Genomic DNA, 72,089 nt, shown 5'->3' on the forward strand with positions numbered 1-72,089 from the left:
TCATGTGCAGCTGTGGGACAACGTCCCTAGAAACATGGGCCTGTTCTCATCGGGCCCACCTCTGACAGGTATATAAGGGGAAGACTTGCTCTTCCCCCAAGGTACGTCACATATCACACTACCTTTTTCGCCTGCACATTTACTGACAAGAGCGTCGGAGTGTCTTTGCAGGTGGCACCCCCCTTTTTTCCACACGAAGTACTCGGGACCTCGCGTATCGTTGACCGGCAGTCCACGACTTGACGAACCCCTACCATCATCCCGGATCACAACCCGAACCGTCCGGTAACCAACCTACCGAACAAAAAATTTTTTATTATTTTTTTCTTAAAATAAATATTTTTAAAATTTAAAAACCAAATACAAAATAATTTATTTATAAATTATTTTTAATATAAATATTTATTATTTAGTCTATTTTTTTAAAATTAACTTGAACCTTAAGCCGTGAGTAGGATAACTTTCATGTTTCAAGCTGTGTAACCGGCTAACCGCCAAGATCCTACCCAAAGAGAATGTCCAGAACGGTATTAGACACTGAGATTTTGTGTTTCATAAGTTTTGATTTTTTATTACGAGATATAGAGATCACGTGATGAATTTTGGTGGATAATGTTTGTAATTCATAAAAAGTTTTTAAATCAAATCAATTAGATTTTCTCTCTTAAATCCTACACCATCCTAAACCCAAAAATCTAAATCTTAAAAATAAATTTCAAAAATAAAATTAAAACAGAAAAAAACTTATGACAAACTATAAAAATGCAACAAACTAGGAATCATTTCTATCATCTTGTTGGACTGTTGGTAGTTTGCACTCTCTCCCCTCCACACGTTCCTTTATTTTTGTTTTTTTAAATGATTAAAATTCATAATTAATTAATTAATAATATCTTTATTTTTAATATGGGTGTCAATGATGTTTAGTGTAAGAATAATATTTTTCTTGAATAAAATAGATACAAGTAAAAATAGATAATAGATAAGTATATTTAACTTTTCATTCCTTTTTTGTTTTTCTTTTATATGATTACTGTCCAAGTATGTTATAGTGGTGGTGGAAGTATAGTTATGGCGACGACAATGGTGATGATGACGAAGATAGTGATCATAATGATAATAATTAGGAATGAGATTTGGATGATAATGGATTTAAATGATAGTGATAAAAGATTGAGAATTTAAAAATTAGTAGCAAAAGAGATTAGAGATGGATTAAAATAGGTAAAAGAATAATTTAAAAATTTAAAATAATTTTTTAAAATTTTGATAATTTTATCAGAAAAAATTTATCTTTTATAAATTTAAAGTTAATTTTTTAAAAAATAAACTTATCAATTTCCACATAAAATTTTCTCCATATCACACTTGTATTTTTTTTTTTTAATAGATTGGACAATTTTTAATTTTAGGCATTACACCACATGGTCATCATTTGAATAGGGCTGACAATTCATATCCTACCCGTAGGTATCCATTCTGGTCCAATCCATTTGGGTAGGGTAGGGTACGAGTTTAGGGTGTACCTTACCCTACTCTACCATACCCTACCCTACCCTACCCTACCCTACCCGCACCTCAAATATATAACATATATTTTATAAAAATTAGGTATATAGTGAAAGAAGTAGGAATTGAACCTACAACCTTTCTTATGTAATGACTTACAATAAGTAAACAACCACTAAACTAATTAGTTAATTTAGTAAATAAAATCTGACTTAATCTAAATTATTATGATTTTAATTAATTTTTAATTTAAATTGAATTGAAAAAACAATTTTGTTTGAAACGTCTCTTTCTCTCTGTAACCTGGTAGGGTGAGGATGGAGTTTTTGATCCACAGGAGATGGTAGTGTCCAAAATAAATTCCGCGTGGGATGCTAGCAATTGGCAAAACTGATTGCCTCATAGCAGCTGCAGTTAACATGGAGGAAGTTTAGGGCTAAGTTGTTTTTTCACAGTAGATCTAGATTAGCTAGCAAGCTAATCCATCTCTAATTAGGAGGCCGATTTGGTATCTTGGGCTTCTGGAACAAAATTTTTATTGGGCCCCTGACATTTAAAGGCTACTATTTTACCTTTTTATTTCTGAGAGGTTTTTGGTTGCTTGAGACAGTCCATATTCAAAGTTAGCGTTGGCAATGGGTAGAGTAGGGTAGGGTTTGGACAATTAGATGGAATTTAAAATTTACTTTTTAAAATTAAATTAATCTAATCCAAACTACAAAAATATAATATAATATTATTATTTATTTTTAAAAATATAATATAATTAAACAGTATAAATTAGATGGAATTTAAAATTTACTTTTTAAAATTAAATTAATCTAATCCAAACTACAAAAATATAATATAATATTATTATTTATTTTTAAAATTAAATTTATATATAATATATTTAATTTGTTATATATTTTATTTTGTATTATTATTGTTTAGTAAATATAAAATAAGATTTATTTATTTATTTGTCTTATCAATTTAAAATTATTTTTATTTTTAATAATAAAATATTATTTTTAAAAATCAAATCAATCCAAACGAATTTTTTACTGAAATAAAATAAAAAAAATTATTATTTTTCAAAACTCCAATTTTTAACTTTAATTTTTTAAATACGATTTTTTTTTATTTAGGACGAGTTTATCTTATAGAATTCGTCTAAGTCAGATGAACTTTTTTTTAATTTTTTCTAAAATATAAGAAACTCAAATTTTTAAGTCATTATCATCGTATCTAAGAGTACATAAAAGTACCTAAAAATACACATGGCTTCTTTAACATTGCTGGCAGCAATGACAATCATTTTTATCGTCTTCAAAAATACACAGATACACGGAAATAAGTCATATTTAATAAAAAAAATTTCCATTATAAATAAAAAAATCATTATTTCTCCAGTAAAAATATGATTGATTCCTATATACTCTTGTGTATTACTGTGCACTCTGAAGACGATAATAATGGTTATCGTTGTTAGAATTAGAAGTGAAGTTCGCCGGGTTACTTTTTTTTACTACGACAAACTTGCTTTGAATACAAAAAAATCGTATTTAAAAAATTAAAATTAAAAAAATAAAATTTTAAAAAATAATAAATTTTTTTATTTTATTTTAATGAAAAATCCCAATTCAAATTGCAATAAATTATATGTTTTACTGTTTTAGAGCGGATTATTCTTTTAAAACCGATTTAAAATGCACTGCAAGAACTCCTAAAACTATCATTCCTCCAACAAAAAATAAAAAAAATTGAGTGTTTAAGTGTTATGGTAAATTACTGAATTACTGGATTACCTGAGACCGAGTTCCTTACAGAGGAAACTGGGAATCAAAGCTAAGCTGGAGTTGAGGTCCCTCTCCATTTCAGTGCTGATTCATTGTTCTTCTCACTTCCACAAACAATTACCTCCCCCCCCCCCCCCCTCCTCTTTGCATTCATGCATTTCCCACTCTTCCATAACCGCCATCCTTCAACACGACACCGTTTCAATCTAGGGTTTTCCTGAACCCCCTTTTCCCCTCCCTTCGCAATGGCCGTTAGGGGCGTCAATTTCCAGTGGTTCGTCTCAATCCTTCTTTCTTCATTCTCCTGTCTCTTACTTAAACCAACAATTTTCATATGCAACTCACTCTCTTCTTTGCAGGTACGATGGGTTCTTCCTATCCATGCTCGCCACCAGCGTGTATCCTTTCAAAAACTCGAATCATTATGCTGATTTCCAGTGATTTCTCTTTGATTGATTGGTTCCACATTCATAATTGACGAGGAAAAAAAATTAGAGAAAATTGAGCTAGAAGAGTTTTATCAGTCAAACCAGATTGATTAGGTGCAAATGTCCAATGGATATGCATATCAGATTCTGATGAATTATTTTTTAGTAAAAAAAAATTGCTATAAGGAAAAAATAAAGAATATAAAAGATCTTATGTTTCTGCAACAAATTGTTACTGTGCAAGTGTATTTGTATTCTTTGACCATTTTTGACTTGTAGAGTTGTTGTGGCAATTAGTTGGAAGCGCTACCAATCTTGTAGCTACCCTTTGCATCTATGGATTATGGTGGGTTCCTTATATTAATAGTGCTGGAATTTTACTTCTCTGATAAGAGAAGTTGTTGACTGATTTATGTTTATTTGCTCTTTTGGTTTCTTTGAATGGTTCAGATTGATTACACTGCTGTGTTTACTTTCCGGCTTTTGATGTTTGTTGACAATGGACTTGCTTCTGGAATGGGTTTGTAAGGCTTCCCAAACTCTCAACTTTTGATGTTATTGTTTTTCAGAATTCTCCTTCCAATTTGAATAAAGAGAATTTGCATTGGCTGATCCCTTGGTGAAATTAAAGTAGGATGAATTGCTGTGTACTTCTCTAGTTGGAAGTACTTGCCTTATCTGGAGATTTTGTTTTTTCACAACTAATTTTCCATTCAGACAATTTAGATATTAGTAATTAGTTTCTTTTTTTTTTAATTATACCCCTATTATTAAACACAAGGTAGAGTAGTGGGAAGAAATAAATTTAGAAGAGGAGTTTAGTCATAAAGTTAATTTCGTGTAAATATACCTTAGTTACTCCATAGTTGATGTTTGTTAAGTCATTTCCTCAATCCATTTCATCAACTAAAGCTGGATATTTATACTCCAGTCTGAGGTAGTCGTCATCTTGGAATGACTGAAATCCTGCATTTTATAATTATGGATCATGTACAGACAATAATATTGGTACCAATAAATATCATGTTGGTGGAATCAATCTACATGGAACTGATTTAACTATTTCTAGTATGGATTACAATTAGTTTTGAAATTAAAGTTGTGGGCATCATATTCATTTTTATACCAAGAACAGCAATTCTTTGCCTGGATGTATGACTTAGGTTAATACTGTTACTATTGTGCAGAAGAAGGCAGGATAATTTCTTGAAATTGTGGTTCTTAACTTCTTTTATCCTGTGGTTTTACAGAAAAGGTTATCCTCATATCTGAAATTGTGGACAATTAATTTTCTGGGTCCATGTCACTAAATTTTACGTTACTACAATCACTGAAATGCAGTAGTACCCTAATGTTTTGATATGTTAATTCCCAGTGCTAATTCACTTGCTCTTTTATTTTACCCATCTTTGTTTTAGAGATTTTGGGTGGCAGCAGAGATATGCTCGTTTCTGTGGAAGAGTGGTTGTCCTTTCAATCCTTGCATTGCTTCTCTATCCATTTCTTTGGGTTTGGACTATAATTGGTTCTCTGTGGTTCATCAGTTCCAAGACTTGTGTATGTGCTTGCTTTCATTTAATCCTCATTCCTCAATGATACTTTATAAACAAGTGTATGATGCATGACGCAACTAATTACCTGCAGTTGAATGGAGATGGTAAAAAATATGGCTTTCTCATCTGGTTACTTTTTAGCTACTGTGGACTCATTTGTATTGCTTGCATGTCAATGGGGAAGGTTAGTACTACATTGTTTTTACCCATTTTTCTGTGACTTGTTTCCACTTTCTATTATCAAAGTTCCTTTTTCCTCTGCATGTTGTGCTGTTCTTGTTTCTGCAACACAGAATACTGTTAATTTTTTCTTAGGTCTTTGTGTCTGTTCTCATTTTTGAATGTTGAATGCTTGGTAGTGGTTGACACGAAGACAAGCACATCTATTACGTGCCCAACAGGGTATTCCTATATCTGAATATGGGGTAAGTGCTATCTTTAATGTGGACTATGTTATTCAATACTTATTTGGTATTATTATCCTGTTATATTTGGCTTCATAGGGGTATTTCTCAATGGCATCTGGAATGATGTGGAAAGAAATCCTCTTCCTACTGCCTTCCCCTCCTTGCTCACAAAATTGGACCATAAAAGATTCTCTTATATTCATATTTATCGACTAATATTTGTTGATTTCAGTAATAATTGATGGGGTGGCTCGTTGGGGCTACTATGTATAAATTGTAATCTTACAATTCTCCTTGTACAAATTATATTATGATGAGTTTGTTTGTGATGCTTTGATGTCATTTTTTCTTTTACATTAAATTATGATTCTCATTATACAAATTATATTAAATAATATTTTTTAAATATTAAATTGATCAATTTTGATTTAAACGGTTTGACCATTGACCCACCGGGCCACCGGTTGAATCACCGACTTAGTTACCAAATCGATTTTGATATCTATTGGTAGAAGATCCAATAAAGGAGTACAAAAGACTGGAGGCAAAACCACATACAGATTATATGTTAATGATGTTAGTGGTTTGACGTTTGATAAAAAATAGTTGAATATGAATACCTATTTGGTTCTCTGTAGTTTGACAGTGTTGATAAAAATAGCTATTTTCCTTTTGTTAGGTTCTAGTTGAAATGATCCGAGTGCCTGATTGGGCATTTGAAGCTGCAGGTCAAGAATCAAGGGGCATGAACCAAGATGCTGCTGCATATCATCCTGGACTTTACCTAACTCCAGCTCAGGTTATTCTATTCTTTTGCAAGTATTTCATATGTGATAATTAGAAATATATTGTTTGGCTTCTGTCATGACGCATGAAACTATTTGTATCGTATCTTGTGTTTTGGACGGTATATTGATTATGGTTATATGTGAAATATATTGTATTTTTATATTCCTGATTTAATTTCCTTTTTTATTTTAGTAATTAAAAAATAAAAAAAATGTGCAGTTTCATATATAACATCTTATTTAAATATCTTATATATGTTTATATCTCTCTACCATAGTTTACTAATAGTTGACTTTCTTGTCCGAGTTGAATGTAGCGAGAAGCAGTCAAAGCTTTAATTCAGGAACTCCCAAGGTTCAGCCTAAAGGCTGTTCCAACTGATTGCAGTGAATGCCTCATCTGCTTAGAAGAGTTCCGTGAAGGCAATGAGGTATATAATAGATCAGGCATTATGCTGTGTGCTTGAAAAGCATGCTTTTAACTAACTACTTGAATGATTGATAAAACTTTTCATCCCATCTGAATATATGGGACTCTATTTAGCGATAATAACAAAATATTGTTCTAAAATAATACATGTTCCATCAATCACATTACCTTAAATGATTTATGTGTATACTCTTTCCTCTGCTGTGTCTATCTTCACAAATTACTGCAGCTCTGTACTTCAACGAAGTTCTGATGCAGTATATGTCATTAAGAGCAATTGAAAATTGTTTTCTTACCTAATGCGCAGGTTCGTGGTCTTCCTTGTGCTCACAATTTTCATGTTGAATGCATCGACGAATGGCTTCAGCTGAATGTGAAATGTCCTCAGTGTCGTTGCTCGGTTTTTCCAAATCTTGATCTTAGTGCTCTGTCCAATATTCGTTCCGAATATCAGCAGTCTTCTGAGAGTAGTGTTGGAACATCAACCAGATATGTGCAACTGCAACCTTCTAGCCAGAGTTACCTGTTGAGATTACAAGGACTTGTCCACCCAGTGCATTCTGAAATTACAGGGCCAAATGGGGAGACAGACAACGCGATAGAAAATGCCGAAAATGGTGTTGTACCTGGTACAACAAGAAATGTGTCTAACTTGTGACCAGGGCTCTGTTGAAATAAATGCATTACTGTTACTCTCTACAGAAAATTATACTTCTTTTTGAACTTTTATATTTCTAACCCATTCTAAGGAAGTTGAAGGACAGATATCCGTATCCAGCGATTGGCTGAAGCTTTTGGAATTGTCTACTAGAAATTTCCTGTTTTTGATCCATGAAGAAATGGATCAGTTTCCTTTTTCTGAGGAATCTTGCAGAAATAACACTTGATAGATGAAAGTACACCTTTTTCGCTTAGGAAAAAAAATAGGGTTGGACCTGCAGATGTGTGTATAGTGATCTAATAATTGTAAGAGTTGAAAATTCTCAAAGTTGTATGTTGCAGTTTATTTTTTCTATTTTTGAAACTATAAACCTTCGTTCCTTCTTACCTAGGGTAAGATCACTTTCCATTGTTTTGTATTTTTTTAGCAATGGAAATTGATAGAAATAGAGAAGAAATGCTCCTATCTAATCAGTCAAAAAATTGATTGTTGTTTATCCAATGCATGTTAAGATCCACTGTCCGCCATAATTATCAAAATCGAATTGACAATCACACCTATAGATTCAGTCATAATTAAATAAATATATTAAATTATAAGAAGAATTTTAAGTGTTCTTGATATTTTGGTGTTCTAGTTATTTTAACAGTTGATTTTAATTATAAAATATATATATATATATATATATATATATATATATATATATATTTAATTAACGGTTAAAATTATTGGAACACCAATATTTTGGATATATTTAAATTTTTTCTAAATTATAGTAAAGATGTAAATTTAGAAGGCAAAAAGAAGCTGCAAATGATAACTTATGATTTAAAATCAGGAATTGATGAACCATGGTGCATGGTTTGCTCCGGCCTCCAATGATGTTCTTTGAATCTCTGGAAAAGCTTCAATTACGTCCAATGTTGTTTTGCCCTCCCAATTACTCACGTTGATACACTTCCGCATCCTTTGTATCAATAAATCAATGGCTTACACATCCCACAAATTAATTTTCAAATTTATTTTAATATTAAAAATCTAAAAATAATATTATAATATTATTTAGACATTCCAATATTCCATAAACCAATTACCAAATTTATTTTAATATTAAAAATCTAAAAATAATATTAATAAATTTATTTCAGATTATTATTTTAATATTCTCTGTATACTTTATTTATTATAATAACCGAATTTATCATCTTGTATACAAGTTTCCCAATAATGATTTGTAAGAGAATATGTACCAAAAATATATAGTATTATTTGTTTTAATAGACTATATCTATAAGCTTGCATGCATATATAGCTGTCCATTATTGGTGTGCATAGTTATTGTTCCGAGGGTTATTTGAAATGAATAAATTTGGACCTAAACATGACAGGCTCCTTTTAAAATGGTGTTTGACTTTGCTGATGCCAAAGTGATGCCGTCCGAGTTTTTCGTGAGGAGGTGGAGGTGGTACTTGCAAGAGATTCCGATGGTTAAGTTAGCAAGGGTTTAAAGCAGATTTTTAGTAGATTGGGTTCTGAATATACTTGAGTATGTCAGTGTATTTATAGTAGAAAAGATAACTACCTTTTAGAGTAATTCCATCTTGAATGGTGGATGGCCGTTCCTCTTTTCTAGAGAAGTTGTTTAGATATTCATTCTTGATGGATAGGAGATATCTTAGGAGTTAGTTACTTATTCAAATAAATAAGACTAAAATGTCGTCGTCGCGCCCGATTTCTATGAGGTCGAGTAGGAGTAGATGAGGCCACCTGCGTTGGGTGGGATTTTATTCCTTTTGGGTAGGGGTGGCAAGCAAGGAAGCTCGCCGTGCCCCGCTGAAAGCTCGCCTTTTCGCGGGCTGGCAGGCTAAACCCACTAAATTTCTTTTTTTTTTTTTAAATTTTACTATTAACTATTAAATAATATATAATTTTACAATCATTTTAATAAATTTATAATTTCTAAAAACATAAAAAAATTATAATTTTTATATTCACAAATATTAAAGTTTTTATAATTATAAATATCTAATAAACATAATTATAAACCAAGTTTTCATCTAAAACATAATTATAAATATTGTCTTCAAAGCAAAATAAACATAATCCAAAACATTCAATTCTCATCTTCATTCTCTTGTAAGTTGGGTTGAGAAAAGTTGAGTTTTGACAAAAAAAATTACAAAAATACCCCATTGCCAAAAAAATACTAAGCCCGACGGGGAAGCCCGCCCCGTCCCGCCAAAGCCCGCGGTTTAAGCAGTGTGAGTTAGGCGGGATTTCGCTATTTGGCTGTCCCAATTTTTCAGCCCAACCCGTCTTTTTTGGCAGGTTACGCAGGCCGGCTCGGCGAGTTTAAACCCATTTGCCACCCCTACTTTTGGGTCTGGCTATGTTTTTTGGGTTAGGGTATACAGTGTCCCTGCTTAAATCCGATCTTTAAAAGGTCAGACTCAAGTATTTATAGATCAAACTGATTCCTTACAGATTTAGCGTATTAGGTCGGATATATTGCCTTTCAGGTATCACGTCGGGTACTCGACGTGTTTTAAATAAAAAGATGTTACATCTTTTCATATCTTGTGCACGTCACTCTATGATTACCTTGGTAACCGTGCGCTATAAACGAGGAATTGTGAAATCACCATTTTGCACCTAGTGTCTTATAAATACTCAAACTCATTTCTCTCTTTTTTTCTTTTTCGCATTTCTTCTGAAACGTTTGTACTTCATCATCTTCTTTCTTTCAATAAATTCCTTCAATCTTCTTTTCTTGCATCTGTTCTTGCATTCAAGATTTTCTTTATCTTGAGGTTTAGAAGACTTTGTCTGTACTTTGAAATAGAACGTTCGTGTTTTGTTGTTCAAGTGTCCCTTTTTTCACTTCGTATTCCTTAAGGTTAGTATTCTCATCTTTTGAACTTATGTCTCTGTTTTATGTTTTGGGTGATGTCATTGTTATGACCTTTGGCGATGCTTCTTTTGTCTATTTGAGAAATTCTTTGGAAAACTTTGCTTCTTTTTCTTTCTTGAATTTGAATATTTGTTTGTTATTGTCATTGGTGAACCTGAGTGTGGGGTTTTTATGTTGTGTTGCCCCCAAATGGTGCCACTTTATTTGTTGAAGATGGCGCCATTTCTGTATCTAATAATGTGATGGTAGTTGTTGTGTTTATTAGAATTTGTAAGAACTATAATCATTTGTTAGTGTTGTTGATGACTACCCGACTTCTTGTGATTGTTACCCGACTTTTTGACTTGTTATGATAATTTTCTTTTGTTTGTTGTATTGTAGGTATAGCTTGTATGTCTCGTTCAATTATTCACAATATGTCCTCTAAAGTTCCATCCGACCTAACCTGGGTAGATATATATGTTCTTACTCCCGTCCTTCTTATTGATAGAGAATATGCTAAGACCTTTCGTAGGGACCACAAGTTGTGTGAAAATCGAGAGGATGAGCATAGATATGAGATTTTAGTTGCCGATCTTGAGGAGATGGTGTGTTTTCCCCGATTTAGTAACTCGAAGTGCTATTTCATATATGTGTATGAGTATTTTTTTTTTTTTACAAAATTAGGGGTTAGCCTTCCTTTTACTGATTTCAAATCCAATGTCCTTAGGGTCTGTAAGGTTGTCCCTTCCCAGTTTCATCCCAATTATTGGGGATTCTTAAAGATTTATCAACTTCTTTGCCGGGAGCTTGACGTCTTGCCTTCTCCGAAGGTCTTCTGTTATCTTTGTGTCATTACCAAACCCTTCAGCTCTAAGAAATAAGGATGGATCTCCTTCCGAGTTGCTCAGGAGAATGATGAGTCATTTCTTGACTTCAAAAATTACTTTTTTAAGATCCGTCCCGTTGAGGTTATCCGACCTTTCTTTCTGAATGAAAGGAATGAGCCTATTTTTATCTTGTACTCGGAGAAGAACCTTGTAGTTGTTAAGTATGGCCTAGATGATTTGGATGAGGTCGAACAGAGTGTTGTCGCCTTATTCCAGGAGTACTGGGGCCGAGCTCCTTATCTGGATACCAAGAAATACTTAGGAAATCCAAGCTAAATCCGACCTAAGCTAGGTAGCGTTTTATCTATTTTATAGATATGATTTTGCTAATTGCTTTGTTAGTTAATGTAGTCTGACTTTGATGTCGTGCAGAAAAGATGGCTCCCAAGTCGGCTGCTTTGAAAACCTTCCGTACTACTAGGAAGAATGTTGTTGCCCGAACTATCCCATTAAAACAAGTTGGTGAATCTGGCGACCTCTCCTCTCCTTCTAAATTGGACTCAGGTGCGTCAACCTCGGTAAAAGTTATTGTCGACCTGACTCCTCAACTGACTCCCTCCTCTAGCCCGGGATAGCAAACAACTCTTCCTCCACCTTCTAATCCCGAGCCAAATCCTAAAAAGCTAAGACTACAGAATTAGTGGGTATTTATGAGCAGGACTTTGATGCAATAGCTTGGAGTGAGAAACACATCCTTCCCCATAGCTTTATTAGCATGGATGATGTTTACATAAAAAGCCATCTCCAGGTACTTGTTCGGGGTGGAGTTCGAACGGCCGGAGTGTGTGCAACTTTGCTGAGAGAGTTAGAGAAGACTTTCTTTGGTGCCACTCAGCATACTTTGACTGATCTACAAGCTGAGGTGACGTCTTTGAGGGAGTCAAAAAAGGAGTTGGAGGCTGAAAATGAGTTGCTTGCTTCCGACCTTGCTAAAACTTGGGAGAGGTTGAAACAATCTGAGGCCGTTTTAGCTATGGCAGAGAACTTAAAAAAGAAAGTTGAAGAGAGTTACACTAGGGTCTTCAGGGAGAAGCTTGATTTGGTGGACGAGGTTGCCAAGTCAAAGGAGAAATATGTGGAGCTAGAGGAGACTATAGCTTAGGGGATGGACGTGCTAGTTGACAATCTAAAGGCTCAATTTCGAATTGTAGCTTTCGAGGTGGATCTCTCCCTTATTAGTCCTAATAGCATCGTGGCTGATGGAAAGATTGTCCCTGCACTTGAAACATAAAAGCTCTACCCGCAACGACAATAATAGGGAAAGAAAAACTAACCTTGAGGAAGAATAGAAGGCAAGAGAGAACATGAGCAACAGTAATGCAAACAGACGATTCTAAAATGTCTAAAAGCAACCTGAACGAAGATTCAAGATAGTGAAATCTTGAAAGATTAAAGGAAATGGAGCCACAAAGAAGAAGAAGACAAAGAAAAAGAAGACGCCCAAAGAAGAAGAAGAATAAGTCTCGAGAAAAATGAAGTAAAAATCGAAGAAACTTCTCAGAAGTGGAAACAAAAAAGAAGAAAGAGAAAAGGGATTATGTTTTATATAGCCACTAGGGGAAAAATGGTAAATTTATCCCTCATTTAATGATATGCACAGTTACCAAGGTAACTAAAAAGGCGTGCAAACAGTTACAAAAAGACATAACGTTCAGATTCAAAAAACACGTCGAGTACCCGAGCTAACTCCAAGGAGGGCGGTATACCTGACGTGAGGGAACAAAAGCTACAAGAGATCATGACCAACTTAGAAATGCTTGAACCCGACCTAAAGAAACTCAATCTCAAGTAGGGGCACTGTTCATACCTTGACCCACAACCTGGAAGGGCCCAAAAGGATAAAGCCCAGTCAACACTCTACAAGTATTGTTCAAGGCTACACGACCTCATGGAGGTCGGGCACGACGACATGGGCCCAGCGCTACTTATCCAAATAAGTAACTAACTCCTACTATCTCTCCTATTCATATAGAAAGGAGATCTCAACAACTTTCCTACCAAAAGGGAGTAACCAACCCACCATCAGAGGTGGGACTACTCAAAAGGTGGTTATTGACTCCATCTCTATACCTATAAATACCCTAACACCTTCAAATATTCTTTGAACTCCAATCTACTAAAAGCCTTCTTAAAACCCTTATTAACTTAAGTATCAAAGTCTATTGTAGATACCACCCCCACCTTCTCATGAGGAACTCGGACGACTTCATTCTTGCAGGAGAAGATATTGAATCTTTTATCTAAAAGAGTCTGAACCTCACGTTCAAGCCCAAATCACCCTGATTCTAGATAAGCCTTGAAATAGTACCCAACAATTTCTTTAACCCTGAAGTTTAAAAAAAAAATCAAATCAATCCTTCTGATTTGCTATTTTATATAACGATATTCATATTTTAGGACATTAACAGAAAGGACAATAGCAAATATCTTACCATACAAATAGAAATTCAATCTTTACATTTATAATTTTTTGAAGGTTTGTAAATGACCTAGAGAAGGGAGAGTTGAATCTATGGCCTTTTTTTAAATTTCTATTGCTTTTGTTTTTTACTGGAATGGAACTTAGTTGCTGTCAAATCTGTCAAACTGAGATTTCAGGAGACAATTTTATTTTGTCTCTTCATGATGCGATCAGGAACATAACAACTCTTAGCTTTTGGATAGTTGTTACTTCTGAGAAATAAACAAAGTTGGAGACACTTTTATTTTATCTTATATTGAAGTAAAACTGAAGAAGAGTAGAGAAGAGAGAATCACACAGCCATGTATCCTGATTCAGTCATAATGTACAATATAACCTACATTCAGTCTCCCTACAACAGTGGTAAAATTTTCACTATCTTTCACAATGATTACAAACACTAATTTTTTTAGGATTCAATCTGATCTTATCTAGGACAAACCCAAATTCTACTCAAACTAGATTTGGCTAGGTCACTCCCTAAACTTGCAACTACTAAGTACTCACCCAACTTAACAAGAGATTTCACTCAGGATCATGTGTACAAAATAGAAAAATATACAAAAGAGTTTGACATAATTTTCTAGCTTTTTTTAGATAACTCTATTTTTCTCTCAATGGCTTTTACTAATACCTTACTTAATGCCATTTTCCATTGAAAATAAACAAAGAAAGATGAATACTTAAAAAATAAAAAATTTAACGTAAACTCATGAAGAAAAAGGGATAGCTTGAAAGTTATGAAGACCTAAACTTGTGTGTTCATTCTTTGCTTCAATTTTTGGCCGTTTACCCCTTTAATAGAGGAGTAAAGCTTCCAAAACTTGGAACTTAATTTGAACATTTTTGACTTCTTCTTCCCCAAATAACATAGCAACATCGCAGAGAAGAGATGAGACAGCAGTGATAAAAGTTAACATGCAATCTTACCTAACTGCTTCTCTTTCTTCCTTTTTTAAATTTCTTTAAGGATCTGACCCATTCATCGGCTCCAAATTTTGTTCTTGATCCTTAATTTGTAGCAGAGTTTCATAACCTCCATTTTCTTCAAGTTTCTTGTTAGGTGCGTGTAGGAGGAAAACATCTTCAATAAGCAACAATGAAGCACAAATATGGAAAATATTTTCTAATTCACCTTTAAATTTGATCTTTATTTTTGTGCCCTAACCTCTGACTTTCTTCTTCTTTCCCTTTTGTTTCTTGATTTTGTTAATCACCTTTTTTTTCTTTGATTTGTGTCCTGATCAGAGCTTCTTTTTCTTATTTTTTCTTTGGAACTAATTCACATGGGTTAGAAAAGAGAGAAGAGAATGAGTTGTTTCTCGCCATCTTAGATAATGATTTGCAACTATTCGTTGGGCGATGAATGAATGAGTTGAATGCTTATGGACCTGAATTATTATAGAGTCTTGCTCGTTCTTTCTTTTAGATTTGGTCTGCATACTTAGCCAAACAAATTATTCACACAATTTTGGACTTTTGGCCCAATGTTATAATATTTTATCATTATCAAATTATTGTTATTGTTTCTTCAAATTCAACATTTTTTTATCTAATTCAATTTATTTGATTTTTATCTTGTAATGCAAAGAGTTAAACTCCAAAATGATTCTTGAGATTGATTGTTTGCATTGACAACATCTTTAAAATTTTAATTACACCATATCTTTAAAATTGAAAATATTACACCACGTTAGTCTCCACTCTCTTTTTAGTCGAGTTACACATCACATAATGAGTAACTAAGCACATATCCTTCTATAATGAACTTGACAAAATAATGTTACTTTAATTTTGACTTTAAATATTTAATGAAGCGACATCATTTAACCTTAATAAACATAAAAAAGAATTAATCTCCACATACAAGTCTTTTTGTTATACAAGTCTTATAAGTCCTGAAATTTCACTTACTCCTGAAACGCGCTTCTTATGGCACGTATGTTTCACGCTTCTCCTTAACAGATTTTTCAATCAACGCGCGCACGTTCTTCTCCTTCTTTCTTATCGTCGTCATCAACACCACCTCTTCCTCCTCCTCCTCTTCCTCCTTCTTTTTTCTTTGGATTTTCTTCTCCTCCTTTCTTTTTCTCTTTCTCCTCCATCATCAGTTATCTCGTTGTTGAATATAATGAATAATTCAAGTTCAGATTGTCAATTGAACCAGAACGAAATTGATTATTGTTTTTTAATCCAATCAAGTGGCCGAGGTGTGGTTCAATTCAGAAGAAAAATTACAGCATTAGAGGAATACATTTTTCTGTATTTGCAGCAAATTTGAGTGTAACACGAAGATATTTGGGTATAAAACGAAGATATTTAGGTGTATTTTTATTCTGATAAATTCTGCATAATTCAAAACTCTTCCTCTTCCTCCTCTTCATCTTCTGCTGCTGCTTTTTTTCTTTCATCATCATCACAATCTTCTTCTTTTTTTCTTATTCATCTTTTCCTTTTTGTTTTACCTTCTCAAGTTTCTTCTTGTTTTACTCTCTTAACAAGAATAAAAACAAAAAAATCAAACAAAGAAGAAGAAGAAACACATAATGCTGCAAAATTACTTGAAAGAGGATGAACTTACATTCATTTAACTAAAAAAAAGAAAGAAATAAGGAAAAGAAGAAGAAGAAAAAAATGCAGCGTTAGAGGAAATGTTTTTTGTACAAAAATGCTATTTATACACTAAAATCAGCCACCAATGTATTTGTGTATAACTACATGTGTGCTTTAATTTATTTTCAATGTATATTTGTATTCCAGTATATATTTTATATTGGTGGCTGACATTGGTGGCTGATTTTAGTGTACACGTAGTATAACTCATTTCTATATTTGTAATAAATTTGGGTGAAAAACGAAGATATTTGGGTATAACACGAAGATATTTGAGTGTAAATCGATAATATTTGGGTGTATTTTTATTCTGATAAGTTCTGCATAATTCAGAACCCATCTTCTTCCTCCTCCACATCTTCCGCTGCTTCTTCTTTTTCTTTTCATCATCATCACCATCTTTTTCTTCTTTTTTTCTTATTCATCTTTTTCTTTTTGTTTTACCTTCTCAAATTTTTTCTTGTTTTACTATTTTAACAAGAATAAAAATAAAGAAATCAAACAAAGAAGAAGAAGAAACACATAATGCTGCAAAATTATTTGAAAGATGATGAACTTACATTCATTTAACTAAAAGAAAGAAAGAAATAATGAAAAGAAGAAGAAGAAAAAAAATGCAACAATAGAAGAAACAGTTTTCTGTACAAAAATACTATTTATACCCTAAAATCAGTCACTAAAATCAGCCACCAATATATTTGTGTATAAATACATGTGTGCTTTAATTTATTTTTAATGTATATTTGTATTCCAGTATATATTTTATACTGGTGGCTGACTTTGGTGGTTGATTTTAATGTACACGTAGCATAACTCATTTCTATATTTGCAGCAAATTTGGGTATAAAAAGAAGATATTTTGGTGTATTTTTTTCTGATAAGTTTTGCATAATTCAGAACTCTTCCTCTTCCTCCTCCTCATCTTCTGCTGCTTCTTCTTCTTCATCTTCTTATTTCATATTCTCATAATTCTTTTTGGGAGGAAAAAATTAAACAAAGAAGAAAAAAATACATAATATTGCAAAATCAAAAGAAGAAGGAGAAACACGACGATGAAGATGAAACACACGAAGAAAAAGGAGGAAAAACACAAAGAAGAAGGAGAAGAAGAAGGAAGAAGAGGAAGAGAAGGAGAAACGCGAAGAAAAAATGACAGTTGTAGTTTCCGTCGAGGAAAATGAAGAAGAGTCGTTCATAATGGTGAAGGAGCGTTTTGGAAACGTGATGAGCCTGTTAATACTTAATACGCTTTTGTGGGTAAACGTAGCTTCTGTTGGGTTTGGCCCAACTTGTAAGACTTATAAGTCAAAAAGACTTAGGGTGTGTTTGGGGTTCACGTTGGAGAATAGAAAAGCCCGTTTGAGCGTCTTGAACGTCCCATTGTTATGTTTGGCAACTTTTTGAAATCCCTAACCCAGAAGTGCTTTCACCTCTGAACGTAAGTTCAGGTGAAGCTAAAAATTCAAGCTTCTACATTCACGTTGAGAAGGTTAATTACCGTTGGAAGAATTAAGTAAGAAATTTATTCCATATCTACCAACTGTATCCTTCATTTTTTCTATAAAAAGGATGCACATATGACATAACCACATATTTCACAGTAGTTCTTTGTATGTTCTTGGTTACAATTTTTTTTTCAGATTTGTTTTCATCACTGTTAAGGTAAAGATTTTAATTTTTTTTCATTATTTTTAGTTATTTCTTTCGTATTTTGATTTTTATGTTTTTTATTGTATTTTTTATTTATACGATAAATATTTTTCATATCATTTTTTTAGTATCCTGATGTTATTTTTTTAATTTTTTATTGTTATATTTTTATTGTATTTTTTTATTTATATGACAACTATTGTTGATATAAATTTTTATTTTTATTAATTTTTATGATATTTTTATTATTTTTTGTTTATATAAATTATTTTTTTTCTATTCTTTATTGTACTATATTTATGTTGTGTATAAATTTTTTTATTTAATTTTATTTATATGAATTTTATTTATTTTTTATTATAATTTTTTTGTTTATATAATATATGTTGTTGGTTGTGATTATTATATACTATATTTGTATGAATTTTTTTGTTTTTATTTTTTATTTTTATTGTACCTCTTACTGTACTTTATTTTTATTTTTTTAGTCCAAAATGATATTAAATTAAAGAGTACTAACGACACTAAAATAAATTATAAAATATTTTTTTTGTTTAATATTATAAAATGTATAGTACTATCTTTTATATTTTTATTTTTTATTATTTTTAGTTCATATGAATTTTTTTTATTATTTACTATTCTTTATGTTTAATATGTAAAGTGTCTTTTTTATTTTTATTTGACTTTGTTTTTTTTTTTTACTTATTTTTATCGTTGACTTTTTTTATATTATTTTTTCAGTGTTCTAGTCTCTCAAATATGTTATTAATTTTTTTATGGTATTCTTATTATTTTTTGTTCGTATGGATTCTATTTTTTTCCTCTTTTATGCACTGTGTTTATATCTTATACGAAGTTTATTTTATTTTTCTTAATTGATATAGTTCATATGAATTTTTTTTATCTTTTATTATATTTCTTTTATTCATATGATATATATTGTTGGTTTTATAAAATTTTTATCATTTTTTATTTACGTGAGTTCCCGTTTTATATTTTATTATACTTTTTTTGGTTCAGCTGAAATTTTTTAATTTTTATTTGACTATGTAAAATTTATAATTATAATTCTCATATATTATATTTTATTGTAACTTTTTTTATAATATAGATTAATTGATCCCATTAAAAAAGACAAACTAAATAAAAAATTATTCATAAGTATTAATAAAATTATGAATGTTGGATGTGAAAAAAGGCTTACAAAAATAAAATTATTGAGGGTACGATATAAAAATAATATTAAATTAACATTCTTATGTTATTACTTAAAATTTAAAAAAAGGGTAACATATATATATATATATATATATATATATATATATATATATATATATATATATATATATATATATATATATATATATATATATATATATATATATATAATGAGTAACAATGAATCTCTAAAGACAAATAATAGTGTTCTTATGTACTAATTTTGTATAAGATATGATTTTTTATATATTTCATTAGTGTTTTATCTTTTAATTTAATATTTATTAGTGTTTTTATGTATTAAAATATATTTTGTCAATTTTTATACGTTACTTTAATTTAGTAAGTAAATATTAATTTTATTATAAAATAAATTAATAAAATTTTTTCAAATATCTGAAGTAAAATAATAGAATAATATAAAAAATTATTTTAATTGATGTCTCTTTTAGTAATTTTTCATCTAAAAGTTATTTTGAGTAGTATAATCCAAACAACATTTATTTTACTATAATCCATTTTGACATAAAGATTGCCAAACATAAATCACGTTAACACAAACTTACTTTTCATCAAAATCAAGTTTGCAAAATCAAGTTTATGCAAACTTCTGTTTGCAAACTGTAATCCAAACACACACTTATATGTGGAGCATAACCGATAAAAAAATATATATGACCATTCAGATTACCATTCAGATTTAACTCAACAATAGAAGTTTAATATAGGGCAATTCACCTAAATAAATTGTTTCACTCTCAAAATTACGTAAATGCATTGTTTCCAAAACGAGATGCAATATTTCATATATCTATAGAAACCGCTACTCGTGGTTTACACAAAACACAGAATCCACTGGTGTCAGCCGCGGATTACATTGAGTTGTGGCAGCATAAAAACGACTGTTGTCTGCCGCGGTTTCTGTATGATTATGATTGGTCATAAACCGCTACTGTCAGTAGCGGTTTATGTGCATTGTGACACGTGTGTAAACCGCTAGAGGCAGCAGCGGTTTATGTTGAGTATGAAAATAAATAGTAAAACTATTTTTTATCTAAAAAAATAATTACAAAACAAATAATTAATGGTATATATTATTTAAATAATATCATAAATAATAAAATTTAATTTATCATTTCACAATATAATTTAAAAAATATAAATATGCATGTAATAAATTTTTTATTTGTATTTATTATTAAAAGTGAGACCAAATTATAAATAAAAAAATACAATACTCAAAGTATTAAATTATATAAACCAAGACTAATTTTTTTTATTCTCATCTCTTTTAAAATTTATAAATAATAAAATAATTTATTTTTAGCCAAAAGTTCACTAAATCATATATTTTTCTCTTTAAAAATCACTTCATTCTCTTTTATTTATATCAACCATACAAAGAAAATTCGGGGAGTTTGAAACATGGGTTGTGTTCTTTGCTGCTGATTTGCAATTGAGGTTCTAGCTAAATAAATTTTTTTTATTGTGCAACTTTGTTGTCTTATGCCAAAAAATAAAAATTAGTTGTATTTTATAGTTGATTGATTAGATAAATAATAGTGATAGCATCATAATTTTGATGAATAAAATAAAAAATATAAATATGCATGTAATAAATTTTTATTTGTATTTATTATTAAAATGAGACTAAATAGCAAATCAAAGAGTGAATACTCACAGAGTACTCAAATATATAAACTAAGACTAATTTTTTTTTATCTTCATCCCTTTTAAAACTCATGAATGATAAAATAATTTATTTTTAGTAAAAAATTCACTAAAGCATACATTTTTTCTATAAAATAAATTTTTTTATCTTCATTCCTTTTTTTTATCATCATCCATTTTAAAACTCATGAACTTTTGGCTAAAAATAAATTATTTTATTATTTATAAATTTTAAAAGAGATGAGAATAAAAAAAATTAGTCTTGGTTTATATAATTTAATATTGAGTACTACTGTATTTTTTTATTTGTAATTTGGTCTCACTTTTAATAATAAATACAAATAAAAAGTTTATTACATGCATATTTATATTTTTTAAATTATATTTTAAAATGATAAATTAAATTCATTTCACAATATTTGTTTTCATACTCACACGTGTCCCAATGCACATAAACCGCTACTGACAATAGCGGTTTATGACCAACCATAATCATGCAGAAATCGCGACAGATAACCGCGGTTTTCATACTGCCACAACTCAACAGATAACAGCGGTTTTCATGCTGCCACAACTCAACGTAATCCGCGGCTGACAGCAGCGGATTTTGTGTTTGTGTAAACCGCTACTGTCAGTAGCGATTTCCATAGATATATGAAACAATGCATTTACGTCTTCGTTTTGGAAACAATGCATTTGCGTAATTTTAAAGGTGAAACAATTTATTTATGTGAATTGCCTTTTAATATATATATATATATAATTAATGTTCAATCATTATTAAGAACTAATACGTGGCTAAGTATCCTAGAATTAGAATTATAATAAAAAATTATGATTAAAAGTAATTAACTTTGAGGCCGTACTAATCCTGTGTAGTGATTTGCACATATCCTTTGGCCATCAGAAAAACTTATCCCCAACAACAAATACATCAATTTGCAATTTTGCATCCATCATCGTCTTCTTCAAACTCCATTCTTTTATCCGTAACCGTAACCATGGTGGTTGTGGCCAACACCTTGGGTGTCTCCCAGGCCATATCCACCACCTCTTCTTTTGATTCTATCCCAAAGAAGTTCCTTCTGAGTTGTATCGCTCCCAGCAGCAACAACAGTAAAAACTACTCTCTTCCTCTTTCTCTTCAATTAGTGTTCCCCGGAAGGACCCGCACCCACTTATGCCGCTGTACCAACTACGAGACTTCATCATCGTCATCCTCGTCTTCATCTTCTTCTGTCAATAAGTGGGATTGGAACCGATGGTGCCGCCATTTCTCTGAAATTGAACAGGCTGAGAGCTTCGTTTCTCTTCTCAAGGTACCCTCCCTTCCCCCTCTAATTCATGTTATTGTTCAAAGCAATTTGACAGGCACGATTGTTCTTCAGATTAAACCCCATAGTATTCGAAAAGAAAACAAAAATTGAGATTGAAATTTAGCTACAGGACAGAAATTGGACGTGGTATTGTGAACTTCGGTAAATTGGGGAATTATTGTGGAAGTTTAAAAGTGGAGTATTATGGATTATAGAAGTTTGACCCAAATAGGTTAATCCCCATTTTATTTATGTATATATAGTATAGAAATAGAAGTATAGATTATAGATATTAGTTCTGATGCACTGTAATTGTCTTAGTGTCACAATTCACATGCTTACATTCTGTGTTACACTCACAATTAAATTCTAGTCTTGAGTATTATTTTTTGTTATTGTTTATACCCAAGCAGAAAAAAATTGTCATACTGTTTGACTTTATGACGATAGTTGAATGAAATGAAGTATTATGGGATATTTATCCTGCTAAGAACAATAATTATCATTTGGTTTAGTAAAGGACATAGAGGCGTTGTGGTTTGTTTAGTTATTGTATTTTAATTTCGTTGATTTTCCATTAAACGACGATGAGATGATGTTTATGAGAAATGAAAAGCAGAAGCCAACGGAAGATTTTTCCAGGGTGTAATTATTAATTTATTATTTTGAAAGCTGAGGTGGTTTTTGTAAGTAAATAAGTGAAGTACTATGTTTCTCATGCAGATGTACTTGGCTAAGTGTCATAAACTTTGTTCTCAAATAAAGAAATTCAATAACTTAGTGCCTCAATTATGCATATTATTAAATTTATTTGTTGTTGAACAAAGACAATTAAGTGTAACTGTGTACGCAGGCCGAGAAACGCTTTACCAGCTTTGTCCCTTAAATATCTTAAGATATTAAAATCCGATGAGACAAATGAGTGTAACAAAAGCCTAATTTGGGGCTAGTTTAATGATGTTTGGCATGAGTGAGGGTCTAAATTTATTATACTTTATGATATTGAGGGAAGAAGTTGATGCTTGTATCTTGGGACTTTGGTGGACAAAGTAGAGTGTTTACTTTGTGTAAATAGTAAATAGTAGATTGTAAATACTTACTCAGACGATTTCTACTTCATGCCCTTCAGTTTCAACTTGAAGATGCCATTGAAAAGGAAGACTTCCAGGAAGCAGCCAAGTTGAAGAGAACTATAGAAGAAGCAACATCCAAGGACAGTGTTTCTGAAATTATGGCTCAATTGAAGGTTAGACAAATATTTTTGTTTGGATTAGTTAGACTGTCATTCTCTCAATTTTTCCTACTTAGAGATTTTACTGATTATAACATCATATTTCTTTATGTCCAGGATGCCATAGATGATGAACGCTATCATGACGCTTCAAGATTATGTAGGAACACTGGAAGTGGGCTGGTATTCCTTTGCTTTTTACTATCAGCTGTTATTAAAAAGTCAACTTTCCTCCTGTAATTTTAAAAGTGGTTTCTTTCTTTCTTGTTTGTCTAATAATAACTTGTTGGATAATTCCACTATAACAATGATTTAAAGAAACACAAGTAACCATGGCATACCAGTCTTGTGCATGCCCCCACTGGGGAAGACAGCTAAAATATATACTGTACAAAATAACTATTACATATTTCTTTCTCACATTGTGTTCTTTGAAAACTTAAAGGTCATGTGCCAATCAGAACCAATAACCATCAGAGTCTAGAGCGAGGAGAGAGTAAGAGGTGAAAAATGTTTGGAAAATTTGTGGGTCTGATTTGGAGGGGCTAGTTGTAAACAAAAACTTTTTCCTTACTCATCAGTGACAATCTAACTACTTGATTTTATGTTAAAATTCTTAATTTTCTAAGTTGGTATTCATCAAGTAAAGAAAGATATATCTTTGGAAGAAATCTGGAAACTGTCATTGTCAAATATGTTAGTTATAAGTTTATGACTGTGGATAATATCAATAGAAGTTATTCATAGGACTATAGGAGCTTGAGTGGTATGCCTGTTATTGTAGATTAAGAACCTGCAATAGAGACACTGTACTGCATTGGAAACATAATTATTTCGGTTGTCTAGGAAGATAGAGATATTCTATAGAAAGCCGATATACAATAAATGGTATGAACCTAGTTGTGATCATGACTTGTAATTGTGTGTGTTGATTATGGTAGTAATGCCAACAACTTTCTGTAAACTGTATCCACTGATGTCCAACACCAATTTTATCTTTACGTATGATCAGGTGGGTTGGTGGGTGGGGTACTCAAAAAATTCAGATGACCCTTTTGGTAGAATAATTCATATAAGTCCTGGTATGGGTAGATTCATTGGCAAGAGTTACAGCCCAAGGTATGTTCTCCCCAACTTTCGAATTTTTATTCTTGTAATTGGGAAAAATTGCTTATTTATGTTTGGCTTTTTACTACAGACAGTTGATTACAGCATCCAATGGGACGCCAGTATTTGAAATTTACGTGGTTAAAAATGCTGATGACACATATCACATGCAGGTAACATGCAAAATTTTTAACAAAATATTGTTTTTTGTAATTTGTCAATATTACCCATAGATTCAAGGAAACATGGATGATTTGAATTGTTTCGATCTGATCGAAGATACTTCTGATTCATGACCTATAGATATCCAAAGAAACATAATTTGGGGTACTGATGCAAATATTCAGTAATGGAAACTAAGCTAAACAAAATGAATTTTAGGATTGGAAATCAGAACATATTATTATTATTATTATTATTATTTAAAAAAAAAAGTTTAATACTAGTGCTAATCATAGCTGACCCATTCTGTATAGTATAATTAGCTTTCGCGTTATGCATGTAATGCACTAATGCTAATGATGTCTCATCTGGTAACATTTAATAGGTAGTGTACTTACGGCGAAACAGAGGAAATTCAATGAGTAAACCTCCATCTGTACCTGCTAAAAGCCCATCCAAACCTGAGGTTGAAAATATCTCTTCCGTTGAGGTAGAGGAACATGAAGAGAAGGCTGAGCCTAATGATGATAAAAACAGTAACATTGACGGGGCCACCGAGGAGGGCATTAAAAGTGTCATAAATTTTCTTAAAGAAAAAATTCCAGGATTGAAGGTTAAAGTTATGAACATCAGTGTTGAAACAGAGGCAGCAGAAAATGAATCTATTAAGCAGTTGATGGAAGAAGATAGTAAGAAAACAAGCTCCAGCGAGAATTCTGAAGAGGAAGATAATAATCTGGACGAACCTGATGGGGTCACTCTAGGAGGAGATAGTGATACCTCTGGAGAAGAAAAGGATTTGGATATGAAGCTCTTTATTGGTGGAGTCGTACACAATGATGAAGATACTCCTGTTAAGGACGACTTTACTAGACTTCCTGCTGAAATTAAAGATATGGAACGAGATTCTTTTGCCTTGCACATTCCTAGGAGAAATCTAGATCTTGATACAAGAGAAAGTAAAGTGTCAAATATCAAAGTTGCAGCTCTTGCAGCACAAGGATTCACAGAGCTTATGCCTCCTGAGGTTGCGAAGGCATTTTGGACTGACAAAGTTGCTTCTAAGGTGAGATTTAGATAAGAGGCTCTCAATCATTGTTTAAAAAAGATTAATCAAACATATATTCTGCTAAGGCATACTTGGTAGAATTACAGAATGCTTTCTTGGGTCAAGCAAAATTGTCATTTTGAGGGGGGAGGGGGAAAAAGGATCTTGTACGTATTATTTGTGTTTTTTTGGACTCTCTCTCTCTCTCTCTCTCTCTCTCTCTCTCTCTCTCTCTCTCTCTCTCTCCAATTATTCTTTCATAGTTATTTTTCCACTGTTAACACAGAATGGAGAGAGTAGCTGTTATGATTACGATGATAAGTCTGCATCTTTTTGCATATAATGAATCATCCGGATGATAAACTTTTATTCTGTATCAGTTTTGCTTATCAACCACATCATCTAGTTAGACCAGTCTTCATTTTATTTTCCTGTTCGCATATCCCTGGAAAGTCAGTTGCAAAGGGCGAGTCTTTGTACATAAGATATTTATGTTAATTTTATAAACAACGAGATATTAGTGTAATTTACTCGTTGGTTTATTGATTTTAGTACACTGTCAGAAGATGGATTTGATACTGCATAAATAATATTTCATTTTCTTTAGGTGGATATAACTTTCCAAAAAAAATGTGACATTGCGTCAATTTTACTTTTATTAACTTATCTTCAGAATTGGCTTATTTTACTATTCTATCTATTATTGTCAAATGCTTGTGACTGTAGTAAGCTTATTCAAAAAATTCCTTGGAAAAGATGATTGTGGATTCTGCCCCTCCCTTCCGAAGTTCTTAAACTGTATCTGATTATTATGATTTTCATGTCAATTACTTAGGTTACCAAAAACATGCGTGAAATTGTCAAACTTGCTATTAGTCAAGCACAGAAAAGAAGTAGGTTATCTGAAGATACATATTTTAGTCGGATTTCCACTCCAAGAGGGGGTTTTGATCCTTTTGATGGTCAGTTTGCTTCTCCGTTTGACCAACTGGCACTGCTGTAATTTGTAACCTTGGAAAAATTCATTATAAATAAATTGTTCTGGCTGACATGTAGGACTCTATGTTGGTGCATTTGGCCCTTATGGCACGGAAGTAGTACAGTTGAGGAGAAAATTTGGACATTGGAATGATGCCGACGATGCAAACAACCCTTCAGATGTGGAGTTCTTTGAATATGTTGAGGCAGTGAAGTTGACAGGGGATCTTAATGTTCCTGCTGGCCAGGTTTTGTGCATTTCGAATCTGATAATAATCCTTGTTGTATCATATAGTTCTATCAACTACGTGCTCATTATAGGAAAGTTAAATTTTGTTTTGGGTATGCAGGTGACATTCCGTGCTAAAATCGGCAGAGTCAACCGTAACAGCAACCGTGGAATGTATCCTGATGAATTAGGAGTGGTAATTGCACTTTACAATTTAATACCACCATATCTGCGTATATGGTTGTAAATTCTTATCGTGGTATGCTTAGTTGCAAACTCCAAACCTTAATACTGAGCCGTATCCAAACATTCTTTTATTTATAACCTCGTACTTGCTGTTGCATCAACTACATGCACAATTTAATTCCGTTTTTTGCGAATTGGCAGTACTTTTCACGTATTATATTGCTTTAATCTGCTCTTAGTGATTGCATGTCTGTATGTATTTATTGCTTTCAAGAAGCTTTCTCCTTCCCCTTACATACTTTTATGTTGGTTTGCATTCCTTTTCTTCTTCACCGTAGTTTCTGTCTTTGAGTTGGGTCATTTCGGATTGTCCTGGAGATATACAACTAACCTTGAATACACTCATTTATGAAAAGGTTGCAAGTTATAAGGGCCAAGGGCGAATAGCAGACTTTGGATTTCAAAATCCAAAATGGGTTGAGGGAGAATTACTCCAACTTAACGGCAAGGTAACTTGATAGTGCATGTGTCACAGTTTTTATTTACTTATTTATTTTTAAATGTTCAAACTTGACCGATATTTCTACTAGCATACTTGTTTTGTTACTGTTTCTTTTGACATTCTTTGGTTTCTGCTGTTGTCATATTTAGGGCATAGGACCATACATGAAAGGTGCAGATCTTGGTTTCCTTTATGTTGTGCCAGAGCAAAGTTTTCTGGTGCTATTCAACCGGCTGAAACTACCAGATTGAGCCATGGTTCCCTCAGCCTGTCTGATTTCTTCTCTTTTCTATGTGAGCAGGACATTGAGAATTCGACTACTATGCTATTTTCCTTAGGTTTATAGCTTTATCCCTCACACACAGGCACTTGTAATTTTTATAGGCTCTTACTCCTTTCATGAGTTAGCCATTTCTTCTTCTTCCTTTAGTCATTACTATGAGATTGTGTATATAAATTTTGCTGAATGACACAATAGTGTACGACAGGAACTCTGGAAGTACCTTATTTGACCTTTTATGTGCATGTGGATTGTTGTGCCTCTGTATACCACTCTCTCCAGTCTCCACAAAAGACATGAAATAATAAAAACTCCATTGTTGTGAAGGCCCAATAAGTAAGAATATAAAATAAGAATAAATAAAGAGTAAATTACTGACCCGGCACAAAATGAGGCATGAGCCATGACTGGTGTCTAAAGGACACGTCTTATAGTATGCCTAATAACCAAATATACAGAAAAACAGCAAAAAAATTTTCTACTTTTAGGATTTTTCCAAATAGATATATTATATCATCATGTGCCAATGATAAACAGACCTCTTGGCAATGTCAAAATCTACAATATATACCATAAAAGCATTCTGTTTGTGAGAAATGGAGTTCAGGCACAATTTAGAATTTAGCACAAGGTCTTCTGTTATAAACAAAGTGTTTGGATAAAAAGATGGTTCACCAAAAGAGCTAATAACTATTGAGGCTTGTGGAATGAAAATTGAATTAATACCTGTTTTTGAAAAATATGAAAATACTATAGGGTGAGTTTGCAACTTATGAAAGGGTTTGGTTTCATAACGAGTGGAGTTATTTATTTGGTTTGTTTTGATAAGAAGAATAAATATTAAAAAACAATTATACAGGATGGGATTATTAGTTAGGGTGATAACTTATGTGTTTTGTGTAAAAAAGATATTGAATTTATTCACCATTTGTTTCTTGGTTGTGAGTTTATTTTGCAGGTGTGGTGTGCGTGACTATCTGATTTGGGAGGTTGTGGTCTGTTTCGAACTCGCTGAAAGAACACTTTGAGAGTTGGACATGTGTCGTTAACAGAAAAGAGGAGCGCAACAAGTGACTCATATGCTTCTTTGCAGTTATTTGAAATGTTTGGTTAGAAAGGAACGGACAGATCTTTCATAACAAGGAAACTGGTGTAGAATAAATTTTTCACGGATCATTGACCAGTTATAGAAAGTGAAGTTGTTTGGATCCGTTCTATTATTAATGGCAATGCTGGAGATAACATTGGGGATAGCTTTTAATTTTTACTTTTGTTGTTAGTTTTTGTGACTTTGTTTTACTGTCGTTCTATTTTTTTGTATTGAGCTTGTTTGTTAAAAAAAAATAATACTATATCTATAACTAACATGAGACAATATAAACACTACTGTGAAAATTATATTCCTCCTAAGGATAAAAAGATATCATATAAGTGGACAAATAAATAAATGAATGAATTGAAATGAGAGTTTTCAATTCAAAAGTCAAATTCAAATAATATACATTTGGGCAATTCCATTTCTCGTAGTAGTCCTTTTCTTTGTGCATCTTTATGATATAACAGATTCAATATATGACCTAATCATTAAGTTAGCAATGTTTCTAATAGTTAAGGTTTGAGTCAAATGCATGTAGGTCAATTTCGGTGGATCACTGTCGATTGGATGTCCGCCATCCTCTTCGCACAAGTTAATTTAGCTTGGGATCAAGTTTAGCTCCTCCGCATCACTAATAAATCAATCTTGAGCTAAAATAGTACCTTATTCAATAAATTGTAGTTTCATGAAAAGGTACCTCAAGATAAGTTGGGGAGAAAGATGCTTTTGTTGCCCATTGCATGAAGATTTCTATATAAACTTAAAGAGCGTTTTTGGTGGAGTAAAGAACAAAAGGTATCCTGTGAGAAGGCTAGAACTACATTATTTGGCACGTTGTGTCGTATAATTGATTTTATATGTGTAAATGGTACTAAAGTTTGTAGGAGGTAGCTTTTCCGGTAGATAGTGTGGGTTATATTTTAGAGGAAGTTGCTAAAGATAGTCCCACTAGTGAAAGAAATCTGATTACTTTACTACTACATTATAATTAGGGTGGCAACATATACTGTGTTCGCGGGTATCCAATTCGATCTAATCCGGTCAGGTAAGATTGTCAATCCAATTCGCAACGGATAGGGTTTTCGTACGGGTTGGATAGGGTGGGAGTTGAACTTTAACTCTACCTGACGTTGCCCACATCCTATATATGTATATGCTATATATTTGTATAAAAATATGTTTAAGTGGAAGTTAAATCAAAGACCTTTCATTAAATACAAAAGATTTGTTACCACTAAGAGAAGATTATTAATTAATAATTTAATATATTTTTTTTTACATAAAAATCAGTTCTATTTTAAATTATCATTAAGTTATATAATAATATTATATTTTTTTTATAACTCACGGATAGGATTAGGTATCCCTAGATTAAGAATTAGGAAAGTTAGAGTTAAAATATTTTCAATCCATAAATAAAATAGAATTGAGTTTATATAAAAATCTTAACCCACATGTAAGATTAGAGTTAGATCCAAATCCTACATACCCTACCCTAACTGTTGCCACCCCTAAATTGTAAAGCTTGTTGGTCCGGATGGATTTCCTTTATTTTCTTCCATTATTCTATCTTTAGATGTTAATGACAACAAATATCATTATATTAATCTAGCAACTTATTATGGGAGCATTATAGAAAGATCTGGGCAGTTTATAAGTGGATTGCAAAGAATTGGTGGTTAATAATGTAATTAAATATTTTTTGGGGGAAGAAGGAAAGGAAAGTCTTCTTTCGGCGATGAAGGAAAGGGAAGTCTAACTTGTTTGGGAGCTATGATGGTAGTAATTGGAACTTGGAAGAGAAGTATGCATATGGTTTTCTTAGGATACTCGTTAAAATTATTGTTATTAGAAGTTTTCATTTTTACAAAAATAAATATATAATAAATGTATTAAAATTTTAAATTGCATACTCTTTCAATATTTTTTTAAATTGATAATTTTAGGAAGACTTGTTAGCAAATTGTCTTAACAAATATTTTTAGAATCTGAAAATAAAAAGTAAAATAAAAAATATTCTAAGTAGTTATAAGAGTATATACACAAGTATAATTGATACTTGAAATAAAATGGATCAAAGTATTATTTTTATTTCTAACAATATTTGGACTAAATCTTTAAGATTTAAAGTTATTTTTAACATTTTAAATATCTTATTTAAGTTCTTGTTTTAAAATGGTTATAATATTATTTTATCATTAGTTCTGTTAATAATTTTATGATGAAAATACACATGTAGACATTGTAATCTACTCTAGTAAACTGATCCTATATTACTATTAGTAAAAAAAATGTAAAATTAAATAAATAAATAAATAAATATCACTAATAATACAAAATTTTAATTATATTTTGTTCACTCATATATTAATGTTACTTTTTCTTTTATTTATTTAATTTTTTACTTTTTTTACTATTGGTAATATGAGATTAATTTGTCACAATGAATTATAACGTCTACATGGCATCTTTTTTACAAAATTATTAATAGAATTAATAATCAGATAACATTATAACAATTTTAAAATATTAAAAATTTAAATAAAATATTTAAAATATTAAAAATTATATTTTACTCCTCTTACTTATAGGGCTGGCAATGAGTAGGGTAGAGTAGGGTTTGGCCTCTACTCTAACCCTACGCGCAGGTTGAAAATTTTATTAAAACTCTACTCTACTCTATTCGCGGGTTGAGAATCTCTCAACCCTAACCCTACTATGCACCCTAAAGTTCTAAACCCTACCCTACTCTATCCGACCCGCAGAAATATCAAATTTTTTTAAAGTAAATATAAAATTCAATCATTTCAAATTTTATACATATTAATAACATAAAAAATAAAAAACTAATGCTCTAAATTACTAAATTAACTAACTAGTTTAGTAGTTGTTCACTTATTATAATTCATTACATAGGAGAGGTTGTAGGTTCAACTTTCAATTCCTTCACTATATACTTATTTTTTAATAAAATATGTGTTATATATGAAGTGCGAATAGAGTAAGGTAGGATATACCCTAAACCCGTATCCTATCTTACCTACAACGAGTCGAATAGCATACCCTACCCAAATGAATTGGACCAAATTGAATACTCGCGAGTAGAGTATGAATTGCAAGCCCTACTTACTTACATCAGACATATTTAAGTTATTAGGCCACACTCGTGTGGCTCAAGGGTTAGATTTAAGTTGATAATTGGTTACACACTTCCACTAGTTAATGGGACATACATTTATGATACATGGCATCTGTGTATTTCTGATTTTTCTTTTAAAAAAATAGTTTTACAAATTAATGTTTTTTATAAAATCAAAATAATCTAAAATCTGATTTTAATAAAAAAAAACTATTTATTATCACAATTTTGTAAAAAAAGAAATAATTACATTTTGATTTTTTTTTTTTTCAAAAATTTATCCAAATAGAGAGTACATTTATCATCGATTCATCTCATTATTATCTCGGTATAGATTTTCGGAAGATAAAAGAATGATTATGTACTTTTATCTGCCACCTTGATTGAAGTTAGTGCCAGTATGACTAAAGTCAAATCCCAAATAGTACTACATGCAAGATAAGAAAACAACTCAAGCTTCCGATCCAATGCGGAAGTAAAACCTTTCCTACCATGCACCCTCACTAATCAAATCAAGAACTGAACCAATAGTAAATAGTCCACCCTACTATAAGTCTACAATTACCAAGTGATTGACCCACATGGCAACAAACAATTGGTTTTAATAAAAGTAATATGCTAAGCTTTCCTCAGCATAACAAAATGCAATGACGTGGCACGGCCCACACTAAAGGAAGCCACACACAAACACAATCCCTTAACTCCTAGTTTTTCTTTTTCCCTCTCTTCTCTTTTCTCTCCACCCAAACACCCTTTTCCTTTTCCTTTCTATCTTTCTTTAATCTCTCTTCTTTTGATCTCTTTTTTTGAACTTTTCTTCTTTCCACCTCTCTATAACTCCATTTCCCTTCCTTCTTTTCCTTGCTTCTTTTATCTCATTTGAAAATCCGCGAAGCGCAGGGAACTGAAAATCGCAACAAAATAGAAAGAACGCAGCATCACCGCGATGAATAAATCGCTCTCTAAAAACTCCGAGTCGTCGAATAAGTTCGAGTCGCCGGTCCCGTTCCACACTTCACCGCGGTGGGATGCCGCCAACACGCAGGGATCGCCGATATACTGGTCGTCGGAGGAATCGCCGGCGAAGCCCTTCGACAATTCCAAGGCTATCGTCGCCGTCGACAAGTTCACACAGTACACTCCCGAAAAATCCACGAGGCGCCAGAATCCGCCGCATCATTCGCCGGCCGTTCCCGCGCCACCACCGCCTCCTGTTATGCCGCCGCAGAGGGAGTCGAAGGGGGAGTGGAGAAGGGAGGAGGCGTTGAGGAAGGCGGCGCTAGGGTTCCGGGTGAGCGAGGTTGTCGTGTGCCTGATCTCGTTTTCGGTTATGGCTTCCGATAGGACTCAGGGTTGGAGTGGCGATTCCTTTGATCGCTATAAGGAATATAGGTACTCCCAACTTTCTTATTATAATTATTTATTATTATAACAATTGTTAATTCTCTTTTCAATAATGATTAGAGCATAAGAGTTATATAGGCAAGAACTTAATGATCCAGATTAGTTCAGTTAAGTTCAGTGGATTTTCAGTACTGATAATAGTTAGTCCAATTCATGTTGCTTTGACCAGATTCAAATTTTATTTAATGATATTGGTATGGATTATTGGAAGAAATATGTTCGGCTATCATGATATCATTTCTCCTAAATGTTTAAGCGGACAGGAGGATGCACATAAATGGTTATATCTCTAATAGACAAATACTAGATAATATTAATTCCCCGGTTAAATTATTCATACAAGCTTTGTTATCCTTGAACATACTTCTGAGTTTCTATATGGTACCTAAAACCCATTGATGGTATTAGAAGTCTCACATGTGAGGATATAGTCTTGAATCGGTGAGTGCTATTCTAATATAATATCAAAGCCACCCTGTGTTTGTAAGTTGGGGCTGTTGGGCCACCTGCACACATGGAGTCTCTAGTATAGTGTATGCTACAAGTGTTCGATCTTGAGTGTGAGGGGTTTAGGGAGCCATTATTATAGGTGTTATTCTAATTGTAAAGCAATACTTAGAATTTACAGCCTAATTATGTATCATAATTTGGTCTTTTAAACCGTCGCTTATACTTCCTTTCTGCTACTTGTTTTTGGACATGGTTTTTCTGAGTCAGTTTATCCTACCATCTTTTTTTTTTTTTTTTTTTTGTTATAGTAGTGGATACATGTGATGATTAAGCCTTAATGATATGGCAGGTACTGCTTATCTGTGAATATCATCGCATTTGCATATGCAGGATTACAAGCATTTGATCTGGTTTATCAACTAGTCACAGGGAAACACATGATCAACCACCACCTTCGCTCCCACTTTGATTTCTTTGTTGATCAGGCAAGTCATGAGATTCTTCACCTTTAGTTTGGACTTTCAGTTTCTCATTGTTACTTAAGAATATTTATGATTTGAATAATATATGTGACCATATATGTAGTAGGCCTCTAACAATTACCCAATTAGCTGATAGATAATGAGTACCTTTCTATGTCCAAGTTCTTATTCAAATGCAATATTTATACTATAACTTGCATTTAGTGAAATTTGATGCATAACTCTCTGATTCCTGTGTACATAATTTTCCTTCACAGCAAGAACCAAAGCCTTTACTTTTTGAAAATTAATATATCTGCAAAAATTGATGAGCAGGTTTTAGCATATCTTCTGATATCGGCATCATCATGTGCAGCCACCCGGGTCGATGATTGGCAATCGAATTGGGGGAAAGACGAGTTCACAGAGATGGCAAGTGCCTCAATTAGTATGGCATTCCTTGGTTTTGTTGCCTTTGCTATTAGCTCACTTATCTCTGGGTACATTCTTTGTACCCGCAGCTCCATGTGAACTTAATAATAGTTAGTCTTCTCGTGTACTGAAATTCTGTGTTGCTTTTTACCCTTTTCCTGTGTCGGAATGTGCCTTCAAAAAAAATGTTGATGCTCGCTGTACAGGATGATGTGTGTAGATACAATTCCACTATTGTTTGTCTTTCAAAAGCAAGGGTGGAGAAGGTAACTTTCTTGTAAAAAAGTAGACTTATTTAACTCCCAATTCAAAGAGCAAACTAAATTGAATAACTAAACAATTAAATTAAACTGAAACTGAAATTCAATTAATGCCAAACCCGAAAACTAACATATTATCTATCTAAAATACATCTAAATGTGTTTGACCGCTCCCATTCAACAGATAGATAAAAAACTAATTATATTACATGGACATACAAAAACCGGCTATTAAATTAGTGATCTATATAGAATATACATTGAAATATAAAATATATATTAAAAATAAATTAAATAATATATGAACTAATTTGATGATTGATTTTTAGTTTGTTTAATTTTGGAGATAAACCACAAAAAATGTATTCAAATTATCTTAGTATTGACAAAAATACTTTTAAATTTTATTATTGACAAAAATATTTTCATAATTTTAAAACGTGCCAAAAATACCTAATCATGATTAAAGACTTGCTCCGTTAACGTCAAAATATGACGTGTTGGCGATGCCAGAATCTTTTTACATAAGAAATTGCATTTGTTATATCACTTTTTTTTTTTTGTTAATGTAAGATATTTCAGTTTAAGAATGTGTATTTTTGTTACATTTTTAAATAATTTGAGAATTTTTTTATCGATAATAAAATTTAAAAATATTTTTAACAACGACAAAATAATTTAGGTGGATTTTTGTTGGTCCTGCCAATGTGGTATTTTTCTATGGACATATTTTACAATGAGGAAGTTCTTTTTTATTACCTGTTGAATTTTTGGTCTTGCTTTTTTTTTTCCTTGGGTTAGAACAGGTAATCACTTAACTAGGCCCCCAATACAAGTTAACTGAGAACCACGGACCCACAAGAGGACGCTTAAGAACTGCATGACTACATGGGCACAGATCTGGGCCTAGAGAGCCCCCAAGACTAAGCCAGGAAAATTCAAGGAGAATTTTTTAAACAAAAATACTATTTGTACACTAAAATCAGTCATTGTATATTTATATATAGGAGTGACAGGTAGGAGCAATTTTTTATTTTATCCGAACCTCTCCCCGCCCTCCTTTCACTTCACTACTATACACCCCACCTCTATCTACAGGTAGTAGACTGCTCTATCCTAACCCGTCCGCGAGTACTCGTCCCATTTCTACCCGTCTCTATAAAAATTAAATAACACTTATATTTTTTTATTTTAATAAATTAAATAAATGTAATAATTATTGAAATAAATAATTTAAAAAATTATTACCGAAATCTGTTTCTCTATCTTATCTCATTTACAGAATTTTGCACGTATCTTGTTTACAGTGTAAACGAGATATACACGTATTTGTAAATATAAAAATATATTTTCTGAAAATAATAAATAATATTAATAATATCAATAATCCAAAATTTTAGCATACAATTAGTACTTAAAAAGGTTGATAGAAAATATTAAAATGGATATGTTTGATCAATTAGCACTCAAAAAGAGTACATAAAAATTTTTAGATTAAATTATAGATCCAATTGGATTGATTTAAATTTTAAAAATAAAAAATTTGTATATGTTCAAGTTCCATGATGAGAATAGATACTATAATTGTGCCCACTCCTAAAAATTAAAAGATGAGAAGCCTAAAGTTGATGCACGATAAATAAAATAGAGAAAAATAAGAACGGTTATTTACACTGTAAACGAGATACGTGCAAAATTATATCGTTTACAGTGTAAACAAGATAAGATAGAGAAATAGATTTCGGTAATAATTTTTTAAATTATTTATTTCGATAATTATTATATTTATTTAATTTATTAAAATAAAAAATCCCATATTCATATATGAATTAAGATAAAATCTTAAAATTTATACCTAAATTAAAATAAAAATATAAGATTCATACAATATCAAATAACTTGAAATTAAAAAAAAGAGAAAAGGACAAATAGGTCCCTAACCTTTTGCTCTGCAGACATTTTTGTCCCTAACCATTGAAAAATACTTTTAAGTCCCTAACTTTCACAAAACTTGGACGAATCAATCCCTGACGAAGGCATTTGGACGGATTAGTCCCTAACGGAGGCATTTGGACGGAGGGACTGATCCGTCCAAATTTTGTGAAGGTCGGGGACTTAAAAGTATTTTTCAATGGTCAGGGACAAAAATATCCGCGGGACAAAAGGTCAGGGACCTATTTGTCCTTTTCTCTAAAAAAAAAATTAATGTTTGATCACTACAAATTTAACACCATAATAAAAAAATTGCAACATTAAATATAAACAAAAGTCTTCAATTCTTAATGTTGATCACTTTTTATATCTTTATTATCATTAAAAGTTTGAAGATCAAGATTTAAATTTAAAAATCAAAAGAGATAGTAATTAATTAATTAATTAGTATTATTAAAAAAAATTAACATAAATAAATATTAAATAATATATATATTCAATCTCAATCAACATATATTGAAGTACAATAAGGACATGCACATAAGTAAAGTGCAGATTCAGAGATATATTAAAGAACATATATAAATACAAAATTGAGTACAGATTATATGTAAGATTGAGTCATAAATTGCACATATATAAACTAAATTGAAGCACAAAGTCAAAAGTTCATAAACTGCAGATTCAAACATTTAGAATAGTACAGATTCAGATTCAGACATAAATTGAAGTACATATATTAACACAAAATTGAGTGCAGATTATACATAAGATTGGGCCATAAATTGCACATATATAAACCAAATTGAAGCACAAATTCACAAATTCACAAACTGCAGATTCATATTTTAACACTCAGTAAAGCTTCACACATTCATAATAAGAGAGGAAAAACTTACCACAAGCAAAGAGACAGAGGAGGAAGACAGCGACATAAAAAGCTATAACGATTAGAGAAAAGGAGAACTGCAGGGATGTCGATGGGCTCGGCAGTGTAGCAATAGTGACAACCTTGGCAGCGCAGCGACGACGACCAGAAGTCTAGAACTGTGATGGCGATTGGCGACTAGGAGCTTGGCTGTAGAGAAGAAGAAGACGTTCTCTGGTAGGATTGGACTGAGGGTATGACTGTATGAAGGAGGCTGTGAGGGAAACCCTAATTTTTAAGTGTATATATATATATATACTCCGGAGCAGGTTCACCCTAAATCTGACCCCCTCCCTGCCCCGAACAAGATCCGCCCTGCACCAGGTCGGGTTATTGACCGCCCCGACCAGGTAGGTGCGGGTCGGATAGCCGCAGGTTTGGGTGCTCCTGCTATCTCTATTTATATACAAATATATATGTAGTTTAACTTATTTTAAATGTGTATTTTATATTCCAATGTATATTTTATCTTAGTGACTAATTTTAATGGTTAATTTTAGTGTACAATCTACCATAGTTGCATTTTAAAATTATAGAAAATAGATAGCCTCCCGAAAATTGCATGTAGCCTTTCTTACCAAAAATATTATGGGCAAGTTAAAAAGAAAAATCAATCCGATTTAATCCCAAAGTTAATAAAAGTTAATAAAATTTGGATTATATTGTATTCTAACAAAATGTATGAATTGAAAAATTAGATTGGATTTTAGATCCAATTTTCCAAACTAATCCCATCTAATCTTAATCTAAATGTCAAAAAATTACAAATTATAATTATTAAGTTTGTCTTTAATAATGATATATAATAATATATGATGGGATGAATAACTTTGCGTATGCTACATAGTCCATCCCAAATACAGATAAAGAAAGAGGATCGTGTTAGGCTTTCGACAAGCAATATAAATTTTATCGTATCTACATGACTTGGATCAAACATCACTATAAGAAAAATGCTAAGTACCGACAAATTTACATTGGAATTTAATGTCGTCTTGGAGTAAATGGTATAAACGACGCTGGAAACTATTTACTAGTGGATTATTTTCATCCGACGCTAATTAATGGCGACTTTTCCATCGGTTTTTTCAATGAATATGTCGAAGTTGCTTATTACCATCGGATTATTCCTACGGTAACTTTGGCGTCACATCAGGTGTTTTGACGCCCAATTACCGTCGAATTCGTCTGATGGTAAATTCTATGGAAGTTTTTTTTGACACAGTTGAGCCACAATTAGTAGTCAAATTAAAGCTCTTGGTAACAAAATTGTTAGTAGAAATTTAAAATTACTAGAAATTAACAAATTATTTTATTAAAAATAAATAGTTTGAATATAATAAAATATGACAGAAGTAGAATATAATAAGTAGACCTAAAAAATATTAAATCCTTAAACCCTACAGATCCCCGTAATCATCGTCATCGTCGTCTTTCTCCTGATGAGACAATGGAGTAGGTGATGATGTTGGTGCCCCACCAATAGCGTTGCCGCTAGTACCTGCAGCGCCACTGCCTCCAGCGTGCATCTGCTGGTTGTACACCTCTATCTGCTCTCACAAACGATCTAGCTGCTCCAGCATCTCCGTCAGGTTTGAGCTTATGCCAACGGCTCCTCTCACGCGTTTATCTTTTTTCTGTATTGTTTGTATGTGCAACTGAGATGCCCCTTGTTTGACGAAGGAGTGACGAGGGTAGTTCCACCAGAGTTTTGGAGGATTGGAGGAAAGGGTGAAGTGGGGACTTAAGTTAGAACTAGATTAGAGCCTAAATGCCTTAGATAACTTACCTTGTTTACAGTCTTAAAATTATAATTCTAAGTTTCAAATATAAGCGTCGGTGTTCTTGGATCGCCTCTGGCTTTTTCGGGACTTTATATATTATTTATGTTGGCACCATTACTATGTTGAGAACCCCAGTTCTCACCCCATACATATGTTGTCTTTTTCAGATGCAGGTCAAGAGGCACCTCACTAGGCGTCTGAAGTTTTCTGTCGCAAGTGATGTTGGGATATTGTCTTTTGGGTGTTGTTATGTATATGTATAGACTTCTTCTTTATATGTATTACTTTTGTCTCTCTTAGAGGCTTTTTTTTAGAACTAGGAGTTTATTTTATGTATTTAGATTATCTGGGTTGTATATATATGTATATGATATTCTTCGGCCAGTCTTGGCTTTGTAGAATTACAGATTGAGCCCAGAGCTCGATATTCTGTATCTTTGACACTTCGAGCTTCTTATATGTATATGTTCTTACTTTTCTTTGTACACAAGTTTCTGTTACATGAGCATTGCGCTTTCCTTTTTGAGGATTTGCTTAAACCATCATTCAAGACTCCTCGATTATTATATTCTTTCAACTATTATTATGTATATATTTTAATTTTAGAGGTCGTAATACCATACCACCTTTGTTTTATTGCTTAAGCGTAAAGCTCTATGTGGTAGGATGTTACATTATGGTATCAGTGCAGTTCATTCCTGTAGAGCCTGAGGGACAGACTGATTATGCTTCTAGGCATACTTTGGGTGTCGTTACATTTCAATTAGGATTTCTAACTGATATATCTGCCATATTTGTTTATGAGCATGTATTTGGGTCTTGAAGCATTAGACTTGAGATATTAAGACTGATCATATTGATATCGATTATTTGGTGTGAACGGGAGCCAAATGATGTCTTGTGGACGTGGTCGAGGTCGAGGACAGAGAGGCAACGAGGTAACCATACTGATAGGTAGTCTGATTGAATTCGTAACTGCGATGACGAGTGTGGCTGCTACCCTGACCAACCGAGCTTTGAATGGAACGGAACAACAAGTTGGACGTGGCATAAGAGGCGGTAATGGGCATGAAGGAGGAGATACTAATCAGAATGAAGGGGTACCAACAAGGATGGCAAGTTTTTCGGAGTTGGTTGACACGGGTCGAGTAATGGGAGAATGCTCAAGAAGGACTATGAAGGCACGGAGTGACTGCCGAGAGTCCTACAGAAAGGAGAAAAGAAAGAAGACTACCTCAGGGAGCCAGAATTTCAAGAGAAATGGCAATCGCTAGTGACATGGTAAGGAAACACAAACGAAGAGGTATTTAGAGGATTTGAGGTGCCTGAAATGCGGAGGATATCATCCGAACAAGACATGCCATTTGGGTACAGGTCTATGTTACAGTTGTGGGTTACCTGGGCATATGTCTTAGAATTTTCCACACAGGAAAAGTACCTGCGTTGATTTAACTGCCTTACATAACAAAGGAATGTAATATTTCTTCATAACACGCAATTATATTGTGAGAACCATGATTTTTCCAAATGTATTAGCAGCCGATGATCTTCAATTATTGAGATAAAGCAATTTTTGGTTAACATAGGGAAGTGGTTAAGTCTTGGAGGCTAATAGATTAGAGTGACGCAACGGGAGTGGGCTGAACTAATTTGAGCATTCAATTTGAATTGTATCTAAGGATCAAAAGTGCTGACAACTGAATAGAGTTGCTATTCAAATTCAGTGACTGTGAAATTTAGTGGAGAGGAATGACAAGGATTTATCTTCTAATTGCTAATTGCTAATTGGTTAGGTGACGAGTGAAGTTTGACCGAATTCCTACTATGAGGGAATTTTTTCGAGGTATTTCTTGAAGATGTACCAGAGCTTCTACATCTAAAAGAGATTGCATTTGTGATAAACTTATGCTGGGAGCTGGACCAGTCTCGATTGTGTCGTATAAGAAGACACCGCTAGAATCGACAGAACTTAGGATTCAGTTTAAGAGAGTATTGGAAGAGAAATTTGTTCGACCAAGTGTTTTCCTGTGGAGAGTACTGGTTATGTCAAGGAAAGAAGGCAATAAGAGGCTTTATGAGAGAGAGAAAGAGTTCTAACGAATCTTCGCGACTCAAACTAATCTTTCTTTTATAACTTACGTTAGAATTTATCCTAATTTTCTTAATGAATTGATCATTTTTCCAATTTTGTTCCTTACACGCATATATCTGTATATGGGATTGTCCCTCTCAAAATAAACTTGAGCTTGTTTTGATAAAATCAAACAATTCTTGAGTGGTGGAGACTTGCTGAAAGTTGAGTGTCCTCTTTCGCATCCTTGTATCTTTTAAAAATAGTTAAGACTTATTTGATTCATTGTGCCTTGCTCTTTCTATCAAAGTTTTTTATCTGGATTCTTTTCTTGATATGCACCTTAATTCTTTCCCTTATGCATTTCGTTACTTTCTAAAATTTGGATTAATCACCATACAAGACATCCTTCTATTTTCTAGCGCACACCGTTTGTGTTGTTTGATTGCCCTTGGGCTTAATATCCTTTCAAAAATCAACTCGATCTTAGTTAAGCATCTCGTAAGATTCTTAGATATAAGCCTCAAGACAATAGTTTCTTGAAGCAAAAACCTCTGAACGCAGAATATGAAGCATGCAGGTATGCAACATCAAGAAGAGTTTTGGAGCCTTAAGCCCTTAATTCTGGTCAACCGTATTGCCTGTGATTAAGTTAATACGTTAGGATGCACCATTTATATGGATGCCTAAATGCGACAAAAGCTTTCGAATCTGGAGAGAAAAATTAGCCTTAGTATCAATATTCGTGATACCAGAACCTAATGAACTATTCGAAATTACTGCGGTGCATTATCGAAGGGTCTAGGATGCGCAGATGTAACATAGTGACAAGGTGACAGACGCCCTGAATAGGAGGTCTCTGAGTGTTGTTTGGATGATGATTTAGGAGGAGGAATTATAAGTAAGGATGTAGTCTTAATTTGGGTGTTGAGAAAGTGGTTGGAGGTATCGGACTGAATCAATTACAACTACAAACAATGGAAAGACTGAAATTCAGGGAAGCGCAGCAAGACGATAGAGAGCTATTAAGGATAGTAAAGCTTGTCAAATCAAGAAGATACCAAGGGTGATAGAGGAGGAATGAAGAGAGGATTTTATGTCAAAATCGGAAGTTGAGATGAAAACTATTGTCTGAAGCTCACAAGAGAGGATTTTTGAATTTACCCTAAAATAACTAAGACGTACCATGAATCAAAGAGGATATTTTGAGTAGCCAGAAATGAAGGACGACGTGTCGATGCATGTGATTGAGTGTTTGACGTATGAGAAGGTGAAGATTAAGCACCAGAAGCTATCTGGAATGCTACAGTCTTTGGGGGTTTCACCATGAAAGTGGGAAGATATGGGTACGAATTTCATAATGGATTTGCCAGAGTCTAGGACAGAATTTGATGTCATTACGTAATTGCGTATTAAGTAACCAAGTCCACTTATCTTCTGCCTATCGAAGCGAACTATTCATTGAAGAAATTGGTAAGACTATACATCAGAAATATAGTAAGGTTGAACGTTGCATGAATAGCCTCTGTATTGAAATGAAATTGGAGAATCAAACATCTTAATTCCCGAAGCGATAGTCGAGATGACGGAGAAGAAATCAAGCAAATTCGAGTTAAGATACTCACTATGAAAAGCCAAAAGAAGAGTTATCCAGACCTAAAGAGAGAATTTTTTTTAAATTTTGAAGAAGGAAGTCCTGTATTCGTGAAGGTTACTTCAACAAACTGGAACCGATGAGTAATCAAGACTAAGGGGTTGAAGCAGAAGTGTATTGGGACCTGAGTTAGTGGGAAAAACAGACCGTTTCAGATTTTGAAGAGAATTCGGCCGGTGGCATATCGAGTAACTCTACCTCGACATCTCTCGAACCGATACGACGTATTTCACGTTTCGTAGTTCAGAAGTACGTTTCTGATGCCAATCACGTTTTAGAACCTAAAACCTGAACATGTACAACTGAGAGAGGATCTAACGCGTCAAGTAACCCCGGTTAGAAATTGACGATACCAGTGTTGAGCAACTATGCAGAAGAGGAGTTTTGTTAATAGATGTTGCTTGGAGTCGAGCTAAAATTGAGGAATACATCTGGGAACTTAAGTAAAAAATGAGAGAAGACTACCCTTACCTATTTTCAGGTAACTGAATCTGAATTTTGGAGACAAAATTCTTATTTAGGTGGGTAGGATGTAAACCCCACGTAATTAGTAAATAATTAGCTAATAAATTAATTATTAATAAAAAAATTATGAAATTGAATTTTATTAATACAATGAGATAAAAATATTAAAATTATGAATTTCGGCATTAATTTTAAAAGTTTCAACCCAAAATTGGGATGTCGGACCGAACCGGTTAGACCGGACCCAAATTGGGCCAATGGCCCATCATATAAAAGAAACAAAACTCAGCTTCTTCATCCTATTATACACCCACACGCTGAGAAATGGGAAAAGGTTAGAAGCAAGAACACAAACTCTTGACACAAATTTCAATCCCACATAATTTTCAATCCGGAGCTCCGATCGCTACACCACTTATGGCCACGCGACCACTGCGTCGAGCTCTACAAAGTCCACTAACTAATTTGGTAAGAAACTCTCAATCTCACCCTCAGTCTCTCTTTCCTCCAAATTTTGAAAATTTGGAAAATTGGTTATTGAAATTTGATATTTTGGTGTTTCGGATTAAACTAGCTTGAGGAAACTATTGGGTTTTGTTCTATTGGTGTATGGGTAAGGTAAGAACCCTCAAACCCCCTATGAATTGTGAGTTAGTAAGCTTTAATATTGATTATGGTGATATGTTATGGAAATAGATTCAATTATGTTGATTTGGAATTCATTAATAGTGTTGGGAGCTTGATTTTGGATCTTGGTGGCTGAAATTTTGTTTAGAGAGGCTTTGGGGCTGTGAGCACTTGAAGAACGGTGATATTAGGGTGTCTTTGGCTTAGGGAAGAATTGTCTAAGGTATTGTTCTGGTTTCTCATAGATAACATATAATGTTTCGTGAAAACATAGGTTAGAAGACTATAGGATAAGTGGAAAATGTGTGAATATGTTAATGTTTAGTAACCTTGATATAAACATGAAATTATGTTGATAATGAGTTGATGAATAATGATATTATGGAGTTAATGAGTAATGATATTGTTGATTGTTGATGTTGATGTTTAATGATGATAATGAACCATGATGAGTTATGTTGTATGATTTTGGGTGTTTGGAGTGTAATTAAATATAATTGAGAGAATGATGTGAATGAGAGGAGATGGGATGGTTGTAATCTTAATTTATACACAATGGGTATGGTTTGAAGAGTGAATATTGGTTTTGAAATGAAATGTGGTAAAAATGGAGGTTTAGCAAATTTTGTGAAAATATTGATTTTGACCGAATTTCGGCGAACCATAACTCGACTTCCAGACCCTCAAACTTTTCCAAACTTATCTTAGATGAAAATTGGATCCGTGAATATTATGCCGTTCGAAGAACAGACAAAAAATGGTTTTTAACTAAAACGTTATGCACGTCAAAAGTTTGGTATGCAAAAGTGTTTCTGCAGGTTTTGTAACAGCTTTTTAAGAAGATACAAGGCCTGCGTACGCGGACATATGGCTGCGTACGTGGGAATTCGCTGCTGCCTAGAATGCTCGCATACGCGGACAATGGTTGTGTATACGAGATGGAGAATTATACCCCCGCGTACGTGAGATATGGCGTGCATACGTGGCCATTCCATTCTGTTCAGCGTACTTGCATACGCGGATAGGGCTTGCGTATGCGAGACCCCTGCTTTTGGAAAAAATACCTTTTTGTGATTTTCAACCTATCTTCTAACCTCTAAACCTCTGTTTTTACTCTCTAAGACCCTAAAACTTAATTTTAATCATAGTGAGGGAGTTGAACCTTTAGAGGGTGGTAACTTAGAAGTGAAGGAAGTTTATGAAGTGGTAAATTATGATTGAGAAGTGCAAAAACATTGAGTATGTGATAAATATTGGCCATGATGAAAAAGAATAATTGAACTTGAAAGATGTTTTGGCTTGAGCACTTCCTTTTATCTGAGATACGAGTTTCCCTGGATAGATGCAGTGGCTCACCACCATTTGCTCCAGGTCGAGACTCGATACTCTGTTGACCTTACATCACAAGATGTGGCCGGGCACTTTAACTCCTCGAAAATTCCCCCAATGAGCTGAATTTGATAAATGATTGAGAAAAATCTATGCATAAACTCTTGGGGATGCGTGCACGAGGGACTGTTCAGGGTTAGCTACCGGACATATCGGGTTTGGCTTTATAACCGACATATAAGACTCATCAGTCATAGGACAGGTATACATCATATGCATATGTATGTTTTGTTTGATTGTGCATTATTTGGGTTTGCCTTTGGGATCACTATGCTTATTTGCTATACTTGCTACCTACTATATCTAAATTCTACTTGCGTTTTCTTTGTCTTTGCAACTGAGATGCCCCTTGTCTAGCGGAGGAGTGACGAGGATAGTTCTACCAAAATTTTTGAGGATTGGAGGAAAGGGTGAAGTGAGGGACTTAACTTAGAATTAGATTAGAGCCTAAATGCCTCAGATAACCTACCTTGTTTATGGTCTTAAAATTTATAATTCTAAGTTTCAAATATGAGCGTCGGTGTTCTTGGATCGCCATTGGATTTCCTGAGACCTTATATATTATGTATGTTGGCACTATTATCATGCTGAGAACCCCCCGGTTCTCACTCCATACATATTTTGTCTTTTTCAGATGCAGTTCAAGAGGCACCTCTTTAGGCGTCTGGAGTTCTTTATCACAAGTGGAGTTGGGATATTGTCTTTTGGGTGTTGTTTTGTATATGTATATATATGTATAGACTTCTCCTTTATATGTTTCACTTTTGTCCCTCTTAGAGGCTTTTTTTTTGGAGAACTAAGAGTTTACTTTATGTATTTTCGATTATCTGAGTTGTATATATATGTATATGATATTCTCCGACCAGCCTTGGCTTTGCAGGTTGAGCCCGGAGCTCGATATTCTGTATCTTTGACACTCCAATCTATTATATGTATATGTCCTTACTTTTTTTTTCGTACACAAGTTTCTGGTATGTGAGCGTTGCGCTTTTCTTTTTGAGAATTTGTTTAAACCATCCTTCAAGGCTCATCGATTATTATATTCTTTCAACTATTATTATGTATATATTTTAATTTTAGATGTCGTAATACCACACTGCCTCTATTTTACGGCTTAAGCGTAAAGTTCTGTGTGATAGGGTGTTACACTGTCGACCATTTGTCTTAATTCATCATACAGGTTTTCCAAAAGTAGCTAGGTCATATTGAGTTTTTGCTTTTCATGAATGAGAGAAATAAGGGGAATGTATAATTTTTGCATCAAAATGCTTCTCAAACAAAAACTATAGCATTCAGCCAGTAGTATAGGAAGGCCACATGCTCAACATCTGTGACTGGTGTGCCTTGCTCTCCCAACTCTCCCATGTTTTGCCTGATGAATTCTCCAGAAGAGTTCTTCTCGACAATGTTGTATTTGTGCTCAAGTTTCATGCCAAAAATAATTACAGGCCCAATTGATGAAAGCCCTGTGATAACTGCTATCTCGAAAAGCGTAGGTCCGAGCGTTCCACATGGTAGATGAAAATTGTTGGTAGTTTTCATCCAATAGTGTATTGATGGTTGAAAGTATGAGAGTCTAAGAAAATCATAGATTTCTCGAGACTTTCATTCATCTATCTTAAAAGGTTCTAGCTTTTTAAACCTAGTAAAAAAATTTGCATTTTTGAAAGAAATTTTGGCGTTGTTTCGAAATGGATGAGCATGATTAATAAAAGGGGCTACGAAAAGATCTTGTTTGATCAATAAGTCTTGGTTTTTGCTACTAGGAAAATAGTGACAAACCCTTTTTGCTTGTTCTGGGGAGTTCAGGGGACTGAGGAAATAAGGAAGTTTGTTTCGACAAAAAAAGGGAATAAAGTCTTTTTGTCATTGGTGGTATCTTCTGGATCCTCGATAATGATGTCCACATTGGTTGAAAGGACTTTCAAACTTGATTTTTTAAAAAATTTTGTGGTTTCTTATTCTTCTTTATGTTCTGCAGGTTATTTCTCTTTGGTTTTCACTGAAGATGTTGCCAGGAAAGATGAGGCATCCATTTTTGTATAGGTTGAATAGAGATGGATTTAATTACCAATTTCCTGAATTTGTTTAAAATGAAAAAGGAAAATCACTTGATAATGTATTATCCCAAAATAATTGGTTCATTTGAATAAAGATGAGGTTTTTTCTGAATAAGAAGTTTAATGGAAACTGGTGAAGGTGGTAGAAGTGTCTAATAGTAACATGAGAATGAGACAAGGTAGAACATACCAGAAAAATGCAAAGAGTAGTAAAGTTTAAAGCTTAGAGTTCTTCACGATAATGATGATGATGGAAGGAGAAGGTGAAGAGGAAAACTCTTGAAGGTAACTGGTTTTGAAAATTTTTTGAATTTTGAATGAGAATGATATTTTAATTAAATAATTATGGAAAACTAAAGTGCAGAATAGAGAGAGAAGAGAGTAATTAATTAGTGACACGCGGGATGTGCATAATTAATGGGATCGTACAAATAGAGACGGTTATTAAGCATGTGTATGGATTTTCTTTCTTCTCTATTTGTTTATTCAGGATTAACTATTTCATCTTTAAAAAAGGATTTCGATGACAATAATAATTCTAGAGAGCAATTTATTAGTCGAAGAATTTGATACTCGAAGAGTTTGTAGATTGAAGTGTTGTTGGTCGAATTACAAAGGAGGACAACTCAAGAGAAGGTGTCGATAAAAAGGGGTTTCGATCTGCCATAACTTGTTGAATAATGAGGTTGGCAGATAACATATTAAGATCGGTGGTGTATTGCACAAGGGCATTTACTTGGCTTTGCATTTAGCAGAAACAGTTATTTTTGAACTTCTCAGAGGCAACATAAGATTGGTTGGATTGGTCTATAAATTAAGGAAGTTCAGAAGAAGCAAGGTGTTTTAATTTTTCTTCAAAAAACACTCCTACACACTTACATCCCAACAAATTTCTGAGCCTGCCTCGAGTTCATTTCTGCAGAATTCCTTCCATGTCTTAATTTTCTTTTCAAGTTCTTGTAATTTCCTTTCATGCAATTTATTTCCTTTCTGTAAAGGAATTGCTTTTTCTCTTTAATTGATTTAATATATCTATCAAAATGACATGTGAGTTATTTTGCACAATTTTTTTTTTCAACCATGACATAATTACTAATGAAGGTTTTAGAAGGCTTAGAGAAGGGGGGTTGAATCTATGGCCTTCTTTAAAGTTAATGAAATAACCCTTTTAAAACAAACTATCAATCTGATTCTGTTTGAACTCAGCAGCGGAAAATTTATGAGACAATTCTATTTTGTCTCATGAATATCAGAAAACAGAACATAGAAGGGAAGAGAGAAGGTGACACCATCATATATCCTGGTTCGGTTGCCTTATGCAATGCAACCTACATCCAGTCTCCACCACAACAGTGGTGAAATTTCCACTATAGTTAAAGTACTACATACACCAATTCCACATGATTGACACAATCTTTTCACTCTCAAGTTATAGCCTAACTTGACTTGGTTATGCTAATACATAACTCTTCACTTTTAATGCTCACCCAACTAAGAAAGGGGTACCTCATTGGTACAAAACACAAGACACAGAATTAACCTAAAAAAATATGAAACCATTCTAGGCTTTTCACTGAAGTGTATCACTTTGCCTCTTTCCACTCTTAGGCTTTTACTTGAGATCTCTTATTTTACCTTTTACCTCAAGAAATTACAAAAAGATAAACATTAAAAAAAAAAATTACAATCTGTAAAACATGAAGGAGATTGATGCTTCAATAGCCTTCAAAACAGAGCATCAAGACTAATAAGGGCAAAACAGCAACATATCATAAAAAGCAAGTTCTAATTCTCATGCCAAAAAAAATCACAGCAGTAGCAAAATTTGCAAATCAAATTCTCATGCAAAAAATTATAGCAGTAGTATTCAAAATTCACAGAAAAAATTCACAATATTCATGCTACTCATGCTACTACTCCCCCTTTTGTCATCAAGGGTGGAAAATAGTCAAGATCAAGCAAAAATCGCACCTTAAAACCTACAAGAAAGTGTTAGTGCAAAGTCCAAAATCAGTAGATAATTAATTAAGTGCAACAGTAGTTAAAAGTATTACAGTCATCCGAAATAAACAGAAAGTAGTAGACAACAGCAGCAACATGAGACAAATCTAGGCATCTGAACCATCCTCCTCAGTATCAGCTTCTTCTTCAGTATCAGTGGCAGCATCTTCATCCTGTTGAAAATTATCAATGAACTTCATGAAGACAGCCACTCTGTCTCTTGATTTTCGGAGGAAGTTCTCATGCTTGCTTGCCAGCTTCCTTTGTTCCTTTCTCATGGTAATCATATGATTGGATTGGGAGACAAATTCTTAGACCACATCTCTAACAACATTAAACAGAGCAGATTTTTGTCTAGTAGAGATGAAAGTGTCCTCAGTGGAAGGAGGAGGAGAATCCTCAAGAATGAACTCATCATCTTCATCGTCTAGAACCACCCTTTCAGACCAAGTAGGTCCTTTATGCTGTTTCACTGAACCACCTCCCTTTAGATATGAATGTCTATTTTCATAATCCTCATTGGACAAGTCAATACCAAAATGCTCAAAAATACAAGTTAGAAACATGCCATAAGGAAGAGCTTTATCTTTATCACTCCTAACAGAATTAAACATGTATCTTACCATCAAATAAGCAAAAGAGATTTCTGCTTTAGTGAGAAGGGCATACAAAACAAGAGTGTCAGTGTAAGATACCGTTTGGTATGAATCACTCTGAGGAAGTATGGTATGATTTACTATTCAGTGCAACTGAGCACGTTCATAACCCAGGAATTTGTGAGTAGGGGATATGCCGTCAATCAGAGAAACATGTTCACAAATATGAGCCAGAGCATCATTGAAAAAGATACCAACTTCTTCATCCCACTTACCAGAGGTATATGCACAAGCCCCAACATCAGTGTATTTCAATGAATCACTGATTATTTCATTGTTTAACACAATGTCTCGGCCCTTGACATAAGAATGAACACTGCCCTCATGATAAGTCATGTTAGGTGTTAGCATAAAAATCTTTGACCAAAAGTGGGTAAACAAGCTTTTTGATGTTAAATAGATGATTTCAGTCCAGAAATTCCAAATTTTCAACAAAAGAAAAACCTTTCTTTTTCAGATTTGGTAAATCAGCAAGAAATGAGGGACACAGGGTACGATACTTAATGACTCCTTCATAAAAATCATTATTCATTGCAGGCTTAAATCTGTAAGGGTTATAATCTGAGTGGGAGGTCATGAAGTGTGATTTGTGTGCAAAGGGATCAATGTCTGGTTCTCTAACAGATTTAAGAGGGATACGAGGTTTACCTCTCTGAGAACGAGTGGGAACAGACTTTGTCTTAGGCTGAGTGGGCTTAGAGGTAGGTTCAGCAGCAGCTGGGCATTTCCCTTTGGAGATGCTAGGCTTCGATGAACTAGGTTTTGAAGGAGGTTCCTTTGGTGGTGGCGTCTGCTTGGCTGGGGGTGGAAACCTTGAGGGGTTCTTAGTGCGAGCCATAGGATCTGGGAGAGGAGGTTTGATAAACCCCAATTTTGTGGTTTATCTTGTGCTTAATTTGGGGGATTTTATCAACTTTTCTCACATTTATTCAATGAAATAGCATGGTTTTGTAATTCTCCCTAAATTTGCGCTTAAGTGTGAAAACATGCTTTTTATGCCTTAAAATAGCTAAATTTAATTCACTTTAATTCCATTCGATACCTTGATATGTTTGTTAAGTGATTTCAGGTTAGAAGGCAAAGATTAGATTGAAGGGATGGAGAAAAAGCATGTAAAAATGGAGAACTCATGAAGAAATGAAGGAATCACAAAGTTGTCAATGCTGACCTCTTCACACTCAATCGATCATAACTTGAACTACAAAAGTCCAAATGAGGCGGTTTCAGTTGCGTTAGAAAGTTAACATCTGGAGCTTCAAAATGATATAAATTTTTTCATAGTTTCCTGGTGTCTAGGGATGTGTACACGTGCATCACGCGCACACGTAGCAGGACCAGCGTGGGTCCATTTTAGCAACTCGTGGCCAGCGATTTCTGAAGCATTTTGGGCCCAATCCAACTCATTTCTGATGCTATTGAACCTAAGGATTGAAGGGAGATGAACCAAGTAGTCATAGGGGAGTTTTCATCATGTTTTAGGTTAGAATTCTAGAGAGAGAAGCTCCTCCTTCTCTCTAGAATTTAGGGTAGTTTAGGTTTAATTTTCTTAAATCCAATTTTCAATTCTTGTTTTGATTTAGTCTTCCCTTTTAATTTCTTGTTATTACATATTTGTTCTTCTGATTTTACTTGTCATTTCTTATTTTGCTCTCTTATCTTGATGAACAATTGTTGGATCTTGATTTCTTTTAATGCAATTTTATGTTTCCATGTCTCTTTTATGTTGATCTTGATTGTTATTTTTGATTTCTTACTTATGTTAGTTGTGGGTTTCTTTAATTCTTGCATTTTGTGATGTTTACTTTTCTTACACACTAGGTGTTTGATAAAATATTTCCTTTGATTATGGAGTAGTTTTCTTGACTCTTGGCCTAGGCTAAGGGAATTGGGTAAACTTGAGTCATTGGGTCTAATTGATTTAGTAATTTGAGAACTCTTGGTGGTCAATTTGATAGCCATTAACACTAGCCTACTACTAAGTTAATTAGTAGCTAGGTTAAGACTTATGGATTGATGTTGATCAAGCCATTTGATATACTTCAAGTATAGAAGTAAACTTGATGAGTTTGGTTACTCATAATTGTCAATACATGGTTTGTAGACAAGGATGGTGATCTCAATTACCTATGTCTAGCCAAGAGTTCTTTCCTATTTATTTTATTAGTCCTCATCATTTACTTTTTTGTTGTTTAATTTTCTTGCCAATTATAAAATCAAACCCCTTGCATCTTCATAGCTAATAATTGAGCACTTCATTGCAATTCCTTGTGAGATGACCCGAGGTTTAAATACTTCGGTTAATTTTTATTTGGGGTTTGTACTTGTAACAACTCAAATTTTTTATGTGAGAATTGTTTGTTTTTTTGGAGCTATGCTTACAACGAAGTTCTTATTTCTATAAGAGAAATTCTAGACCGACACGACAATTTTCTCATTATCAAGGTGAGGTAGGAGGAGAAGGAGAAAGAGTGAAAGTTCGGTCTTGAGAGCGAGTGAAAGGTTTCTGTTTTGCAGGAAGCTTGAAGATCTTTTCACGAGGAGGCTTTTGAGAGATAGTTTTCTTCCTCATTTGGTTGGTTTCTGATTTTGAAGAAAGAGAAGCAGTAAAGGTAGTTGGGAGAAACCGAAGAGTTGGAAGGAGTTATGAAGGAAGAAGAAGGCGTGTTGATAACCACACCATGAATAAAAGTTTTCTCAAAACATGCAACTGAATCACTTCTGATTTGACTTTGAAAGGACTTGACATCACCAAAAGAAAGATTTGATTTTATTAAAAATAAAATGAAAAGTCATTTAAATTTGAAACCTTTTGACTGAAAGACAAAATGAATAAAATAAAATAAATAAAGTAAACCAAGATACAATAAATAAATGGATCATATAACACTCATATTGGGCCCAGAGGTGGTTGGTTTTAAGGAAACATATTGGATCATCTAGATTCTGAATTTTAAGGTTGGCCCAAATGATTTTGCACGTGCAACAAGGCCAGAGAACGCTGTTTAGAGAGATGGTTCTTCATTTGCCCAAAATTGTCTCATACCTATTTATGAGACAAAAATTCCAACAAATACATCAGCAATTTCCAAACAATGAATCATAACTTAAAATCCCTATACTAGTCTTAAGCATGCAAAATCTGTCCTCAGATAGTGGTTTAGTGAAAATATCAGCTAATTACTCTTCTGATTTAACAAATTGAATGCTAATATCCCCCTTTTGAACATGTTCTCTTATTGAGTGAAATCTCACTTCAATATGTTTAGTTCTAGAGTGCAAAACTGGGTTCTTTGAAATATTAATGTCACTCATATTGTCATACAACAATGGAATATTTTCAGCAATTAATTTATAATTAGCAAGCTGTATTTTTAACCATATAAGCTGAGAACAACAAGAAGAAGCAGCTATATACTCAACCTTTGCAGTGGATAAAGCCACTGTTGAACGCTTCTTACTTGACCAAACATTCAAAGACTTTCCAAGGAAACAACATGAGCCTGATGTGCTCCTTCTATCGACTCTATCACCAGCAAAATCTGCATCATAATAACCAACTGCAGAAAAATCATCAGTCTTAGGATACCATAGACCAAAATTAGATGTGTCATGAACATATCTAATGATCCTCTTAACTGCAGAAAGATGAGACTCTTTTGGTTTTGATTGGAATCTTGAATACATTCTAACACTTTGCACAATATCAGGTCTAGATGAAGTTAAATACATAAGAGAGCCAATTATTCCTCTATACATAGTCTCATCTACATCTTTTTCAGTTTTTTCCTTTTCTAATTTTGAATTAGGGTGGATGGGAGTTCCCATGGGTTTGGCATTTTCAATACCAAATTTCTTAACTAATTCCTTGGCATACTTCTCTTGATGAATAAAAATACCATTTTCAGTTTGCTTAATTTGAAGCCCAAAGAAAAAATTAAGTTCACCCATCATACTCATGTCAAATTCACATGTCACGAGTTTTCCAAATTCAGTGCAAAGGATTCATTGGCTGATCCAAAAATAATGTCATCAACATAGATTTGGACTAGTATGAAAGAATAATTAGAATTCTAGATAAATAGAGTAATGTCTGTGGTGCCTCTTTGAAAACTATTTTTCAAAAGAAAAAAGCTAAGTCTCTCATACCAAGCTCTAGGAGCTTGTCTTACACCATAGAGAGCTTTTGATAATTTGAAAACATGGTTAGGAAATTCTTTATTTTCAAATCTAGGTGGCTGAGCCACATACACTTCTCTATCTATCACACCATTCAAGAATGCACATTTCACATCCATTTGATATAATTTAAAACCACAAAAAGTAGCATAAGCTAAAAGAAATCTTATGGCTTCCATTCGGGCAGCAGGGGCAAAGGATTCATCAAAGTCTATTCCTTCTTCTTGGTCATATCCTTGTGCCACTAGCATTGCTTTGTTTCTTGCAATGCTACCATCCTCTCCTAGCTTGTTCCAAAATATCCACTTGGTGCCGGTCACTTTCTTTCTATTCGGCCTTGGAACCAATGTCCAAACTTGGTTCTTCTCAAACTCATGAAGCTCAACCTCCATAGCCTTTACCCAAGAAGGGTCATCAAGGGCTTCCTTGACATTCTGAGGCTCAATTTGAGAGAGAAGAGTAATGTTTGATTCTTCACTTGCCTTTCTAGTTGAAGACCGAGTTTTAACACCATGAGAGACGTCCCCAATGACAAATTTCTCAGGATAATTCTTCAAGAATCTCCATTCACGAGGTCTGGTGGACTTGGAGGCAAATTCAGTCACCAAGGGATTTAGAGAACTGTTGGTTTCAGGATTTCCTTCAGATTCATGAGACAAAACAGAATTGTCTCTTGTTGGATTTTCAGCAGGTGCAGTTTCTGGTTCAGTTTGTCCAGAATTTTTATTTTCATAATTTTGTGCTGTTTCATCATCCTTTTGAGCCTGATTTCCTGCATCACAGTCTTCCAACATGCTTTGAACCAAGTTAGTATCACAAAATGTAATATGTATAGACTCCTCAATTATTCTAGCATCTTGATGATAAACTCTATATACTTCGCTAGTTGTAGAATATCCTATAAATAAACACTCATATGTCTTTGGATCAAATTTCCCAAATTATCTTTGTTATTTAGAACAAAGTATTTGCATCCAAAGATATGTAAGTAATTTAAGTTTGGTGGGTGACCTTTCCAAAGTTCATAAGGTGTTTTCTTCAAAAATTTCCTTATGATAGTTCTATTCAAAATGTGGCAAGCTGTGATAATCGCTTCAGCCCAAAGGAATTTTGGAACATTACTCTCACAAAGCATGGCTCTTGTCATTTCTTGAATACTTCTATTTCTTCTTTCTACAACATCATTTTGTTGTGGTGTCCTTGGGCAAGAGAAGTTGTGAGATATTCCAAGTTCCTCACAAAAGGATTCAAATAATTGGTTTTCAAATTCAGTTCCATGATCACTTCTTATAGAAGAGATCTTTAAATCTTTTTGATTTTTAATTTTCTTGCAAAAAATTTCAAAGGTCGAAAAAGCTTCATTTTTATGTGCAAGAAATAAAACCCAACCAAACCTAGAGTAGTCATCCACAATTACTAAACCATAATGTTTACCACCTAGGCTTTGAGTTCTTGTTGGACCAAATAAGTCAATATGTAGCAATTCAAGTGGTCTATTAGTAGAGATGTCTTCCTTTGATTTGAATGAGCTCTTTGTTTGTTTTTCCATTTGACAAGCATCACAAGTGATATCTTTGTCAAACTTGATCAAAAGAAGACCTCTTACTAATCCTTTCTTTACAAGTTTGTTTATTTGAAACATACTTGCATGACCCAATCTCTTGTGCCATAGCCACTTTTTAGATTCTTTGGAATGAAAACAAGATACATTTTAATCCTTTAGTTCATCAAGGGTGAATCCATACACATTATTACAACACTTAGCAATAAACAATACTTCATTTGTCTTTTCATTCACAACACAGCATTCTAATCTTTTGAAAGTCACAAAATAACCTAAGTCACACAATTGACTTATACTCAAAAGATTATGCCTCAACCCATTTACTAAAAAGACATCATCAATGAAGGTAGAATGATTATTACCTACTTTTCTAACAGCAACTATTTTACCCTTTCCATCATCTCCAAAGGTCACAAAACCTCCATCATACTTGTTTAGTTTGATGAAGAAAGTTGACCTTCCAATCATGTGCCTTGAGTATCCACTATCCAAGTACCACATATCCCTTTTGTTATTAGATGCTAGGCAAATCTGCATTAAAAACTTCAAGTAACCTTAGGTATCCAAATTAATTTGGATCCTTTGAAGTTAATCCATCTTGGTCACCCAAGTGCATTGAAATCACAAATAACATTGTAAATTTGGTTTTCTACAATTCTTTTTTCAATGAAGCATTGTGAATATGATTGACCAAATTTCTTACAGTTAAAGCAATGCTTTTCTGATGCATATGGCTGAAATTTAGGTGAGTTGTTATGCTGAAAATGATTAAAGGACTAAGATTTTCTGGTTTTTGAAAAAGGTGCATTTCTTTTTACAAACTGATTTTTGTTATAATTATTCCTCTTTGCAAAAGCATTCCAACCAGAATTTTTAAGAGCTTTTGGACTTTTCGAATGTGAGGTTTTTTTGTAAAATGGTGGATTTTTGAAAGCAACCTCATTATTCGAAATGTATCCCAGACCTGACCTATTTGATATAGGTTCGGTTTTTTATGATGACTCAGTTTCACTAGTGTAAAATTCATCAAATTTCTCCTCATGTGTGGGAACACATCCAAGACCAGGTTTGTTGGAAGTGGATTTAGTTTTTGATGAAGAAGCCACAAATTTTATAGAGGAATCATTAAAAACTGCACTTTCCTTGGTTACATAACTCAAACCAGATTTTTCAAACAATGGTCTTTGACTTGCAAGTAATTTGTCCAAGTTACTAGAACTTTGAGCAAATTTTGCTAAATCACCATTCAGCCTTTTAATCATTTCATTTAATCTTTCGTTTTCAGCAATAAGCTCTTGAGAAGGATCCACAATGTGCTTTCTTTTTAGTTTTTCAAGTTCAGATTTTAGAAATCTGTTTTCTTCAATAATATCCAAAGCACATTCAGTTTCCTTCACTTTTTCTCTCAAAAAATCATTTTCAGCTTTCAATATATCTTTTTCATATTTGCATTTATTGTACTTATCCAACAGTTTTGAGGAATTTAGTGTAAGATCATCAATTATAGCATGTAAATCATCTATGGACAAGTCATAATAATTTACCTCATCAAGATGATCATTACCAGCCATGAAGCAGATTTTATCTTCACCTTCAGAGTCTTCTTCCTCATTTGAGTCATTCTCAAGATCCTTCCAAGATGCCATGAGCACTCTTTTCTTTTCTTTCTTTCCTTTGTCCTCCTTCTTGAGCTTCAGACAGTTGAGCTTAAAATGTCCAGCCTCCTTGCAATGATGACAAGTCACCTTGCTCAAGTCCATCTTGTGTTTCTTTGAGCTTGAACCCTTATACTTACCTTTGTTCTTCATTATCCTTCTAAGTCTCCTAAAAAAAAACACAAGTTCATCATCTGAAATACCATCACTAGATTCACTCTCTTTTGATTCTATTTTTGACTTGAGGGCTATTCCCTTTTGCTTTGAGTTCGGATTTGTGTGTGTGGCTTCATAGGCAAGGAGTTTTCCTCTCATCTCATCATAGGTTATAGGGCTTAGGTTATTACTCTCGGCTAGGACAGTGGCAGTAGTTTTCCATTCCTTTGTGAGGCTTCTAAGGAGTTTTCTCACTAGGGTTTATTCTGAGTAGGTTGTACCCATAGCATCAAGGTTGTTGATTATGATTGAGAATCTCTCAAACGCTTCATCAATGCTTTTTCCATCCTTCATATTAAACATCTTGTACTCTTTTCGCAGCATATCAATTCTCGTTTCTTTGACTTGTTTTGTACCTTCGTGTGTAACCTGGAGTTTTTTCCAGATTTCTTTGGCTGTCTTGCATCTAGACACCTTTCGGTACTCTTCAAAGCTAATAACACAGTGAAGAAGGTTGATGGCTTTAGCATTCAGCTCCATTTTCTTCTTGTCGTCATCATTCCATTCAGTTTCTTCTTTTGAAGTCACCACTCCATCAGCACTTATTTTTGTTGGAATCTTGGGGCCGCTCACAACAATCTTCCATATGTTGTAATCAATGGATTGAATGAAGATCCTCATCCTCTCTTTCCAGTAGGCATAATTCTTCCCGTTGAAGAAGGAAGGACTGTTGTTTGACTGGCCTTTAGTCAGAGTATAAGCAACTGTGGTTGTGCCCAAGTTGTTCGCCATTGGACCTTTGCTCCAAGCGGTGAAGCTTGATTCTTGAGACCTTGGCTCTAGATACCAATTGAAGGTTTTAGAAGGCTTAGAGAAGGGAGGGTTGAATCTATGGCCTTCTTTAAAGTTAATGAAATAACCCTTTTAAAACAAACTATCAATCTGATTCTGTTTGAACTCAGCAGCGGAAAATTTATGAGACAATTCCATTTTGTCTCATGAATATCAGAAAACAGAACAGAGAAGGGAAGAGAGAAGCTGATACCATCATGTATCCTAGTTCGGTTGCCTTGTGCAATGCAACCTATATCCAGTCTCCACCATAACAGTAGTGGAATTTCTATTATAGTTAAAGTATTACATACACCAATTCCACAGGATTGATACAATCCTTTCACTCTCAAGTTCTAGCCTAACTTGACTTGGTTATGCTAATACCTAACTCTTCACTTTTAGTGCTCACCCAACTAAGAAAGGGGTACCTCACTGGTACAAGATACAAGACACAGAATCAACCTAAAAAAATCTGAAATCACTCTAGGCTTTTCACTCAAGTGTATCACTCTGCCTCTTTCCACTCTTAGGCTTTTACTTGAAATCTCTCATTCTGCCTTTTACCTCAAGAAATTATAGAAAGATAAACATTAAAAAGAAAATTACAATCTGTAAAACATGAAGGAGATTGATGCTTCAACAGCCTCTTTGCTATGTGATGAACCAGATTTGCTTGCCTCTGATTTAGTTCCTCATTCTGGCGGAATGCTCTTTTGACTCGGAAGCACTATCCAAGTTGATGAACTTCTTCAGAAAACTCTTCTCAGAACATAAACCTCAAAACACTGGTTATCTCTCCTTGGCTTCTAAATGATGAAAAATCTTCTTTTGTATCTCCTTGCATGTTGTTGAGTTGCTTTCTCCTAGGTCAAACCCTTGAGATGTGTGCTACCAACTTACCACATCACTTTTTTCAGTTAATCCTCAAATTAGAAACTTTGGTTCTGACATTCTTCCTTAACCGAAAGCCACAGGATAGCAGAGAAAAATATTTTCAATGGTAAACCCAGATCTGAGCCATTGAAACATTACTTGGTCCTCAAGATACAAATTTGACCATCGATTTGCAGCAGAGTTTAACAGAGACTACTTTCTTCATTTATTTCAATTTGGAGTGGCAGAGAGTTGGGGAAGAGGAGAAGAAAGCAATATGCATGCAAAAGGAAATAAGTTACCTTTGACCTCTGCTTTAGCTTGATGTGGTTTAATTTGGGTGATTAAACTTATGCCTTTCTTGCTTAATCCTTCTCTTTCTTTCTTTTTTGGTGAACAACTTAGAAACTAAGTTTTCTCTCTCTTTTTCTGAGTTCTAACCGAAGAAGAAAAAGTGAACGTTGCCTTTGGGAAATGCACTTTGGAGAGATCAGCTTTGAGCGATCAATTCGGGTTTAAGTTGGTTCTTTTCTAGTTCAGCCCATTTAAGTTCCTTGCTTTGTTTTCTTTGGACTTACATTGTTTTGACAGCCCACCAGCAGATTTTATTTTCCATCTTATTGGGCTGCTATTTTGTTTTTTTTTTCTGCAACACTTAAACAAATTCAATTAAAAATTAATTGAGTGTTTAACCCACTAAAAATAATATTTATTATCATCAATTAATTTAGTTAATTTTTTAACTCAACAACTAAGCATTACATAACCACCATGGCTTGCATGATTGGAGCATAAGTGGCAAAAAAATTATATTAATAAGTCGTTTAATTTTCTTAACAAATCCTTTCATAAATCAGTATTCCATATACAATTAATTACATTTGGATATATTGATTTATGAAAACATTGAAAATTAAAACGACATAACAATATAAAATAGAAGAAATATAAAATCAAACATGAATGATAGTAAAGAACTAACTTTAATAATTATTATGGATTTTCTCTAAACTTTTATTACTGTTAATTATTGCAGATATATAGGTGACAAATTCAACGTGACAATGAATGGTTTAGTGAAAAACCTGAGACTGTCTATCTTGGAGTCCCCTAATGATGATGAAGAACCACACAACAGTCATTGATTCATGTTAGAGCGTCAAATAAGATAATAATTTTGATGAACTAAAATAATTTCTGAAAGTCCTTCTTGCTTGAGAGTGTGAGTGTGATCCTGGCCAATTAGGGTGCTGTTATTATTTTGTTATTCATGACTTAATTTAAGGACAATAATTATGTGGCTATTTTTTTTACATATGGGTGATTTTAACGTAAGAAAAAATAAATGAGTGAATTTTTTTTTGGGTCATACAATGAGTGAATTTATTTGATTGTGGTATTTATTAATCGATGTTAGTTGATTTTTTTATTGGGGTCGCTAGTGGACTTGTACTATTATTATTATTATTATTATTGGAATAAGAGGGTTTTTTATTTTTTATTTAACTTGTAGGTGTGACTGTGTGAGAATATAGAGTTCGTTTGGTCCGTGTTTATGTTTATTAGAGATATAAATATGGTGGTGCATGTTTATTGTTTGTTTGTGGAAAGACAAATTTTTTATAGATACAGTAGCACACTAATGCATCTATAATAGATGTATTTAGCGTTTTGCAAAATATTAAAATATAAAAACACAACAAATTAGACACAATTTTTACACATATTTTTATTCCTTATTATTATTATTATTATTATTATTATTATTAATTTTTCATATACTAATTTCATCCCTAATTATACCACAACCTCTTTGCTTCTCATGGAGTGCAGCTTGTTGCCATTAATAGTTGAATTTATTATTAAAATTATTAGAATTTTTTGTTATTTAAATTATTTAATTTTGATTATGAATGATGGTAAAAAAGAAAAATAAGTGGTAATAGATAAAATATTTGGGTGGTGATGATAAAGATAAATGATAAGAATATTACAGATTTTTTAATATTTTAATGTATTTTGTGTATCTATTTTACCAAATATAAAATATATATCCATATATTTAATTTTTATCTATGTCTTTTTAATCTGTATTTTAGTATTTATATCTCATAGTATACACTAACCAATAGAAATTATAGTTCATAGTTGCATTTTTTTCGCTAAAACTTGGGCTGAGACTTTTATTAGCAATCATGCCACGTTAAGCTAATTCTGTTATGGATAAACTTCATGTTTTTTTTGGTGACTAGGATAAACTTCATTTAGAAAAAATAAACATATTCAATTTTGAAAAATAAAAATAAAGACCTATTCAATTTTGACAAATAAACTTCTACGTAATTTATATTAAAAAAAAAGTTACTTTTTAGTTTTTATACATAAAAAATAAAAAATGCTGATAATTTTATTTATTAATTGATGAATAAAATTTGTCTTTGAACTTACGAAAAATAATAATTTATTATTTTTATTTATAAAAATTAAAGTACTGATAGATTTATTCATAAATAAAATTAATGATTGGATCTGATAAACTAATTTTTATTCTATTATTAGATTTTTTATTAATAGTAAATATAAATTTATTTATTATAATTTTTTTATAATAAAAATAATAAAAAATACATAATATATAAAGTATAAAAATAACTCGGCAAATATTTTTAAAAAAATTTTCATATAAATAAATGCTAACCAAGTGAGATCCTCGTAAAAAGAGTGTCATTCGAAGATTAATCTCGTAGTTACTAAAGATATCTTTAAAGAATGGAAGACAATCTTACTCTTAATTCTAATAGATAGAATGGCATTGTAAATCTAATAAATATGTAATCAGCATCAAAAATACTATTTTTTTTTAATTAATAGAATAGATTATTGGATGCCGGTCAATATAACAAGAAAAAAATAATTAGTATCACAAATTCAGATAAAACAAACATAAATTTTAATATGTTTTTGCTTTCTACTTTTACCATTAGTATGTGGCTGATTTTTATTACATAATATATGTAGTTATTAAAATAATTTATTTAGTAATAATAATAATAAAAATAATAATAAATAAATAAATAAATAAATAAAATATTATGGAATGTGAGAATTTATATTTTTTATTTTTTTTGTATATTCTCTCTACTTTTCATATATTTTTTTCTGTTGTGTTTTTTTTTCTTGTTATATTTAATATATGTCTATTCTTTTATATTGAATCTTAGAATAGTTATTGCTTTTACTATATATAATTATTTTTTATTTTGATTTATTCTCTATCATATCTTAGAATTATGGCTCCAAAAAGAATTAAAAAATGTACGGAAATTAAGAATATCTATTAAGGTAATGATTTTACAATAAAATAATAGTCAACAAATATTATTGAATGATTTAAAAGTTTTCTGATAAAATTATTTTTTCTTCTTAGTGATATTTTGAAAGATATAAAGATAAATTGACTAATATCAATAACCTATTAATTTTACTCTCAACATGTTAAAGAACATTGATGGAAACGAAATCTCAAAAGAAATTATTGCTATTGTTATTTTATTAGATACATAATTGTTAGTATACATATTATAATATAAAATTTTTTTATCTTGATGTTGTTAGTAATTATAGGATAATTTATAGTCATGTCATACTTAGGTATTAAGAAATTAAAAACCTTTAATTATCATTTTACCACGGAGAAAGGATTTATTAAATAATTATTTGAGTTATGAACAAATTGAGCAACTAAGAGAAGATCTAGAAAGTCTAATACATCTTAGGATTGGTCCACTAGATAAGAATTGTCATACAATAACTTTTAATATTTTAGAGTTGGTGATTATAAATGATTATGTCACATAAAAAAAAAATTCGCTGTGTACTTTCTGTGTTTTTTTCTGTACTCTTTATCTGTTATTTTTTTTTTCTTTTCATACTTGATATATATTCATCCTTTTATATTGAACTTTAGAATGATTATTGATTTTATTATATATAATTATTTTTTATTTTAATTTATTCCCTATCATATTTTAAGACTATGGCTCAAAAAGAATAAAAACGGTACCGAAATCAAGAATATCTATTAAGGTAATGATTTTATATTGAAATTTATCGATAATAATCAATAAATATTATTCAATATTTTAAAATAAATAAGGTTATATGTCCAATTTTTTTATAAATCAAGTTTAATCAAATTAAATAATAAAAGAATAATGTTATTTATAATTAATTTTTTTGTTAATGTTAGATTAACTTAATTAAACTTAATTAATAAAAACACTTGGATGTGTAACATTATTTTTTTTAAATTATAATTTTATCCTACAACTGAATGATTTAAAAATTTTCTTGTAAATTTTTTTTCTTAGTGATATTTTTGAGAGAGACAAAGATAAATAGATCAATATTAATAGGTTACTAATTTTATTCTCAACATGTTACAGAATATTGATTGGAACGAAATCTCAAAAGAGATGAAGTATTAAGATAAATGCAGTAATAATTTATGTTTAATTAAATTTAAAGTTAATATTCAATAGAATGTGTAATTAATTGTAATTATATTTAAAAAATTTAAACATATTTTAAAAAAATTATTTTCAAATTGTTGATATTGTTATTTTGTTAGATACATAATTGTTAGTATACATATTACAATATAAAATTTGTCATCTAAATGATGTTAGTTATTATAGGATAATTTAGTCTTATTATACTTAGTTATTAAGAAATTAAAAATTTTTAATTATTATTTTTTCTATGATTGTTAATCTTTGAAATTTTTTAACTACGATTTTATACTTCCTTTAAGTATTTTTAATTTTATAATTGGAATAAAAATACATATAATTAAAAAACTAATAAAATAGTAATAAAAGGTTATATGTTATAATATAATTTACTAGCAGACGTACCATGATACTTTATCATATCGTCGTTAGTTTGCTTTGGTGTGGCTTGTTTCAGGGAAGCTAATATTTTGTTTATGCAGCACTATACTATTATAGGAGGATCTCTAGCCCTGGAATTGAGGTATTCAACAAAACAAACATCCCTAGCCTAAGAGCCTGTAGTCCTACTCACAACCAGCTTAAAAGTCATTCTAGCCATTGCTAGTATAACACCAGATATGTAAAGCGCTACTTTACTACTATCTTGATGTCCAGATGTCGCAATGCATTAGATGATTCTTCCTCCGTCGGCTCTGAGGCCGCAGATTGGAGTACTTGTGCAGCTGTATTACCATCAACGAATCCTGTGCTGGAGCCACCTATATGTTGATCCGCGGGACCAGTAAATGGATTAATTATTTCAATTAATTCTTTACTATTTATAGTAAAGAGGGTTTGAACTTATACCTGCTTTCCAGGCAAAATAACCTATTATAAATGAAGGTAGGATTGGGTTAAAAAAATACCACTTAGATGTAAATAGAATAATTCCCCCTGTTACTCCAAAGCCAGTCAGAGGTTTTTCTTCGTGAAGTCACTCATGAAAAGAGTTTGAAGAGCTCGCAACCCCACCCTAAATTATTATTTATTATGGAAAAGGCCACGTCCTACAAAAACAAAAAGCAAAGGAAACTTTGTCTGAATGGCCAATCCATATCCCTGCTTCTAAGCTCAGACCTATAAGAAAAGGGATAGGGTTCTTGTTCTTGAAGAAGGTGAGAAAGGCGAAAGAAGAACAAGTCGGGAACAAGACCTATAGAAAGGCCAATCAAGAAAGCTCGCTGGCAAATAGAAAAGAAATGTTTGAAAATGACATCTTTTTAGGTCTGGATAATTCCGGGGCGGAGGAGTTTTTTTTATTATTTTGTTTGTTGCAGTTGATTCTTATTGGCCCCGAGCTGCAGGAATCTTTATTGGGATTGAATGCTTTAACCATTTACCTGTATTATGAGCAGGCATTCCGTAGCTTCCAGAATAAAAAAGGTATATTAAAATATGCCCACCACAAGTTCAGACTTTAGGTTTCAGGAGGGTCCTTCCTGTGCAACGTCCACGAGTGCCCACGACAAGCTCACACCAAATCTCAATATTTTTTAGAGTAGCTCTTAAATAAAAGAGTGTGCTGGCTTCCTTAACTTCATTAGTAAGACAATTGGGTATGGTGTCCCCCAATGGCTCTGAGCCTAACTGATTCGATGAATATCTGTTTTTAATAGGATGATCAGCCCCAATCTCTTTGCCCTCTGCCACTTTGGAACATCTTAGTAGGTTCACCAACACCGCAAATCTGGCTAAACAGGATCAGATCCACCTCTGATCAAAACCCATCAACACTTGGAAGAGGCATCCCCAGTAAACTCTGTCATAAGCCTTTTCAAAGTCTAGCTTTATCTCAAGACCCTGCATTGGCAAAAAGCCTTAACTTAATTATCAGCCCTTTAATTAATGAAAATTAAGGCACCATGATTCCAGCGGATCCCTCCACCACTTTTGAGTCTCCAAGCATCTTCGTGATCTTTTTTAGGCCCCATTCAGTAAAGTAATTGGTCTATAGTCCTGAAGTCTATCAGCACGCAAGAGGACCGAAACCTCTTTCTTTTTCTTGATATTCCGTGAACACTAAGACCAGGTCGAAATAGGTCTTATCATAGCTTGATTGCTCAACGCTAACATCACATGCCAGCTGTGGCCGGCCATATTTTTCCCATCGCGCCTCTTCTTTGCTGCGTTGCGGGCTTATAGAACATAAAAAATGTGATAAATTCAACCAAAGTGAGACTATTTTCGTAGGTGAATCAAGTACAACAAGTAAGGTCAGGGTAGAGGATTTTGCTCTGCTATGCAGATCCACTAGACTAGGAAAGAAGTACGCATTGCTTACTTACTGTTTCTGTTTTTTCGATCCCTAGTAGCTAATTAAATTGCTAGTAGGGCGAGAAGGGGAAGGAAGGGAAATGATAGCCTTTTTTCATAAAAGCTCTTCATAAAGACCTATGAGACCGCTTATCCTTAAGATATAGGAGGGCTACTTACTGGTGGAACACTTTGAAGGAAAGGTACAGAATCTGAGTCCTAGGCTACAACAGCACCTCTTTATCCCGAATCTTTTCTTTTTCCTCATTAGCTTTCGAGCCCCTTTCTACAAAATCTCTTGCTGTCTTTTCCCGGTTGGAATCCTTTTTTAGCCGAGTTTTGTCTTTACCTTTCTCCGCTGCCAGATAAGTTGGCTAACCGTGGTCCTATGATAAACCACTATTTTATGGTTTATATTGTGTTTAATTGTGTGGTTTTATCATGATCCTTACCCACTTATTCATTAAATTAGCATGCATTTAGATTTCCTTCCTGAATTTATTACATGTTTGAAAACTGTTTCCTAGAGACTTTAATTATTTATTTTTAATTCTCCTTTATTCCATTCGATGCCGTGATCTGTGTGTTGAGTGTTTCAGACTTTACAGGGCATAAATGAGTTGGAGATTGGAAAGGAAGCTAGCAAAAATAGAAGGAACACAAGAATTTGAGGAGATAACCAGCGAGAAGTGATGCGGTCGCGTGAGCACGCGACCGCACGAAGGAGCGCAATTCGCAGTGACGCGACCGCATGACACACGCGGCCGCGCGGATTGGAAAAGCTAAAGCGACGCGGTAGCGTGGACGACGCGAACGCGTGGCAAGGAAAAACGCGAATGACGCGTCCGCATGGATGACGCGATCGCGTGACATGTGCGATCTGCATAATCTGTAGAATTCGTTGGGGGCGATTTTGGACCTTATTTCGACCCAGTTTTCGGTCCGGAACAGCAGACTAGAGCCAGAGAATATGCAGAAACAAAAGGGAGCATTCATTCTAGACAGTAGACAGTTTTAGATCTAGTTTTTCCTCCTCTAGGTTTTAGAATTTTAATTTTGAATTGATCTTAGCATTGGAACATTGAGAAGAGTTATTTCCTCATCAAGACCTCGTCATTCTAGTTCGTTCTCTTAACTTGGTTTTATTCTTCCATGTTCCTTGCTTTGTTTAATTTTGTTATTTGAATATTTTCATGATTATTTCATACAAGGATTATTTCTCCCATTTTAATTTATTTTCCATTCCAATAATTATGTCTTCTTTTAATTCCCTTTCATGTGTTATGGATTTATTATTTACAATGAGTGAGTAGTTCCCTCACTTGATGGGGAGTTGATTGAAAGGAACTCTTGAGTTGGAAGGATTGAAAGAAAAATTGTAATTGGGTTAACTATTGGATTGTTATCTAATCACTAACACCAATCCCTTTGAACTAAGTGGGTTGCAACTTGTGAACAGATCCAGCATTCCAACTTGTTTGACTTTCCTTTACCTAGTAAAGGATAACCAAACAGAACAACCATTAATTATAAATTAATCTTAAAATCATTCCATCAACAGTAGAAATTCCAACTAATCAACTCCCAGTCAAGGCTTTTATTCATATTAATTAAATTTCCTCAATTTAATTTCCAATTTACTTAACTCAACTTCTTGGAACATCTGATTAATAAAATAGCACACTTTCTGCAACTCGTTGGGAGACGACCTAGGACTTAAAACTCCCAGTAATTTTAATTTAAACTCTCTGTGACATATTTCTAAATTGATAGGCAGATTTTTGGTGAGTTAAGAACTATACTTGCAACGTAACCATTTTAATAATTTTTAATTCACAAACTTCCGTACCTCATCAATTTTTGGCGCCGTTGCCGGGGAGTTGCAATAGAGTGCTAAAGTTATTAATTAGAATTTATTTATTTGCATTTTATTTTATTTTGTTACTATGAGCTGCATGTTTATTCCGTCAAATGACGCGTTCACTTCCTGATCCGCGCTTGCTAATATTCGATCCTGAAATTGAAAGGACTATTTCACGAATAAGGCGAGAACAGCGTCGGTTAGTCCGCTCTGAGGGCGGATCTGAAAGTGAACTTGAGGAAGAGAAGAGCCCCCGTTCTACTGATTCGGTTGTTTTACGTGCAGAAGACATGGCAGCTAGGAGAGTTACCATCCAGGAGGAAGGAGCCCCTGATTTTACAATGCAACCGTTTCAAGCGTATCATCCAGCGGTAGCTACAGATTTTGAAATAAAGACTGCACTGCTAAATTTGATGCCCAAGTTTCATGGCCTACCTGCTCAAGAGCCTATCAAGCACTTGAGAGATTTCCAGGCAGCCTGTTCTACTGTCAGGCGTGATGGCACTGATGAAACTTCAATTTTGCTGAAATCTTTCCCGTTTTCTCTTGAGGAAAAAGCAAGAGAGTGGTACTACACTCAACCTCTAGCAAATGTATCCAATTGGGATACACTCAGAAAGGAGTTTCTGGAGAAATTCTTTCCATCTGAAGTCACTGATAAACTGAGGAAGGATATTTCCACAATTGTTCAGGATGACAACGAGACTCTCTTTGAATACTGGGAGCGCTTCAATAATCTTCTGGAAGCATACCCCCACCACATGATTGACAAGATAGTGCTACTTAGCTATATCACACAGGGCATGAGGCCCCAAGATAAGACCACATTGGAAAGTGCTAGCAATGGGTCTATGAAGAAGTACAAGACCACTGATGAGGCTTGGCAATTGATCAGTGATTTAGCTGAATCTACTAGGAACCACAGACAGAAGCAAGGCCATTCAAAAGCCGTTGCAGAAGTATCCTCTAACAGAGAGACTGCTGCTCTGACTCAAAGCATCTGTGAAATGACCAACTTGCTGAAGCAAATGCAATTGAATCAACAACAAGCTCAGCAAGCTCAACCTCCTCCACCACAGCAAAACCAACAACTAGTCCCACAAAGAGTTTGCAGAATCTGTGTTGATTACAGCCATTACACTGATGAATGCCCGCAGCTCCAACAAGAAGACAACATGGTGGCATCCACTTATAACTTCTATGACCGCCCCAACCAAGGGTACAATCAAGGTGGAAACAATAACCATGGATGGCAGGACAATTTTAACCAGAATTGGAGGGACAATAATAACAGAGGAGGCCGAGATAATCAGGGAAATCAGAGGTGGAATAATAACAACAACAGGCAGTAGAATCAACATTACAGAGCACCTCACCTGAGGCAAAACCAAGGACCACAGAACAATCAACAGTAGACCTCTCAATTTACTCATTCCTCTTTATCTCCTAATGAAGAGCTACTACAATCTTTCGAGCGAAGACAACAGACCATGGAAAGTAACATCATGAATAGTATTAATGCCAGTCTGAATGGTCTCACCTCTACTTTGCAAGCTCTTGTGTCACAGCTTGGATCAACACAAAATTCCAGTAACCAACCTTCAAGCTCCACTGGAATCCCCTCTCAACCATTACCCAATCCAAAGGGAGGCATTAATGCCATCACCCTAAGGTCTGGAACCACACTGCAGGAGAGGAATCAGGAGGAACCAAGCTCACCAGAATACGCCTCAGCTGAAGAGGTGGTAGAAATAGAAGATGTTGAAGAGGAAGAGGATATACAGGACATAGCTGAAGAAAAAATAGCTCAACCACAAGAGGAAGCACCAAAAGGCGCAAACACCACAAAAAACACTACTCATATCCCCTTTCCACAACTTGCAAGGAAGCCCAGGAAGCAGCCGGAACCCGACCCCAAAATGGTAGAAATATTCAAAAAGGTTGAGGTAACTGTTACTCTTTTTGATGTTATTCAGCAGGTACCTAAATATGCAAAATTTCTAAAAGATTTGTGTATACATAAAGACAAAATTAATGAATTAGAAACTATTCCTTTAGGTAGTTCTATATCTGCTTTAATGGGAGGATTACCTGAAAAATGTAGTGATCCAAGTCCTTGTATAGTTAGCTGCACTATTGGTGGTGTAGTAATTTATGATTGCATGTGTGATTTAGGAGCATGTGTTAGTATAATGCCTTTGTCTATATATGATGTCTTGAGGCTCCCTCCCTTAAAAAGGTTGGCAGCTCATTTTGTGTTAGCAGATAAAAGCATTATTATAGTGGCTGGAGTTGCTGAAGATGTTTTGGTGAACATTAAAGGGCTTACATTTCCCACTGATTTTTATATCTTGGAGATGCCCCATAATGATTTAGATAAGCCATCATCAATCCTACTTGGAAGACCATTCCTGAAGACATCAAAATTCAAATTGGATGCTTTTTTAGGAACATACTCCTTTGAAATAGATGGCCATATAGTAATCTTCAATCTGAATGGAGTCATTGACAACCCCCCAGAAGATCGTTCTATCTTCCAGTGTGATGTCATAGATGAAAGTATAGCTGAAGTTCACAAGGAAGAGTTTGAAGAGAAGCACACTGGACAAGGCCCAAGTGTGGGGACCCTCTTAACTGACAATGAGGGCACTTCGTCATTTTCACAAGCTCCAGATAATCCAGAGCCTGCCCATGATCAGAAGTTAGAATTGAAACCCCTCCCTCCACATCTCAAATATGCTTATCTCGGAGATGAGCAGAGGTTTCCAGTTATTATTGCAAGGGAACTTACTTCTCAACAAGAAGAGCAGTTACTTGATGTGCTGAGAAAGCATAAGAAGGCAATTGGGTGGAGCTTGGCAGACATAGTAGGCATCAACCCTCAAGTATGTGAGCACATAATATTTTTAGAAGAGGGAGCAAGATCTGTCCGTCAACCCCAAAGAAGATTGAATCCCACCATCTTGGAAGTTATCAAAAAGGAAGTGACCAGACTATTGGAAGCAGGTATCATATATCCTATTTCAGACAGTGAATGGGTAAGCCCAGTACAAGTGGTGCCCAAGAAGTCTGGAGTCACTACGGTGAAGAATAAACATGGAGAGCTTATAGCAACTAGAGTTCAGAATGCTTGGAGAGTCTGCATTGATTACAGGCATCTCAACCAAGCTACCCGTAAGGATCACTATCCACTTCCATTCATTGATCAAATGCTGGATCGCCTGTCAGGTAAATCACTTTATTGCTTTTTAGATGGTTACACAGGTTATTTCCAGATTCATATAGCTCCTGAGGATCAGGAAAAGACTACTTTTACATGCCCTTTTGGGACTTATGCTTACAAGAGAATGCCCTTTGGCCTGT

The 72,089-nt window shown here is 33.4% G+C and overlaps 3 protein-coding genes across 3 annotated transcripts; all 3 read left to right on the forward strand.

Annotated features, from left to right (window-relative positions):
* Positions 1-3,173: 3,173 nt before the first annotated feature.
* LOC112750706 (E3 ubiquitin-protein ligase SIS3) lies at positions 3,174-7,927 on the forward strand. The gene is made up of 10 exons (XM_025799520.3): positions 3,174-3,564; positions 3,650-3,688; positions 3,998-4,064; positions 4,169-4,242; positions 5,137-5,275; positions 5,363-5,455; positions 5,631-5,696; positions 6,358-6,477; positions 6,784-6,897; positions 7,204-7,927. The coding sequence occupies exons 1-10, from the start codon at positions 3,536-3,538 to the stop codon at positions 7,552-7,554; spliced, it is 1,092 nt and encodes a 363-aa protein (XP_025655305.1). The 5' UTR covers positions 3,174-3,535; the 3' UTR covers positions 7,555-7,927.
* A 13,835-nt stretch (positions 7,928-21,762) lies between these two features.
* Positions 21,763-28,259, forward strand: LOC112750707 (protein EXECUTER 2, chloroplastic). The gene is made up of 11 exons (XM_025799521.3): positions 21,763-22,272; positions 23,399-23,515; positions 23,618-23,683; positions 24,513-24,619; positions 24,699-24,780; positions 25,155-25,835; positions 26,653-26,779; positions 26,874-27,043; positions 27,146-27,220; positions 27,627-27,719; positions 27,862-28,259. The coding sequence occupies exons 1-11, from the start codon at positions 21,955-21,957 to the stop codon at positions 27,961-27,963; spliced, it is 1,938 nt and encodes a 645-aa protein (XP_025655306.1). The 5' UTR covers positions 21,763-21,954; the 3' UTR covers positions 27,964-28,259.
* Positions 28,260-32,897: 4,638 nt separating this feature from the next.
* Positions 32,898-35,280, forward strand: LOC112750708 (CASP-like protein 4A3). The gene is made up of 3 exons (XM_025799522.3): positions 32,898-33,619; positions 34,431-34,566; positions 34,879-35,280. Exons 1-3 carry the CDS (start codon positions 33,174-33,176, stop codon positions 35,071-35,073), a joined length of 777 nt encoding a protein of 258 aa, XP_025655307.1. The 5' UTR covers positions 32,898-33,173; the 3' UTR covers positions 35,074-35,280.
* Positions 35,281-72,089: the final 36,809 nt, after the last annotated feature.

The sequence above is a fragment of the Arachis hypogaea genome, chromosome 15 (genome assembly GCF_003086295.3).
Source record: "Arachis hypogaea cultivar Tifrunner chromosome 15, arahy.Tifrunner.gnm2.J5K5, whole genome shotgun sequence".
NCBI lineage: Eukaryota > Viridiplantae > Streptophyta > Magnoliopsida > Fabales > Fabaceae > Arachis > Arachis hypogaea.

Excerpts from the sequence above, each read along its gene's own strand:
- LOC112750706 (XM_025799520.3), top strand. The coding sequence starts at position 3,536 with ATGGCCGTTAGGGGCGTCAATTTCCAGTG. Across the intron at positions 5,456-5,630 it reads CTTGCATGTCAATGGGGAAG|TGGTTGACACGAAGACAAGC; the intron begins GTTAGTACTACA and ends AATGCTTGGTAG. Across the intron at positions 5,697-6,357 it reads TTCCTATATCTGAATATGGG|GTTCTAGTTGAAATGATCCG; the intron begins GTAAGTGCTATC and ends TCCTTTTGTTAG.
- LOC112750707 (XM_025799521.3), top strand. The coding sequence starts at position 21,955 with ATGGTGGTTGTGGCCAACACCTTGGGTGTCTCCCAGGCCATATCCACC. Across the intron at positions 24,781-25,154 it reads ATGACACATATCACATGCAG|GTAGTGTACTTACGGCGAAA; the intron begins GTAACATGCAAA and ends AACATTTAATAG. Across the intron at positions 27,221-27,626 it reads ATCCTGATGAATTAGGAGTG|GTTGCAAGTTATAAGGGCCA; the intron begins GTAATTGCACTT and ends ATTTATGAAAAG.
- LOC112750708 (XM_025799522.3), top strand. The coding sequence starts at position 33,174 with ATGAATAAATCGCTCTCTAAAAACTCCGAGTCGTCGAATAAGTTCGAG. Across the intron at positions 33,620-34,430 it reads GATCGCTATAAGGAATATAG|GTACTGCTTATCTGTGAATA; the intron begins GTACTCCCAACT and ends ATGATATGGCAG. Across the intron at positions 34,567-34,878 it reads TTGATTTCTTTGTTGATCAG|GTTTTAGCATATCTTCTGAT; the intron begins GCAAGTCATGAG and ends ATTGATGAGCAG.